This window comes from Hylobates moloch, unplaced genomic scaffold, assembly GCF_009828535.3.
Source record: "Hylobates moloch isolate HMO894 unplaced genomic scaffold, HMol_V3 SCAFFOLD_7, whole genome shotgun sequence".
Taxonomy (NCBI): Eukaryota; Metazoa; Chordata; class Mammalia; order Primates; family Hylobatidae; genus Hylobates; species Hylobates moloch.
Window position 1 is genome coordinate 14626134 of NW_026652282.1, and position 72089 is coordinate 14698222.

The window sequence follows — 72089 nt, forward strand, 5'->3', positions numbered from 1 at the left end:
GCTAGCTGTCTGCATTAGTAACAATGCAGACAGTAACAATGCAAAGATGCATTCTCCCTTTCCATAGACTAGAATTATTGCTGGAAAGTGGCATCCAGTTGAAGACATGTGCTGAGGTGACCAACTCATCCTCCTGTGCCTGGAACGTTCTGGATTTGGGCACTAAAAGTCCTACAACTCAGGAAATCCCTCAGTCTTGGCAAACTGGTAAAGTTGATTGTTCTCCATGTGACTGAGCTCTGGCCAAGTGAATGCTAGTGTAAGTGATTATACCACCTCCAGGCCTGACCCATAGACCACAGAAGCCTCTTGAACCATCCTCCATTCCTTACTTTCTGTCATTTGCTGACTTGATGTTAACATCCAGGACAACTTTCGAAGCTCTGTGTTAAGGATGGGAGAGCCTCCGTTATCCTGTGCCCCTGAATGACCAAATGGAAAAGATTCCACCTTGTAATTCCACAGTTTCTCCCCACAACTCAGTGAGTGGAGCAAGAAATAAACTATTATTATTATTATATTCAGCCACTGAGATTTGAGGCCTTATCTGTTACATCAGTTAGCATTACATTAACTAATACAGTCGTCTTCTCCGTACTTTCCAAACTATCTTATTTTAAATTGTAGCTATTTCCCTCACCCCTCCACTCCCACTCCCTATTTTCCATTCGTGCTTTTTCTCCATAGACTTACCACCATGTGACATGTCATATACTTTACTAACTCATTTGTTCATTGTCTGCCTCGTCCTGTGAAATGTAGGCTGTATGAAGACAGGAAGTTTGTCTGTTGTGTTCACAGCTGCATCTTCAGCATCTAAAACAGCACTATCCAATAGAACTTACTGTGATTATGAAAATATTCTATATCTGTGCTGTGTAATATGGTAGCCACTAGCCACATGTGTCTATTGAGCACTTGAAGTGTGGCTGTGGTGACTGAGAAACTGAATTTTTAATTTTATTTAATTTTAGTTCGTTTAAATTTAAATAGCCACATGTGAGTAATGGCTACCATATTGAACAGTGCAGACCTAGAACAAGAGCTCAGTGTGCCCATCCAATAAATGCTTGTTGAATTAATCGATGAACGCATTCAGTGGGTTTTTGCTGAGTGTTTACTATGTGATTTACACAGATGACACACTATTCTTGTTGCACTGACCAAGGCTAACCTAGGTAACTGACTGAGATCTCCTTATGGTGTTATAAGTTTATTATTCTGTGAGTGGTCCGCTCCATGTCTGAAAAACCCAAATTTTCAACTTGCTCCATTTTTAAAATTTTTAGTTTATTTTACTTTTTCTTCGACTTTTATTTTAAGTTCAGGGGTATATGTGCAGGATGTGCAGGTTTGTTACATAGGTAAATGTGTGCCACAGTGGTTTACTTCGCAGATCAACCCATCACCCAGAAGTTAAGCTCAGCATCCATTATTCTTCCTGATGCTCTCCCTCCCCCTCTGCAGCCTTCTACAACAGGCCCCAGTGTGTGTTTTTATCACCCACGTGCCCACGTGTTCTCATCATTCAGCTCCTACTTTAAGTGAGAACATGTGATGTTTGGTTTTCTGTTCCTATGTTAGTCTGCTAAGGATAATGGGTTCCACTTTCATCCATGTCCCTGCAAAGGACATGATCATGTTCCTTTTTATGGCTGCATAGTATTCCATGGTGTATATGCACCACGTTTTCTTTATCCAGCCTATGACTGATAAGTATTTAGGTTGATTCCGTGTCTTTGTTATTGGGTAGTGCTGCAATGAGCATACATGTGCATGTATCCTTATAATAGAATGATTTGTATTCCTTTGTTTATATATCCAGTAATGGGATTGCTGGGGCAAATGGTATTTCTGCCTCTGGGTCTTTGAGGAATTGCTACACTGTCTTCCACAATGGTTGAACTAATTTACACTCCCATCAACAGTGTAAAAGCGTTCCTTTTTCTCCACAACTTCACCAGCATCTGTTGTTTTTTGACTTTTTAGTAACAGCCATTCTGACTGATGTGAGATGGTATCTCATTGTGGTTTTGATTTGCATTTCTCTAATGATCAGTGATATTGAGCTTTTCTTCATATATTTGTTGGCCTCATGCATGTCTTCCTTTGAGAAGTATCTGGTTCATGTGCTTTGCACATTTTTTAATGGGGTTGTTTATTTGTTTCTTGTAAATTTGTTTAAGTTCCTTATAGACTCTGGATGTTAGACCTTTGTCAGATGCATAGTTTGCAAAAATCTTCTCCCATTCTGTAGGTTTTCTGTTCACTGTGATGATAGTTTCTTTTGCTGTGCAGAAGCTCCTTAGTTTAATTAGATCCCATTTGTCAATTTTTGCTTTTGTTGCAATTGCTTTTGGCATTTTTGTCACGAAATCTTTGCCTGTGCCTGTGTCCTCAATGGTATACTGCCTAGGTTTTTTTTCTAGGGTTTTGATAGTTTTGGGTTTTACATTTAAGTCTGTAATCCATCTTGAGTTAGTTTTTGTACATGGTATAAGGAAAGGGTCCAGTTTCAATTTTCTACATATGGCTAGCCGGTTCTCCAAGTACCATTTATTAAGTAGGGAATCTTTTCTCCATTGCTTGTTTTTGTCAGATTTGTCAAAGATCAGATGGTTGTAGGTGTGCAGTCTTATTTCTGAGTTCTCTGTTCTGTTCCATTGGTCTATGTGTCAGGTAGCGTGATGCCTCCAGCTTTGTTCTTTTTGCTTAGGATTGTCTTGGCTATTTGGGCTCTGTTTTGGTTCCATATGAATTTTAAAATAGTTGTTTCTAATTCTGTGAGGAATGTCAATGGTAGTTTAATGGGAATAGCATTGAATCTATAAATTGCTTTTGGGCAGTATGGCTATTTTCACCATACTGATTCTTCCTATTCATGAGCATGGAATGTTTTGTCATTTGTTTGTGTCCTCTCTGATTTCTTTGAGCAATGGTTTGTAGTTCTCCTTGAAGAGGTCCTTCACTTCCCTTGTTAACTAGGTATTTTATTCTTTTTGTAGCAATTGCAAATGGGAGTTCATTCATTATTTAGCTCTCTGCTTGCCTGTTGTTGGTGTATAGGAATGCTAGTTATATTTGCACATTGATTTTGTATCCCGAGACTTTGCTGAAGTTACTTATCAGTTTAAGAAGCTTTTGGGCTGAGACAATGGGGTTTTCTAGATATAAAATCATGCCATCTGCAAACAAAGATAGTTTGACTTCCTTTATTCCTATTTGAATACCCTTTCTTTCTTTCTCTTGCATAATTGCCCTGGCCAGAACTTACAACACCATGTTGAATAGGAGTGGTGAGAGAAGGCATCCTTGTTTTATGCCAGTTTTCAAGGGGAATGCTTCCAGCTTTTGCCCATTCAGTATGACATTGGCTATGGGTTTGTCATATATGGCTTTTATTATTTTGGGGTATGTTTCTCAATATCTAGTTTATTGAGAGTTTTAAACATGAAGGGATGTTGAATTTTATTGAAGGCCTCTTCTGCATCTATTGAGATAATCATGTGGTTTTTGTCTTTAGTTCTGTTTATGTGATGAATCACATTTATTGATTTGCATATGTTGAACCAACCTTGCATCCCAGAAATGAAGCCAACTTTATCGTGGTGGACAAGCTTTTTGATGTACTGCTCGATTTGGTTTGCCAGTATTTTACCGAACATGTTTGCATCGATGTTCATCAAGGATATTGGCCTGAAGTTTTCTATTCTTGTTGTATCTTTGCCAGGTTTTGGTATCAGGTTGATGCTGGCCTCATAGAATGAGTTAAGGAGAACTCTCTCCTTTTCAATTTTTTGGAATAGTTTCAGTAGAAATGGTACTAGCTCTTCTTTGTACCTATGGTAGAATTCAGCTGTGAATCTGTCTGGTCCTAGGTTTTTTTTGGTTGGTAGGCTATTTATTACTGCCTCAATTTCAGAACTAGTTATTGATCTGTTCAGGGATTCAATTACTTCCTGGTTCAGTCTTGGGAGGGTGTATGTGTCCAGAAATGTATTCATTTCTTCTAGATTTTCTAGTTTATGTGCATAGAGGTGTTAATAGTATTCTCTGATGGTTGTTTGCATTTCTGTGGGGTCAGTGGTGATATCCCCCTTATCATTTCTGATTGTGCTTATTTGATTCTTTTCTCTTTTACATTAGACTTGCTGGCAGTCTATTTTATTAATGTTTTTCAAAACACCCCGATTTATTGGTTTTTGGAAGGGTTTTTCGTGTCTCTATCTCCTTCAGTTCAGCTCTGATCTTGGTTATTTCTTGTCTTCTGCTAGCTTTGAGGTTTGTTTGCTCTTGCTTCTCTAGTTCTTTTAGTTGTGATGTTAGGTTGGTTGTTAACGAGATCTTTCTAGCTTTTTGATGTGGGCATTTAGTTCTATAAATTTCCCTCTTAACATTGCTTTAGCTGTGTCCCAGGGATTCTGGTATGCTGTTTCTTTGTTCTTATTAGTTTCAAAGAACTTCTTGATTTCTGCCTTAATTTCATTATTTACCCAAGAGTCATTCAGAAACAGGTTGTTCAATTTCCACATCTCCATTAATTTAAGTTAGACAAGATCCATTTCCAAACCATGTTATATTTAATCTGGGCGGGAGAATTGCCTTATCACCATTTATAACAGCAAAGCCAAAATAATTTCAGAGAAGGAAGTTTCGGTGCTTTAATTGGTATGGCTTGAGGATTGTTAGAAAGATTTTGTCTCCCAAGAGCATCTTTCTTCCTCTCTTCTTCCATAGCTCTGAGCTCAATACTCAAAAGGTGATAACTACACTATGGTCAAAGATGGTATCTGGTCTTCAAAAGACACATTCTTGTCTTCTCAGACACACAACTGGACCACATTTCCCAGCTTCTTTTGCAGTTAGGTGTGTTCATGTGATTGAATTATAACCTGTATAATTCCTTTGCAGGTTATTTGATTTTTTTTTCTTTCTGGTTTATTTTGAGATTTTCTCCTCTTCTTAGATATTCTGTAGTTTCACATTTACCTCTTCTTAGATATTCTGTAGTTTTACATTTATCTAGGTGTGGACTTGCTTTAATTTATCTTGCTTAGGACATGACATGTTTTGTTTAATCTAGAAACTCATGTCTCTTTTCAGTCCTGGAAAATTTTCAGCCATTATCTTTTGGAATATTGCTTCTCGTCATTTCCCTTTAATTTTTTATTCTGCAACTTTGATTAGACATATGTTGGAACTTCCACCAAATCACTTTCATGGTTCATTTCTCTCTCTCTCTCTCTCTCTCTCTCTCCCCTCCCCCCCCACCCTTTCTCTGTGCCACATTTTGGGTAATATCCTCACGTATACCATCTAGTTCACCAATTTTCTTTTCACCTTTGTTTAGACTACTGTTTAACCTGTTCACCAATTTCCATGACTCTATTTTTCACTACTAGTAACTCTGATTGTCTTTCAAATTTTTCTGATTCTTTTTTCATATTGTTTTGTGCTTTTATTTTGGCTTCTCTTCTCTCATTTATGTCTTTAATCATTTAAAATATACTTATTTTATAGTCTAAGATCAATCTATTATATTCAAATTGGGGTGCTAATTCTCTTGTTTGATGAGTTTTCTAACTCTCCCTCACAATTGGTACATTTTTCTATACATTTATAATTTTTTATTGTGAATTTATCTTTAGGGGATTTCTTTTTCGTGAAGGAATCCTGAGAGTCGCTAAGCTTTACTGAGAGTTGTGAAAATGGACCTACAGAGTGGTTTGGCATTTGTTTCAATTTGGGAATTCTGAAGGTTTCAAAGGTTCCAGATCTGTTTTTATGTTAGTTATTTGGCTTGGATTTCCTGTGCCATCCAGGCAGTGCCAATTCAAATTCTACTTTCAGTAGAGTGCAATCTTAGGTTTTAATTCCTGCAGATGACTTGTTTTCACCCAAGAGCCTAGATACAAGCTTCCTCATAAGTTCCCTGGGTCAGGGTTGCTTCCCTGGCAACCTTTCTAATCCCCTGTTCAAAACCTAGATAGGACAGCTGTCTAAGATGCCAGCTCCCCTGCCCCACCAAAGTCTGAAGCCTCATTTCCCATACCACATTGGTATTAGAACCAGTCTGTGGTGCCTATATCTCGGTGTGAAATCTTCATGGTGTGCGATGGTACCTGTTTGGCCTTACTGCTCTGACTTTGGTTCCTTTCTTCCTGTCTGGCACTTGGGGATTTCCCCTGCATCCTTTTCTGAGCTCATATATGTATTTAAATTCTGGAGTATATGTTTTGTCTGCATTTCTATGTATTAGTGAGAGGAGGGGCCTCACTCTTGAGCTCAGTCTGTCCTATTGTTGAAAGTCTGCTGTTGATTCTTTTAGAATCTCTCAGAAGGACTCTCCAGTCTCTCTTTTCTCTGATTTACTTCCAGCATTCTTGCGATAGGCAGGGAGTGAGGAGGGGTTGTCTATGTGATATTCCTAATGTAGACTGAATGCCCCATCATCCAAACAAACCATAGAGACACATAATTTATGTAAAATTAGTCCCCAAAAGACATGATATGCTTGTGTGTGCTCTTAATGATATACAATGTAAATGTCAGACAGTAGCTTGAAAATTAGGGTCAGAAAACAGTGACCTTTGCATTCTGCCAAATATGTCCTTGGGATAAATTGCATTTTTATTGCATTATATTATATTACATCACTGCAATTATATGAGACTCTCTTTGGAATCTTGAATGCGTCTTTTTATCATTTTAAATATGCATGCAAATTATATATGGCAAGCTGAGTGTTCTATAGACAAAATTCATTGTATAAAAATGAAATGTAAAAATGTGATAACTCAGTAATGCATAGAAATATGTTGCAAAATAATAGAATATAAAAGAAATTGTATGACTTCTATGAATAATTATCTAAAGCGAATCAGACCAGTATATTGGGCCTAGAATAAAGGACCACTTTTATTTACTATATCAGTATTCCAAGAGAAAAATAAAAAGAAGAAATTTGCAAAAGCAAAAATGATTTTTGGTAGCTTTCAAATTTCTACCAAGCAATTTCAGTAGTATATAGAAATTATGGTGTAAAACTACTTACAGTTTTTGCAAACAATAATTAAGATGTAACGGAAGCCTGCATTTTTCATGTTGGATGATTCTGAAAAAGTGGTGAAAAGGATCTTTTTGGTTTTTCTCAACTCCTTTGAAAAAAAAATGCTGATAAGAAAGAAAAACAGGGAGAAAAAATGCTAGAATTCTGTAACACAAACAAGACACACAAGCCATTTTCCTAACTTCACACTGTTCAGGAGAGTGACAAAACACCAATTTCCACAAGATGGTCTGTCTTACAAATATGGAACACTTCCCATTCAAATAGGTATCTGGGGCATTCTGGGTAAGCCAGCCAAAATGGGTAGCAATAGCGTGTAAATTAAAATAGCAACCTCCTCCATCCTGAGTATTCATCCGTGCCACTAACACATTGCAGAAAGGATGCCAGACCTTTTTACTGGCATAAATCTCATGTCTGTAGCCTGCTGCGAGATCTCCAAAAAGCCCCACTTCCAGCATGTAGGGTTCCTTTGTTGGTGACATGCAGTTGAGAGGAGGAAATAACATACCATTTGGTATCCTCTGGGCAGGTCTGTGAACAGACTTGTTCTGGGTCCCTGTACTGCTTTTTCAAGATGTTCAAGATCTGCATGTGCTATGTGCTGCAACATACAAGTGGCATATAAACAAACCTGCGTTGATTTCCAGGAAAATACAATTACCACTTTAGGGGAACCATCACATTTGTCTCAACCCAACTGATTTGGAAAATGAAGAATGGCTGCTTGTCAGTATGGCTTGTAAGACAACACCTGATCCCTAGAAATCCAAACCTAGCCACAACTTCAAAGGAGGCCTGGGCTATGCTATCAGACACTGTCAGTGTTCTGCCTGTATCCCCCAACCCCTACCACTGTGATGCATTCCAGCCTGACTTCCACTTGTCAGAACCTGCATTTCCTTGCCTTTTCTGGTCCCAGAGGTCTGTGTTACCCTCCCATGTGGCAGGCCAGAAGTACTGGGAAATTAATGCCAATTGCAGTTGGCCACAGCAATCATTGGCTTCATACCACGCCATTTATTTGCTGCCTTCCCTTCCTAGTTTCACGTTCCTCCTCCTCTACAGTGTTTCCTTGGACCAGCTCTCAAATCAGCTACGTGCGCTTGAGCCCTTGTGTCCAGGTCGGCTTCTGTAGGAACCCTGTCTAAGACAATTATCTTTTTCTGGAGGTCCTGGCAGCTTAGCATTTTGACAGGCTTCACGATGTCAGGGTTTCAGTTGAGGAAGACACACATTAGAATACTGTGTCAATGCAGCACACATTTGCCAGTTTATTGTCCACTTTAAACGTCATTTTTTCATACTAAGTGCACATCAGTATACCTAGTGTGTCTCCCTTCTCCTCATCCCTATGATTCCAGCTTGCCACAAGTGCTCTAACACCTCAAACATCCATATGATAGTGAAGCCACCAAGATCCAAGAAACTAAACAATCGACCATTTTAGGGGATTGCCCCAAGTGAGGAAGCTGGGCTGTGTTTGAAAGCTATGAGTGGAGGTAAAGCCAGAATAGCTTTGAGCCATGTATCTTAGAGTTTAAAATACCAGTTAAAATTTTATTTTCTTTTGTTTCAAAGTAACAGAGACTCTGGTTGCCTTGGTTCTTGTGGGTTTAAGAACACGTGTGAAAATCATCATCTTCTTCACCCTCAATAAAGCAATTGTTTTTGAGCACTTAATATGTGGAAGGCACTAAGTGCCTTACATGTATTGACTTATTTAATCTCCACAAAACATTAAGTGGGCATTATTATTAACCCTTTTTGATGGATAGGGGAAAGGAGAAGTTAAATAAAACTGTTGAGAATCTTGATCTTGTGCTTATGCCTAAAAGGAAAAGGAGGAATGGCAGTACAGGTGGCCTCATGGGAACTGGACTGGAGTTGCGGAGCCTCTTCGTTGGCAGCATGTGGATTCATGGCTGCTGCCTGTGGGCTCGCCATTGCTATGACTCAGTGCCCTCGTCCTAGAGACTTCTGTGCCTGCTCCTGCCAAGTAGCTGCTTCACCTTCTAGCCTGCTAATCTTTCTGTGGATTCAAAGCTCATTCACGGTCACGGCCACTCTTGCCTCTTCCTCCTCAAAGGCTTTGCTGCCTGCCTGCTCTCAGACATCTTTCCTCTTCTGCCCTCACCCACCTGCCTGACTGTATCTTTACCACATCCCCAGGATGATCGGGTTGTTCCAGTCAACCTTGGTCATCTCTATTTCTGTGAAACTTTCACTGCAGTCCACCTCTTGGCTTCTGATCACCTGTAGATCTGCTTCCCTTGGGTCATGTGTTCATCTCTGACCAATCTAGTTGGCCTGCAGATGAGGTCACATGGTAGCAGCAGCATGAACTCTCAGTAAGGAGCTACCTGAAGGCAAGGACCATTCAGAGGGGCCTACAGGTGTGGCTGGTGGTAAGAGGTGTGAGATGCCCAGCACCAAAAGAGATCTGCTGAGGATTCTGCCAAGAGTTACAGAAAACATCAGTGGCCTTAAAGATTATGGTCATATTTGGCCCTGCTTCCTTCTTGCGTTGGCTTGATTGCTATGGGAATCAGAGATTCTAGAAAAATCTGAGCATATTTGAAGCAGGCAGTTGCCTTCCCCCTATTTCAGGGGCAACAAGTAGAGGGGATGGAAGTCTTGGGGACATGCCTAGCAAAGGATGACTAAATCCCACACATGTTTTGTGGCCTGAATTGCATCTTGAAAACTATATTGGGCTCCATGTTTGAAAAGGGGTGGAAATAGTGACAGGCTTCCTTTTTCCTTCGTATACTTTTGAAATTGAAGAATAACATACATAAAGACAAGTGCACAAATCATGAGCATATGGTTCATTGAATTTTTACAAAGTAAACACATCTGTGTAACTACCAGCCAGGTCAAGATACGTAACAGGAGGCTTTTTTCATGGCTCTGAAAGTGCTCATTACCATTAGATAGTTCATAAGTACTAGGATCACCAAATACACTTTTGAAACAATTGGGTCAACATACGATTTTTGTATAAACTAAGCCCCAGAGTGGTCAAGTGTCCTGCGTAAAGCAATGTGGCCAGACAGCATCTAGTTTGCGGGTTTGTTCTGTTTTTTCCAAAATATCAGACAGTTTTTCTGTTGCTTGATCAAATCAGTGCCTGTGAATAAACCATCCCACCTCCCCACTTCTCCCATTTATCTGCTCTACATGCTATATTAATTTTTCTTTTCTTATTTTGTGCTCACTTCATGGTCAAGTCATCCAGGATCCTGATTTTCCCCAGGATCTCCATGCCTGGTGCACGGAAAGATAACTCTTCTCTCATGTCACTAGCAAGTGACAGTCTGTGGACATGTGATACACATCAGCAGAGAGCATGGGGTCAGTGCCTACCCTTCCACAGAGTGCCCTCCACCCCTTTGCAGTCTCATTAGCCTCTTGAGAAATTGAAATTTGTTCCAGCTCAGGTCCTCATGGCAGAGATGACTAGCTAGCCACCAGGATTGGCCTTCACCTCCATGATGTAGAGCTGTGGCTGAAAAGCAGCTCTCCAGCCAGGGAGTCCATTTCTCACACTTCAGGGGTCCCCATTAGAAGACTGCCTGAATGTGAGTAGAAATACACTTTGCCTTTCCAGGCTAAGGTGTTTAAGCAGCAAGTGCACCTTCTGTAGAATCTCTTTCCCCATCCACTGACTCTGAGGCCATTAAGCAAGCTGAAAGAAGTTTGGGCCTCTGAGGGAGGCAGTGGAAGTCGACCTTCTGAGCAAGAGCCCTGGCATTGGACTTGACATTAGTGAGAAATCAACAACTAGTGGGTTAATCCACTGAGATTCTAGTGTTACCATAACTAATGCACTTGTAACAGGGATGGAGGAGGGGACTGTTATTTTTAAAGGCTATATTTTTTTTAGAGAAAAGATCTCACTTTGTCTCCCAGGCTGGAGGGCAGTGTTACGATCCCAGCTCACTGCAGCCTCAAACTCCTGGGCCCAGGCAATCCTCCTGCCTCAGCCTTCCCAGTAGCTGGGACTACAAGTGTGCACCACCATACCCGGCTAATTTTTAAAAATATTTTGTAGAGATGTGGTCTCGCTGTGTTGCTCAGGCTGGTCTGGAACCCCTCTGCTCAAGCAATTCTCCTGCCTTGGCCTCCCAAAATGCCAGGATTACAGGCATGAGCTGCTGTGCAGGGCCAGCTATTTTTTTTTAACCATCTCTTTTGCTTTTTCCAGCTATTGAAGACAACCAGAGCCCCCTTACTTGTACAGGAAGGACAATTCCTAGACATTATATACAGAAAAATAAGGAATTGACCTTTTTTTATGAAAAAGAAAATACTTCCTGAGGTCATGTGCCCTTTTCAAGATTGTTTTCAGGAATCCCTGGGGTGATGACGGAAGATTGGTCCGCACAGAGCAAGGGAAGCCCTAGTTTCAGTTCTGCTGAGCTCAGCTTGGCACCCTTCACTTCCTTATTTGCTAAAACATTGGACCATCACCTGTATCTGTGATACGGTTTTTATCAACAGAAATGCAAATTTCTCTTTGGGAAAGCTTGTCAATAAAGAAAGTGACCTTTATTCATAGTGTCCTCTGACCTATTTAAACAAGACAAGCTTTTCGATACTGGAAACTTGAAAAAAAAAAAAGGTGAGAATATGACAAAGGAGCAACCTTTAAAATGCTGGTATTGGAAAAGAGTAATAGTAAACAAGAATGAGGGCACTGGTTCGTAAGAGTTTCCATATTACATAGTCACAGTGGAGGTGCCAAGAGAGTAGCTTCCTGCATTAGACTGCCTGAGTTCACATTCTGTCCCTACCACGTACAAGCCAAGTGACCTTAGGCAATTTAGTTAACTTTTCTGTGCCTCAGGATCTCCATCCATAAAATGGAGACCACCAGATATCCCTCTTAGCATTGTGAGAATTAACTTATTTAATACAGATAAAGCTGTTGGAAAAGTGCCTGGCACATAGGAGGCCCTCAGTAAATGTCAACTAGTATGATTACAAGTCTTTGGGGCCCAGATTTGCCTGTGGTATATCTGGATTCATGTCAGAATATAATAAGAAAACCAAACAATTGCTTCACTGGGTCAGATTTGAGTCCTTTCTGTTTCTCCAAAGAATACTAAAAGGGAGCCTCATGGGATTGGGGAATGGGGAGAGCTTGGGGGCTTCTCTTTTGACACCAGGACTACATTGAATTAGCAGCACACCCGTTTAAGAAATGTATTAATGTACATCAAAAATTTTAAACACTCTTTGACTTAATAATTCAACTTTGGAGAGTGATGTTAAATACATTCTGTTTAATTTGTTTTGAATTTACAAAAGTCTGTAAGGCACAAAGCTGCCCTTGAAAAGCAAAATATATAAGGTAGTATTAGATTATAACCCAAAGTATAAAATAAATATCCTTAGTCCATACTGACATAAATAAATGATTCAGTATATCAACAAATGGGGAATGAGAGGCCAGTCTTCTATGCAGAAGCATTTCAAATAAATCATGTAGTTTCTGCCCTAAAAGAGGTGAAGCGTAACTCCCCACTCCTTAAGTGTGGGCTTCACATAGTGACTTCTTTCCAAAGAGCACAGTATGGAAAGGAGGGGACGGAAGAGTCACTTTACAGTGGAGAAACCTGACAAACACTACCTCAGCCAAGTGACCAAGGCCAATATCAACAGTCATAAATCATCTTGATGGTATGCATCCTTGATATAATATGATTAAAAATGGCACGTTACCTCTGTGATCTTTCTCCTGGAAACCCATAACCTCAATCTAGCCATGAAAAAACCAAACAAATTCCAGTGGGGGGACATCCTACAATATACTTGACCAGGACTCCTTAAAGCTATCAAGATCATCAGAAACAAGGAAAGTCTGAGAAACTGTCATGGCAAAGAAGAGGCTAAGAAGACATTACAACTAAATATGATGTGGCATCCTCATAGTCAGATAAAAAGGGCATTAAGTACAAACTAAGGAAATCTGAATAAGCTATGGACTTTAGTTAATAATAACAGTGGATGGATATTTGTTCATTAACTGTAACAACTGTTCCATACTAATGTAAGCTGTTAATAAGAGGGGAAACCACTCAATTTTTCTGTGAATCTAAAACTATTATCTAAAAAAGTATATTCTATTCTCATTATTTGCTTTAGTTATGTTCTATAAAGTCACCAAGAACACTGACTTGGTGAATATTGAATTATTAACCCTAGTTGTGAGCCTCTGGTCACAATATTTTTGGATCAGTAAATAACCTTGTTTTATGTGTGTTTCTGTTTAAAGACACCTTCTTTAACATATATTGTTGACTCATTAGCATTAAACTCATAGCAAACAGCTATCACTCCTGTCTGGAGAAAGCTTATCTAACGCACGTGTTTCCACCATAAGGCATATCACAGCCTTCTTGGCTTAGGGATACTAGACAGCACTTCAGACACTAGATAACACTTTAGCACTAGGTGTGGGGGGCCATTTTAAACAGTGAATCATCAACAAAAGAGCCCATAAAAATGCAAAAAATGTGGCACTAAATAGACTGTGAGAAGGACACTTGTTTACAGTTTGAGAGCTTAAACAAGAAGACAGAGTGTCATCTCGTTTGACCACAGCTGGGAATGTGCACATTGGGCAATTCAACTTTTTAACTGCTCTGTGCATGTCCATGCTCACTAACGGTATTGATTTTGGGGTTCCAGATAAATTTTAGCAAGTAGGCAAATTCACAACTAAAGAATCTGTGAATAGTAAGGATCAACTGTATATTACTTGTTAAAAGCCTATGAATATGTTCCATGACAGCCTAAGTTCTCTCCATAACCCTTTATAGATCTCTCATTCTTAAATTTGCTTAATCTTTAAAGTTTCTTTATCTATTTATCTGCTAGTTTATTTTATTCTCTTTTTTTTTTTTTTTTTTTGAGACAGAGTCTCGATCTGTCGCCCAGGCTGGAGTGCAGTGGTGCAATCTCGGCTCACTGCAAGCTCTGCCTCCAGGGTTCATGCCATTCTCCTGCTTCAGCCTCCCAAGTAGCTGGGACTACAGGCGCCCACCACCACACCTGGCTAATTTTTTTTGTATTTTTAGTGGAGACGGGTTTCACCATGTTAGCCAGGATGGTCTCAATCTCCTGACCTCGTGATCTGCCCTTCTCGGCCTCCCAAAGTGCTGGGATTACAGGCGTCAGCCACTGCGCCCGGCCAAGGACTTTTTAAAGTTACATACCTATTGTGAGAGGGTTTTTATTTTTTTATTTATTTTATTTATTTATTTTTGAGACGGAGTCTTGCTCAGTCACCCAGGCTGGAGTGCAGTGGTGCGATCTCGGTTCACTGCAACCTCTGCCTCCCAGGTTCAAGCAATTCTCTTGCCTCAGCCTCCCGAGTAGCTGGGACTACTGGCACGCACCACCATGCCCAGCTAATTTTTGTATTTTTTGTATTTTTGTATTTTTTTTACTAGAGACGGGGTTTCACCATGTTGATCAGGCTGGTCTCGAACTCCTGATCTCATGATCCGCCCACCTCCGCCTCCAAAAGTGTTGGGATTACAGGTGTGAGCCACCCCGCCTAGCCTGTTTATCTATTTATTTAGCCTATCCCTGTGCTGTCCAATATGGTAGACACTGAGCCATATGTGGCAATTGATACTTTAAATGTGTCTAGTCAAATTGAGATATACTATAAGGATAAACACCAGGCTTTGAAGACTTAGTACAAAAAAGGAATGTAAACGATCTCATTAATAATTTTTATATTGATTGTATGTTGAAATGATACTATTTTAGTATAATTGGTTGAATAAAATGTATTATTAAAATTAATTTCACCTGTTTCTTTTTACTTTTATAAAGTGGCTACTGGAAAATCTAAAATTACAATATGTGGCTTGCATTTTATTCCTATTGGATAGCACCGACTTATATCAACTCAAGGGAAAATGAATTCCATCAAGATATCAGTAGCATGGGAAGGACATAGGACTATAGAGTCCTTCGAGAGACCATTTAATCCCTTCCTTCTAGAAAGATAAGGCTTAGACAGGTGAAGGGCCTTGTCCAGGTTTATGCAGCCAGTTACTGGCAGAGCAGGTCTAGACTTCAGTCTCCTGTCTTCTGGTCCAATCTCTTTCCTTAATCCTCTCCCTCGTGTACTCCCACACACCAATAAATAAAATCCAACAGCTTACAGAATCCTTTAAGAGAAAAACAAGATTGGCTGTTCCTGAATTGAAAGAAACCGTTTTTTAAAGACCTTGCTAGATTTCTGTAAGTAAGGCTGCCAGATTTAGCAAATAAAAATACAGGATTCCCTGTTAAAATTTGCATTTCAGATAAACAGTAAATAATGTTTAAGTATGACCCAAATATTTCATGGGACATACTTATGCCAAAAAAATTATTCCTTGTTTATGTGAAATGCAAATATAACTGAGCATCTGTGTTTTCAGTATGAGTATATCCCATACACTATTTGGGGACATGCTTATCCTTAAAAAAGTGTCATTTATCTGAAATGCAAATTTAACTTGTGTCCTGTATTTAACCTGGCAACCCTACTATAAAGCCTTTGAGGAAAGAACCTTTTGGCTGATTTCTCCCAGGCACTTATCTTTCTGTATTCCTCCAAGGAAGGGCCCAAACTAGTGAGTCATTCATCAGCTCCATAATAAAAAACGGAATCTCCAGATTTGCCTTCCCATCTGCAGGCTATCTCGGCTGTCAATGCTATCTTTCTAAACAGCCAACTTACCCAGGAATCAAGCTGCAGATCTCAACTGTCCTTCCCAACCTTTATAATCAATTTGAGTTGGGCAAGGTGCCAGCTTCAAAAAATTACACAGAACCAACTCTTGTAACTATGGAGATAAGAGGGGAGGACAAACCCAAGGAAACAAACAAGCTTTCCTCTTCTTTACAGAAGCTCTTCTAAATGGAACAGGCGGCGATTGGCACAAACATGCCAGCCATTTCCTGGATGTGTATACATATCAGAGAGCAAGGCAGAAGTTAACTGGGTTTTACACTTTATTATTTTCTTTTCTTCGTAACTATTATTTTGTGGTATTCTAAAGGGGGCGGTAATGGAAGTGGGCCATCCAGTGTGCAGGCAAAAGGGGGGTGCAGGCAATAAGGGGTTTATCGCCTGTAGAGAATTTAAAAACAATAATAAAACTGACTGAAAGTTGCTCTGCTTTTTATTACCCCAATGTTCTGGCAATTCTAAACAATGTCATTGATAAAATACTCCTCCCCCTGCACTCCTCCAACCACCACTGACCCCAGACTGTTCTCATTTTAAGCAATGCCATCAACCATTTTTTTAAAACCTTCCTTATGGAGCTTTTTCTTTACTGTTGTTTTGGGGATGGTCTGGAGGAGGTGGAAGGGAGGGGAGAGGAGCTAGATGAGGCTGGGACACTTAAGTGATCAAAACAGCAAGAGCTAAGCATTTCAATGAATGGAGAGTGCCCTCTCATGCACGACTATCACTGGAGGTTTCCAAGGAAGGATGGGCAATATGATAGTAAAAGGGACACTAGATTCAGAGTCACAAGATCCAGTTGCAAGATGTGGCTCCGTATATGTGTAGGTGTGACTGGGGACAAAACCCACGTCCTCTCTGAGCCTCCATTTCCTCCTGTCAAATAGAATCTCTAACGGCTTCTCTCCCTGTCTACTTCACCTGGTTGTTTTGAGCAGCTAAGAGATAAAACATATAAAAGAACATGTTTTTCAAGTTGGAACGTGCTTTACTGATGTAAATCACTGTTTTAACAGAGACCAAAATAACAGTGGCTTTAACAGGATAGAAGATCTGGTCAAGTGAAAGCCCAAGCTTGCAGGCAGTTGATGAACGTAGAATGACCTTACTCCTCAAGGTCAACTAAGGACCCAGGTTTCTTTTCTCTTATTACCCCATCCTCCCATAGGGTGTCTTCCTTATCTTCAAGAATGAAACTGAATCACCACTTACCACAACCTCATTCTTACCCACAAGATGAGAAAAGAATAAATGGAGGATGAGCAGTTTCCTTTCAGAGCATGATCCAGACATTCTACATGTCACTCTGCTCCTTTCTTATTGGTTAAAACCTAGTCACATGGCCCCACATTGCTGCCATGGAGTCTGGGAAATGTAGTCTCTAGCTAGATAGCCATGTGTCTGGCTAAAACCTGAAGGTTCTATTGCCAAAAGTTGAGAATGGATATGGTGTGATGATATGCAGCTCTGCAACAGTTATTGTCATTATTTTTCAAGCTAGCAGATAAAAGGTCCTTTGTTTGTTTGTTTGTTGTTTCATCGCTCTGGGGAGTGAGAAAAAATAGAAAGTCCTATACTTTCAAAGCAGCTAGTGAATTTTGGACATATATCAATGTAAGTCATTCTGGTTTAAATGGGGAATTGATTTCCAGAGCAGTGGATTTTACAGCACTTTCACCTGGGGCCTGTGTGTCACTGTTGCCAGGAGAAACATAAACTTTAGAGCACCTTGCTGTTGTACCGACTCTCTATCCAGTCACTCAGCAAGCTCAGAACTGAGAAAGTGGTACATCATCTGGTTAGGGCCTTATCATCCTTGAGGCCTTGTGTCACTGCCTCCATAATTAAACACAGACAATTAGCTATAACCCACTGCACCCACATCAATTATGCCAGTTTGGATAACAGCCACAGAAACCCTTCTTTCCTGTCTTCTGCCTCTCTGGAAACAATTCTGGTCACATCACACAGGTGTAGTTAGAATTGCCTTGGCTTTTATAAGATGTCAAATTAGCAAGGCTGTTATGCCACGATGGAACAGAAGCTTTATTCTTCCATATGCTGATTAAAAGGTAATTTAACCTCTTCCAAAGGTGGTCTAGCCAATCCCCAGCAGTATTGACATTGTGTTAATGAGAAATTGCTCTCCAGAGTGATAAATTAGCCCTCCGAGACTAGTATGCAAACCTATTTTCACTAGATGGCCCAGCCTTAAAGAGCAAATTTGGTGGTTTCATCACCCTCTGACCCCGCCCTCATTAAATCTGCACGGACTGATGCACTGTATCTGAAATCCTGGATCTGTCTAGATTAAAATGCATACATGTAGCCTCCCCAGTGATGCTAACTGTCCTGGCTTGCTGTTTTCTGGCATGTGCTAGGCCGGGTTGCCTGTAGCTCAGCTGCAATGGGGCTGCTTAATACACCTCATTTCTTAGAGATAAGAAACTCAATTTACCATGAGAAAGACGAGAACAAAGCCAAAGGGTCTCATGATGTGGGAGGAGCCTTAGCACTCACTTAATCCCACACTTTCCCTTTACATATGAGGAAGCTGAGGCCCAGGGAGATGAAATACCTTGGCCAAAGATGTGAGAAGCTTAAGCAGCAGAGATGAACTAGAATCCATTTTCTCAGAAAATGAGGTCACTGTCTTTTACTCTCCTCTACCCATCTTACCAAACTGACTACTAGCTACATGCGAGTTGTCACATCATCTAGAGATACCCATTCTACCCCATTGGTTTTCCTCCCAGATGAAGAAAGCACTCATTTGCTTGAGAATACAAACTTGACTTCCTCTGTTGCAGCAGACATAAATCTCAATCCACGAGCAAAAAACACTGCATGTCATTATTTTTAATAAAGCAACCAGCCCCATCCTGCTAAGCTGGTGGGAAATTCAACCTCAGACATTCTTGGGCCCTTTCCTTCACTCTTCAGAATGTGCTAAGGTTCTGTGTCTCAAGGCATGCTAAGACATCAGAGTGACCCTCATGATCTCAGGCAAATCCAAAGCTATCACTGAGATGGAACAGAGCCGGGCCACAGGGTCCCTTTAGCTCCTCAGATTCTGCAGGTTCTTGGCCATGCTGGGAGCTGGAGAAGCCTTGGCTAGCCAGGAGCCTAAGCCTTGGTCCAGCCTCCCTCCTTCAGCTCAGTTGTCAGAAATCTTCCTCCTCTCCTGTAACTGTCAGGATGAAGAATGTAGATACCTGTGGTTCTCCAAGCTCTCAAATTTGTCTCTCTTGTCCCCAGCCAAATAAATTTCTCTTTAGTCCTAGGGAACTCCTTCTTGATTTCCTAAAAAGTATTCTCTCTCTTGCCTTACACTCTCTAGGACACTGTAACAGTTTTCTGGAGAGGCTGAGGATTTGGGAAACAAAGCCCAGAAGGGAAATGCTTTGTAGGAAACTTCTGCTCTTTGTCCAACCTCAAACCTTTGCTGTGGCAAGAACACAGAGTGGGGAAAGAACAAAAATGCAGGGAGGGGAAACAGAAATTATTTCTCAAAAAATTATACTGCATAGGGTGATTCAAAGTTCCATGAAAGGGGGAACAACTGAAATTCCAATTTAGTTTCTCTGGGGAAAGAATGCTGGGAGAAAATTGCCCCAGCTCCATCTTGAAAGGAGAATGAAAACCATGGAGTAACTTCTTTGCTAAGCAACCTCAAAATGCAGCAATGGCTGCACCGGCTCTTTGGTCTTCCTCATCATTTGATTGTTCCTTAACTCCTTGCTACCTGGCTACAGATGCCATGATTTTTCAAAATCAACTCTGTCCAAGGTCCCTACTGTCCTATTTGTCCAATCTAGTAGCTAACTCTTGGTCTTCATCCTCTTTGACCTTCTTCTCCTCCTGAAAATTCTTTGGGGGAATGGTTGGTGGCACTGGATCTTACTGGTTCTTCCTCTATATTTCTGACTGTACTCTCCTTTATTCCTTTTCTGGCTTTTCTCTGATTCATTTCCACTAATCAAAGAGAGCTGATCTTGGCCACCTTCTCTTTTGTCTCCTTTCTGTCCTTTCTCCTGGATTTAACCTACTCCTCAACTTCTATTTTCTTTAAATCTCATCTCTAGCCCCACTCAATTTCTTGAATTCTAGACCCAGAATCCGAACTGCCTTTTGGTTGTTTCATGCTGGATGTACTACCAGTACCTCAAACTTGCCATATTCAAAACCAACTCATCTTTCTTCCCTAAACCAGATTCTCTTTCTCACTTCCTTGCTCAATGAATGCATCACCATTTTTCCAAATTTTAAATCCTTCTTTGACTCCTCCTCTCCATTGTCCTTATATCCAATACTGTTTGAATCTAAATAGATTTTGCCTCCTCAGTAGAATAATAAAAGTATGATATGAGAAATACAGAATAAAGTGGAAGCATCCCTTTTCTCCTGGATGCCATCTTTTCATTAATGTCATATAGCATTATATTAACCATGGTTTTCACTCTGGCCTTTTTCCTTCCATAACTTCTTCTACACAAATATGTATTTTTACATAAAAAGGATCATCCTGTCTTGGAACTTGCTCGTCACTTATTATGTCATGACCATTTTCCTATGCCATTAAATGTTCTTTATTACAGTAATTCTCAAATTTTCCACGTGTATCAGAATTATCTGCAAATGCTTGTTAAAAACGTATTTCCCTTGGCCCTCTCCCAGAGACTCTGATTCAGTGTTTCGGAGAGGGCCTAAGAACCTGTATATTTAACTAGCACCCTAGAAGATTCTACTCCATGATGTTTTCAGATCCCAGTTTGAAAAACACTGTAGGAACAGCACAACTTTTAAGGATTGTCTGGTTTTCTTTTGTTTACGTTTACCATAATTTAGTTACCAATGCCCATTGACATATATTTAGGCTGCTTTTCAATTTTTAATATTATTATTAGTTCTGGGATGACTTTACTTCTATGCTCTCTCTTTACCCCTCCTCCCCACTCACCTATACATACAATTTTTCTTTAGGGTAAATTCCTAGAAGGGGAATTTCTGGGTCTAAAGGAAATGCAAAATTATAAGATATAGATAGTAATATATCATATACTCTTATATTATTCATTATAAAATTACATAGAATAGGCTGGGCATGGTGGCTCTTGCCTGTAATCCCAGCACTTTGGGAGGCTGAGGTGGACAGATTGCTTGATGCCAGGAGTTCGAGGCCAGCCTAGGCAACATGGCCAAACCCTGTTTCCACAAAAAAAAAATATATACAAATTAGCCGAATGTGGTGGTCCACACCTGTAGTCCCAGCTAATGGGGAGGCTGAGGCAGGAGAATCACCTGAGCTCAGGAGGTTGAGACTGTAGTGAGCCATGGTTATGCTACTGTGCTCAAGCCTGGGCAACAGAGCAAGACTGTGTCTCAAAAAATTAATTAATTAATTAATTAAATGAAATAAAATAAAATAGAATATATTATTATATATTACATGTTATAATACTATCATATATTACATGTTATAATACTATATTACATGTTATAATATTATATATTAGTTAATGTATTGCTACTTTAATTATATCATTATATAATACATAACAATATATAATATATTAATTTATATATGTTTAAGCGGGGTTTCATTTGGACCATTGCACAAGATTTACATTTATCTGTGTTAATTTCATCTGGTTATATTTCACCCATTGCTTCAAGGGTAGTGATATTTTTATATCTCTCCTTTACATGAAAAGCATTTGCTATTTTTCCAGTCTCCTGCATATCTGACATGTGGTTTCCATACTTTCATCCAAATCATGGGTGAGAAATAGTGAATAGAATAAGACTGAAAAAACACCTTACTTCTCCCCCAGAAACCTATATTACTTAACACCCCTGCTTATTCTCCAAACATTAATACCTTACTTTTAATAGTGACTGGCTTTTGATTTTCATCTTGTTTCATCTTTAAGGTTGTAGGAATGTATCTTACCACATATGTGCTGAAGTTCATATCCGGTGCTATCTATCTCATGACTCTGGTCTACCAATCAAAGAAGAAAAATAGGTGCATGGATTTTCTATATTAACATGAGTGCTGCTTAGCACAGATTCTTAACACCGCAGTGGCACATGACATAAAGCACAGATTCAATTCGTGTTTCTGAGGGTGGACGAGGGGCTCTGCCCCTCTCCTCTGGGCTTGCTTTGCATCTGTGGGTCGGCTCAACTAGGCTGGGCTTAGCTAGGTGGCTCCACTTCAGGGTACAGTGGCTGTGGTGGCTCTGCTCTATGTGCCCCTGGTTTTCCTCTTAGGATCAGCAGACTAGCCAGCACGGGTTCTTCTCATCACAGTGGCAGAGGCACAGAACATGAAGGAGAAGTACCGAAGGCCTCTTAAGGCCTAGGCTCCGAATGGACACATTGGCAATTCTGCCCTCATTCTATTGGACAACACAGATCACATAGCCAAATCCAAAGTCAAAAGTAGAGGAATACATTTCACTCCTTTGGTAAGAGACACACATGCCAAAAGGTACGGAGGGGTGAATTACATGTTTCCCACACTAGCAAAGTCTTGCCCTCCTTATGTTTAGCAAAACTGGGGCTGAATAGCATTCAGCACTCTCTTTTCTAGTTTCTGACAAACAACTGGCTTGTCCCAGAATCTGGCAAGGTTTGATTAATCTCTCAATCCTGAGTTTGCCAAATCTACTTTCTTCACCCTTTCAAAAATCAGAATAATGATTCTCCATTTTAAAACTTCAGAAGACAGTCAATAGGTCTGTGATTTAGTTTGCAAGTTCTCTCGGTTCTCTAAGATTCCATTTGATTAGCCCCAAAGGATCTATCTTTCAAATTTTTATTTATTTAATCAAAGTTTCCTCTACCCTATTCATTACAAGGACGACTGTACTCGACACAAAGGCAGTGGAATATGCAACAGATATTTATTTCTCATAACAGTCTTCATAGTAGGAATTGCTCACCTAGCCTACATTGAACTTGCAGGCATCTCAGAGAAAGGCAGGGGAGCATGTTCTGGTAGGAACAGAACCTTAGTTACCTACCCAGTCAGCAAAGAAACATCATTATTTTCCAGTATCAAATATTTTATATATGATATAAGTAAAAAACAGTGCAAATTTTTCAAATTTGGAATTCAAAGTTAAGATAAAGTCAATTTCATGTTTGATGGTGATCTATAACAGACATTCTATAGCTGTTGGCTATGTACATATCATGCAATATTTTGAAATAGTCTTCTATCATCTTTTATTATTATTTTTTTTTATGTTACTAATTTATTTTTTTATTTTTTTTTTATTATACTTTAGGTTTTAGGGTACATGTGCACAATGTGCAGGTTTGTTACATATGTATCCATGTGCCATGTTGATTTCCTGCACCCATTAGCTCGTCATTTAGCATTAGGTATATCTCCTAATGCTGTCCCCGCCCCCCCCACCCCCCACCCCACAACAGTACCCGGAATGTGATGTTCCCCTTCCTGTGTCCATGAGTTCTCATTGTTCAATTCCCACCTATGAGTGAGAACATGCGGTGTTTGGTTTTTTGTCCTTGCGATAGTTTACTGAGAATGATGTTTTCCAGTTTCATCCATGTCCCTACAAAGGACATGAACTCATCATTTTTTATGGCTGCAGAGTATTCCATGGTGTATATGTGCCACATTTTCTTAATCCAGTCTATTGTTGTTGGACATTTGGGTTGGTTCCAAGTCTTTGCTATTGTGAATAGTGCCACAATAAACATACGTGTGCATGTGTCTTTATAGCAGCATGATTTATACTCCTTGGGGTATATACCCAGTAATGGGATGGCTGGGTCAAATGGTATTTCTAGTTCTAGATCCCTGAGGAATCGCCATACTGACTTCCACAATGGTTGAACTAGTTTACAGTCCCACCAACAGTGTAAAAGTGTTCCTATTTCTCCACATCCTCTCCAGCACCTGTTGTTTCCTGATTTTTTAATGATGGCCTTTCTAACTGGTGTGAGATGGTATCTCACTGTGGTTTTGATTTGCATTTCTCTGATGGCCAGTGATGATGAGCATTTCTTCATGTGTTTTCTGGCTGCATAAATGTCTTCTTTTGAGAAGTGTCTGTTAAATGAAGTCATTATAGTCACTGTTCATATTATTATTATCATGGGTGTTGAAAAAATGTTTAATTCTTAAAAGCTGTGCATGCTGTTCCTAGGTCAGGTAGTTTCAATTTCATACTGAAAATGGCGTTAATAAACAAGAACAAATCTTATTCACTGATCTTCTTGGAATGATGCCTCCATCTTTTATCTGTACAGAGGTCTTCAGGGAAACGAATAATGTTTGAGGTTGGCATGACCTGGGCAGCTAGGAGATCCAAAAGACTCAAGATATGAAATACAGTTACTAACTCTTGTTCTTCTGTAGACCATTCACGAGTTTCCATCACAGCTTGCCCAGTCTTTGTGTGAATGAGGAAAAGGCACCTTTTGGGGGTATCTGCTCTGACTTAGGAAGAAGCGCTTGGATTTCAGTGTCCCCTAACCTCCTCACTGGGTGCCCTTATGAGGGGCTCAGCCTGAACAACCCTGAAAAGAAGGGTGAAACTGTTGGTGGCCCCTCTGGCAGGAGAGGGAGAGAGCAGGGAGAAGAAAGAGTAGGCAGGGCGCAGAAGGCTCATGGCAAAGGAAAGAGGCTGGGAGGGGAGAAAGGGAGAGAAGCAGAGGAGATATGTAGGTCACCGGTAGTGTCAATGATGATAGCAATAATAATCATCTCGAACATCAATCAGATCTTTATTAAGCATCCAACATTCTGATGCTTCACATGTATGAACCCATCAATCCTCTTAAAAACTCAGAAAGATGAGTACTGTTATTATCTCTCATTTTACAGATGGAGAAACTGAAGCACAGAGAGGTGGAGAAAAATGCCCAATGTCACAAAGCTATTAAGTGGCATAACCAGGATGTGAGTCAGGCCATCTGATGCTCCCTCTTAAGTATGTGAAGTGATCACTGCAGAACACATAATGTGCCACCCACGCTGTCACGACATTCCAGCTATTATTATTGGTGTACGTGCAGCACACACACACACACACACACACACACAAATACACAAACACACACACACACACACACACACACACCATGGGCAGGAAGCAAATTACCATTGCCATTGCCATTACTATGTGCACATAAATGAATTGGCCTCAGATGCCTCTCTTTATGCTTATTTGAAAACAGTATTTTGAGGAAATGGACATGTCGCCAATGCCCATACTTAGAGTGACCAACTCGTCCCAGTTTGCCTGGTATTTCAGCAGTTTTGGCAACAAAAGTCACCCGTGTCCAGGGAAACCCCTTGTTCCTGGGCAATAGGAACAGTTGGTCACACTACCCATACTAATATCAAGAACCAACTGTATGTTTTGTTATTTCTTCCCACTGAATACACAAGGGGGCATTGTAACCATTCAGTCATGCATTCCTCAAACATTTATTGAGTGCCTAATCAGAGGTGTGATTGCTGCCCAAGAACCTAGCTCTGAGGATGGTGCAGGGTGACAGGAAAGTGAGAAACCTTCTGTGATTCTCGCATCAGAAAGAATAAGCTATGTATTCAAGGGAACAAACACACTCAGAGCCCTTACTATGTGCCAAGCACTGTCATGAGCACCCTTACACTTTACCTTATTTGTTCCTCGGAAACACCCTAGGCAATAGTTAGTTACAATTAGCATCCTTGTTCGAAAAAAACGGAGGCAAAGAGTGGTTAGGTACCTCACCTGACATGGCCAGGTTTCTCTAGCCCTGCTCAGGGGTTCTTCCCCAGCCCAGTGGTTCTCAATCCTGGCTGCACATTAAAATCCCCTGGAGAGGTTAAAAAATAATACTGATTTCTCAAGGCCCCAACTGCAGACATTTTGATTTAATTCAGCTGCTTTGGCTGGGCATCAGGATTTTTAAAAGCTCCTTGTGAGGATCTAATGTGCAGGTGGGCCTAAGAACCTAGATGGCTAGACCCTACTGTTAGCAAACTGGGCTACCCGGAAACCTCTAATCCATTGCTTCCCAGATGTTAATGTGCAGCTCCATCAGCTGAGGACTGAATTAAAATGCAGATTCTGATTCGGTAGGTTCGGGACAGGGAGGACCTAGAAGGTAGTGCTTCTAACAAGCTCCCGGGGGATGTTGATGCTGCTGGTCCATGGACCACGCTTCAAGTGGCAAGGATTTTAAACCAAAGTGTGGTCCTTAGACCAGAAGCCTCAGTATTTCCTGCTTGTTAGAAATGCAGGCTCTCAGGCACCACCCCAGAATCTGCATTTTAATGCATATTTGACTTGGGGAAGCACTGCTCAAATCCTGAGCTCCCCTGCGGGTGCTGGGGTTGAATTACAAATATGCCAAAGTATTGCCTCCCCTCTTAGGAACTTGCACAGTGACCCCCGGGGCCCAGCTGTAAGCAGCCTCATTGACTCCAGGTGTGTACAAATATAAGTTTCAGTGCTGGTGGCCATGGAGAAAAGGTTGGGAAGTCCTGCTCTAATAGTCTTACTGCCACCTTCCCTCATGGCCCCAGCAAGCCTTTGCTCACTCTGTTTCTCCCACCCGGGCAGCCTTTGACGGGCCTCACCCAATTCCTGAAGGTCCAGCTCATGTCCTAATTCCTCCTCCATGGAACTATTCCCATTTTCACATGGTCATTTCAACTCCATGGACTTTTCCTTCACATAAACACATAATGGCACCTCCTATGCGCTAGGCACTGTTTTAAGCCCATAAAATTATTAATTCATTTAATGCCCACTTTAGAGCTCAGGGAAACTGAGGCACTGAGCAGTGCGGTAAGTTGCTCAAAGTCACACAGCTAATAAGTGGCAGTGTCAAGGTTCAAACAAACCCAGGTAATCTGGCTTCAGAATCACTACACAGACCCCTTCTCACTTAGAGAAGAATTTGCAAATAATGCAGAGTGTGGACAGTGAAAGAAGACATATCAGTTTCCCATGGCTGCCATAAGAAAGAACTACAGACTGGGTGGCTTAAAACAACAGAAATTTATTGTCTTACAGTTCCAGAGGCCAGAAGTCTGAAATCATAGTGACAGCAGGGCCATGTGCCTTCTGAAGGCTCTAGGGAAGAATCCTTCTTTGTCTCTTCCTGGTGTCTGATGCTTGCCAGCAATTGTTGGAGTTCCTTAGCTTGTAGATGCATCACCCCAATCTCTGCCTCCATCATCACATGACCTTCTTCTCTGTGTATCTCTGCATCCTCTCCTCTCCTTATAGGGGCACCAATCATTGGATTATGGCCTGTTCTAATCCAGTATGGCCTTATCTTAACTAATTATATCTGCAAAGACTCAATTTCCAAATAAGGTCACATTTCGAGGCTCGGGGTGGATATGAATTTCTTTTGAAGGGGACACTGTTTAACTCAGTACGGAAGAGCCCGAAGATTGTTTCAGGGCAGAAATGTCTCTTTTAAATGCTCAGCTCCTCCCTGTCTCAAAATAATGCTAAGGCCTTAGGACCTGTGACTGATACCCTCCAGTTTCAGCTGAAGAGCAACCCATAGAGCAACCGTAAGCTTTGAACAACAGACTCAAATGTCTTCAGTGCCCAAATGACAATTTTCTACTTCTTCCCAGTGTTCAACATGTGATAGTGCTTGCGGGTTCTCCCCAGAATAAGTCAATCACATTGACTTTACGTGTACAGCATATACGATCAAAACAGCCACTTTTTTTTTTTTTTTTTTTTTTTAAGACACAGGGTGTCTCCCTGCTTTTCAGGCTGGAGTGCAATGGTACGATCATAGCTCACTGTAGCCTCAAACTCCTGGGCTCAAAGTGATTGTCCCACCTCAGCCTCCCAAATCACTGGGATTACAGGCATATGCAACCACACCTGGCCAAAATGGCCACTTTTGAAGGTTTTGCAGGTGGCAGGTGCAAGATGAAATGATGGTTGTTGGAGTGGTCACGCAGTATCCAGGCCACTGTCTAGTGGGGAAGCAACTTATGATCCATGGGAGCAGCCTGTGGCAATACTGTGGTGTGATGGAGGTCTTTTGGGAGGACTACTTGGATGTCAGCAATTCTCAATGAAAGATCCAAGTCCTGCCTTTGATAAGCTAAGAAAGAATCTTGTCACCAGCAGTCTAGGGTCGTGGCATGGATATTCCCAGCCAAGACCAGTGGAAGCAATGTGCAGAGGAAAGTTCCAACTCCAGGAAAATAATGAAAGAAGGCAGCTTTCCCACGCTGTCTACCTCACCACAGAAATGCAGAAATCAGAGAGAGGCAAATAGGTCCTGCCATTGTTTTAGTCACTCCCAGGTGACTTGTGGGTTTGGAATGAGTCAATACTGGAGCAGATAGGCGATGGAATAAAAGTAGGAGCTACTGCTACTGATAAAACAAGCAAAAAAGTAGGGAACGTGAGGTGATTGATGTGGGAAAAAATGACCTTGAGGACTCTCCACCCTTAAAAGATTACACTGATATTGAAGTTACTTCTGAGGATGTGTGGTAGTGTTACTGAGTATAAGAAATTTAACCTTCCAAACAGGAGGTGTTTCTGTTGCAGGGCCTTGAGGAAAGATTGGTATTCAGACTCTTCTAAGTTAACCCATTCTCTCTTCATGCCTGTTATCACTGCTCTACCTCACGAAACAAGGAAAATGAAGGAAAAAGAAAATAATGTCTCAGATCACCAAAGAACCATTACAGTTCCAGTTGTTAGAGCCAAAGATCTATATGTTAAGGAAGAAAAACCCCAACTTCTTCCCTGCAGCAGATTTCTTGGATTTGGCTCACAGTTCTGAAAGCCTAGAATCCATCTCAAGCTCAGGACAACAATCAGATAGCCTTTCAGAACAGAGAGCAGATACAGAACGCATGGAGGACTGGCAAAACCTCTGGAAGTCATTTGGCATATGTGAGAAAAGACCAGAAGACAGAAATATTATTCATGGAAGGACAGGTCATCTTGTCATTTATTTTCACTGTACCAGAAGATTAAAGAAGTCTGGTTTTCATGCCTCCTTTGTAAGAAGATTCAGCTGGTTATTAAGGTTTTTATGGCATAGCTGAATCAGCAAGTTGCAGAGAAATGATAACCAGGACCAGGTCAGGGATCAAACCGCCAGTATTGAGCATCTCTACTCAGTTAGTCCACTGTGTCTGCTCCTTTGTTCATGGAAACATTTGTGTGCCAGGATATTTTCCCCATCTAAATTCATATAAATTTGAGAGCAATTCTTCAGAATTAGATTAATTTTGAAACTCCATTTACATAAAAATTACTTTAATCACTATATTCTTCCTCCAAAAAAGAGTTTCTAGGAGGAAGCAATTAACAAGCAGAAAAATACATTCATTCACCACATTATCTGAAGAATAACCTTTTCTCTAGTTAATTTTATTATTCACCCTTCTTTTTATTTTTTTTTTAGAGAACGTTCTGAAGCACAAAATCCAAAATGGAGACTTTTGTTTCGGCTATGAGAAAAACACTCAACGTAACAACAATAAAACATAAATAATTTGATGTGTTGCAGATCACTTTACCTTGCAGTCAAGTTGCATGATACAAAGCAATCAAAAGAAAAAGTAAGAATCTTCAAAAACAGGAAATTTGTTCCAGCCAGGCACAGTGGCTCATGCCTGTAATTCTAACACTTTGGGAGGCTAAGGTGGAGGATTGCTTGAGTCCAGGAATTTGAGACCAGCCTGGACAACACAGTGAGATCCTGTCTCTACAAAACCTAAAAAAAAAAAAAATAGCCTGGCATGATGGCACACACCTGTAGTCCCAGCTACTTAGGAGGCTAAGGTGGGAGGGCTGCTTGAGTCTGAGAGGGTGAGGCTACAGTGAGCCATAATCACGCCACTGCACTCCAGTCTGGGTGACAGAGCGAGATCCTGTCTCCAAAAAAATAAAATAAAATAAACAAGAAATTTGTTCCGTGTATGCTTAGAACAATGGTTATCAAACATTTTTGCTAACGTTCCCTTAAAAGAATTTTGAAGAACTGTAAACTCCTTTGCACACTTTAGAAATGGAGGTGTAATTAACATAAAATAAATAATTTTTAAACTTTTATTTCAGATGCAATGGTATGTGTGCAGGTTTGTTATATAGGTAAACTCATGTCATGGGGATTTGATGTACAGATTATTTCATCACCCAGGTACTAAGGCACTGTACCTGATAGATATTCTTTCCTGATCTTCTCCTTTCTCCCACCCTCCACCCTCAAGAAGGCCCCAATATCTGTTGTTTCCCTCTTCGTGTCCATGTGTTCTTATTGTTTAGCTCCCACTTATAAGTGAGAACATGTGGTATTTAGTTTTCTGTTTCTGCATTACTTTGCTTAGGATAATGGCCTCCAGCTCCATCCTTGTTGCAGCAAATGACATAATCTCATTATTTTTTATGGCTGCATAGTATTCCATGGTGTATATGCACCACATTTTCTTTATCCAGTCTACTGTTGAGGGGCATTTAAGCTGACTCCATGTCTTTGCTATTGTTAATTGTGCTGCAATGAACTTATGCATGTCTGTGTCCTTACGGTAGAACAATTTCTTTTCCTTCAGGTATATACCCAACAATGGGATTGCTGGATTGAATGGTAATTCTGTTTTTAGTTCTTTGAGGAATTGCCACATTGCTTTCCACAATGGCTGAACTAGTTTACTCTCACCAGCAGTGTATAAGTGATCCCTTTTCTCTACAGCCTCGCCAGCATCTGTTATTTTTTTTTATTTTTTAATAACAGCCATTCTGACTGGGGTGAGATGGTATCTCATCGTAGTTTTAATTTGCATTTCTCTAATGATTAGTGATATTGAACTTTTTTTCGTATACTTTTTGGCTGCATGTATGTCTTCTTTTGAAAACTATCTGTTCATGTCCTTTGCCCACTTTTAATAGGGTCGTTTTTTGCTTGTAAATTTGTTTAAGTTCATTATAGAGTCTGGATATTAGACCTTTGTTGGATGCATAGCTTGAAAATATTTTCTTACATTCTGTAGGTTGTCTATTTACTCTGTTGATAGTTTCCTTTGCTGTGAAGAAGCTCTTTAGTTTAATTGATCCCATCTGTTGATTTTTGCTTTTGTTGCAATTGCTTTTGATGTCTTGATCATGAAATATTTGCCAGGTCTTATGTCCAGAATGATATTTCCTAGGTTGTCTTCCAGAGTTTTTATAGTTTTAGGTTTTACATTTAAGTCTTTAATCCATCTTGAGTTCATTTTTGTATATGGTGTAAGGAAGGGGCCCAGTTTCATTCTTCTGCATATGGCTAGCCAGTTCTCCCAGCACCATTTATTGAATAGGGAGTCCTTTCCCCATTGCCATTGCTTGTTTTTGTCAGGTTTGTCAAATATCAGATGGTTATAGGTGCGCAGTCTTATTTGTGTGCTCTCTGTTCTGTTCCATTGATCTATGTGTCTGTTTTTGTACCAGTGCCATGCTGTTTTGGTTACTGTGATCCTGTAGTATAGTTTGAAGTCATAACGCGATTCCTCCAGCTTTGTTCTTTTTGCTTAGGATTGTCTTGGCTCCTTAGGCTCTTTCTTAGTTCCACATGAATTTTGAAATAGTTTTTTTTTTTCTGGTTCTGTGAAGCATATCATTGGTAGTTTGATAGGAATAGCATTGAATCTGTAAATTGCTTTGGGCATTATGACCATGTTAGTGATATTAATTCTTCCCATCCATGAGCATGGAATATTTTTCCATTTGTTTCTGTCATCTCTGATAGCTCTGAGTAGCGTTTTTAATTCTTGTTGTAGAGATCTTTCACCTCCCTGTTAGATGTATTTCTAGGTATTTTATTCTTTCTATGGCAATTAAATACACAAATCTTAAGAGCTCCTTTCCTATATGTTGTAGACATCTGAATAATCACCACCCAAAACAAGGTGTGGAACATTTCCATCACCCCAAAATATTCCCTCATACCTCTTTCCAGGAAGTCCCCCAAACGTTTCCTGATTGCCACTCTAGATTTGTTTTTCTTTTGCACATCTTTGACATCTAAGTTTTAAAAATACATTTAATTACTTGCAAATGAAATAAATGATTAGCTAAAAGTTTCCCACAGTTCCTCAGTTAGGAATGAAAGTGAATATTGGAGCCACATTGTGTATTATTTGTAATTTTCTATGTACTGAATTTTGCTTAAAGGTGTCTAGTTCTCACAGTTTGGTCCCAAGTATTAGCTCAGTTGTTTTTGTGCTCTTTATTTATCATGTCCTGAATAAAATAACCTCATCAGAGTGGTAGGAACATTTGCAACCACAAGTTTGGTGTTCAGAGTGAGCCAACCATGTCACCAGTGCCCTTTCTAGAATGCTGTTGAGGGGAGAGAGGGGTGTGTAGGGTTAGGGAAGTGGGTTCCCTGCTACATTTGACCCTACAGTTGGCATTTGAACTTGAACCTGCCTTGAACTATTGGAGAACTGTCTATGGATGAGCTATTTTATTCCCCAGGTAGACTGAAGTATAATGATAAGGGAACAGGAACTGGAACCAGAAGACCTGGGTAGGGGACTCAATTCTGTCATTACTGTGTGATCAGGGACAGATTTCCCAAACTTTCTGAGCCTCTGTCAAATGAGACTAAAACCTACATTCCTGGAATGTTCCAAGGAAAGTATTAGGTAAGAATAGTGAAAGTGCTTTGTAGAATGTCAAGTTCTCATCAGTGGGACTTTACTATTATTTTAAACAGGTGCTATTTTTTCTACTTCTTTTAATTCTCACTGAACATTGCATGTAGAAGATCTTAACAAATATGTGTCAACTGAAGGATATATTTATTTATAATAAATAACAATAAGGAGTTAAATATTACTGTTTAGGGAGTCAAGAATTTACCAATTAAATTCTCAACACATACATGAGTATAGATTTCTTACATATGCTTAATACACATATATAAGGTACAAGAAACAAGCCACATTCCATTTACAAGGGAGCGAAACACTAATTTCTATACTTTGAAGATCTGTATGGAAAATTGTCACCACTCATTCCTTTCCAACCAGTAAAATTAAGTAATGCCACATAACACAGCCTCTCTTTGGAGCATCTACTTTCTATCCTTAATCATACCTTCAGTTCTCTTGAGAACTGTTCCAAATATTTTTACGCTTATATAAATTGTAAAGCCAAGAACGAGAAATGCTGTTCTAGTAAGACGATACCACAGTTGATCTTACGAATCTGGAAAATTAATTACTTCACCTGGAAAACCATTATTAAGGTTCCACTGTGAGCCAGGTATTCAGGCGGGAAATTGGATACAAAAACAAGATGGTGGAGGAGGTGCTGGCCAAGATGGGGTAAGCCATTCGCATTCTACCTGTCTCACTCACTGCAACTACAAATTCTGGGCAGGAAACAAAACCATAACAACAAACAATTGTCTGAGGACCAAAAAATAAGTAATAGCAGGCAGATTGGGTAGGAAAAGTAAAACTTGATGAAGTCAGTATGATGGTGAAGTTCCTGTTTTTGTTTTTCCCTCTTCTATCTCCCAGTTTTGACCACAGGGTGGCCCTAGTTGCAGAATTGTACATGTGACTTTATCTACCTTGGGACTCCTCTCTTCCCTAGGTCCTCAATCCTCTAGTAAGCTGAGGGGAAAGAGAACAGGAACCGTATATGAGAGGTTGTTATGGGCCAGGCCTAAAAGTGGCACACATCACTTCTGCCCACATTCCATTGGCCAGGACTCAGGCATATAGCTAGCCATCCTTAGCTGCCAGGGAGCATGGGAAATGTGTCTAGCTGTATGCCCAAGAGGAAAGTAAAATATAGCTACTAGTCAGGACTAAAAAAGTCTGTGACACAAAAGTGCTTGGGTAGGAAAACTGTGTACAGACAGCTTTGTGAACATAGAGGAGGAAATTCTAAATCAGAATGGGGAGACAGAAGCCAGAGAAGGCTTTCTGGACAGGACATGAGTTTTGCAGGAGAATTAGAAGAGTGAAAGAAAGGGGGAGCATGGGAGGAGACCATAGCATGTGAAAGACGCAGAGGCAGGAAATACACTGATGAATTTGGGAGACCCCACATGGTTCTCTCTTCCTTGGGCAATGGTTGTGCTGTGGTTTGGTTATGGTTTGTTTGTCCTCAACAAGTCTCATGCCGAAATGTGATCCCTGATGTTGGAGGTGAGCCTGGTGGGAGGTGTTTGGATCGTGGGGGCGGATCCCTCATGAATGGCTTGGTGCCATTCTCAAGGGAGTGAGTAAGTACTCACTGTTAATTCCTGCAAGAACTGGTTGTTGGAAAGAGCCTGACACCTCCTCCTCTCCCTCCTGCTTCTGCTCTCACTGCGAGATCTCTGTACACGTCAGCTCTCCTTTATCTTCTGCTGTGAGTGGAAGCTTCCTGAGGTGCTCCCCAGAAGCAGATGCTGGCACCATGCTTCTTATACAGTCTGCAAAACCATGAGCCAAATAAACCTCTTCTCTGTAGAAATTACCCAGCCTCCGGTACTCCTTTATAGCAACACTAATGTACTAAGACAGGCCACATGGAGAGAGCGCCAGGAGATGAGCCTGGAGAGGGAGGCAGGGGCCAAGATTTAATCCAGAAAACTCAGTAGTGTCATTGATAGATGTGGAGCAGGGGCACAATAGAATCTGGTTTCCCTTTTAGAAAGACCCTGGTACTTGTATGGAGGGTGGCTGTAGGCAGAAATAAGAGTTAGGAGAATTTTGCAATGGTCCAAGCAAGATGCGAGTTGGGCTTGAGGTAAGCAGTGGAGTGCAGTGATGGGATCAGGTAGGAGATCTGAAATATTCATGAGTCAAAATCAATAGTACTAATTGCTTATGGTAAATGAGATTATAAAAAGAGTCAAGGAAAATTCCTTTTTTTCATTCATTTCTTGGTTTATTCCTTCAACAAATATTTTTTGAATATCTATGTGTGTTCCTCCAGGTGCTAGAGATACAGCAATGAATAAACAAGGAATGTTCCTGTCCTTAAAGAGTTTGCATTCTGGTGGAAAATTTTAAAACATTACAAGTAAATATAAACTTATGGTGTGATTAAGGTTGCCATTCTTTAGCAGATAATATGTTGTGTTTGAGATCCTTGTGGGACACCTGTGTGGAGATTGTTTAATTGGATGTTATGGCTATGAGCCTGTTGCTCAGGAGAGAAGCCTTGCCTACAGATGTAGATTTGGGAGTCATCAGCGTATGGGTAGTTGCAAGTGGCAAAAAGAAAAACAATACAGACTGGTGCATGCAGAAAAGGGAACTCATTGGCCTAGGACACCAAAAAGCCCAGGAGTTGTTTCTTTGGCTTCAGGCATAGCTGGATCCAAAAGTTTATATGATAATTTAGGGGATTTTGTCTCTCTTTTAATGTCTTGGACTAGCTTGAGCGTAATGGTCTCTGGCAACCTCGAAGTCCCCAATTCACATCTATTGGTTCAACAACCTCATCAGAGGCTAGGTGCAGTGGCTCACACTTGTAATCCCAACCCTTTGGGAGGCTGAGGCAGGAGGATCACTTAAGGCCAGGAGTTCAAGACCAGCCTGGGCAACACAGCAAGACCCCATCTCTACAAAAAATTAAAAACTAGCCTGGCATGGTGGTGCACATCTGTAGTCCCAGCTACTTGGGAGGCTGAGGTGAGAGGATCACATGAGACAGGTAATTCAATGCTGCAGTGAGGTATGATCATGCCACTCTACTCCAGCCTGGGCAACAGAGTGAGACCCTGTCTCAGGAAAAAAAAATCAAAGTTGCATTTGTGTTTGTTTTTTTGTTTCCTGTAGTTCCAGCAGAAACGTCTCAGTGAATATTTACTGGTCCATTGTGGGTTATATGCCTATTCCTGAACCAAGCACTGTAATCTGGAGTTGGAATATTCTGATTGGCCATGCCTGGGTCGCAAACCCAAACTTGTGGCCGTGGGTGGGGCAGGGTCAGCTTCCACAAGTGTGTTCTTCCAGAAAAGAGAAATTCTGGTACTAGCTGGGGAGAAGAGACAAAGACTAGAATGTTCTTTACAGGTGGAAACTGAGGTTTTGGATATTTGTGAGGTCACCCTTGGAGGAAATATAATGAGAAGAACCCTGAGATGATGTCAAAGTCCTGAGAAGCATGGCATTTAGAAGTTGAATAGAAAAAGATGATCCTGCAAGAGAGACAGAGGAGTGGCCAGAGGGGTAGAAGGAGATCCTGAAGCTACTGTTGTCCCAGAAACCAACTCACTCAGTTTTGAAAAGGGCTGAGTGGTCAATTATGTCAACAGTTGCAGAGGAGTCAATGAAAACGAAGAGAGGAGAGGATGTATTATAATACCCTGGACATAAAAGACTGTGAGGGAAAGCTACACAATGCCCCTCACAGGATGGAAGGCAGTATTAAGGAGGAGCTGGTAGAAATTACACCAGATCATTTGGTAGGAGGATCCAGGGAGTTCAAAATCAAATGGTTCTAAATATCTCAGTTTCTCAAACGGAGAGGCAGGCACATCCAGAGGATCAGGAAAGCCAAGGGATGAATGCAGGGCATCTCTCTTGACTTTCAATTTTATGCAAAAAATTATTAGGGCTCACATTACTTCTGTAAGAAAACATACTATAGGCCGTGTGCAGTGGCTCACGCCTGTAATCCCAGCACTTTGGGAGGCCGAGGCGGGTGGATCACTTGAGCTCAGGAGTTCGAGACAAGCTTGGCCAACACGGCATAACCTCATCTCTACAAAAAATACCAAAACAAACAAAAAAATTAGCCAGGCATGGTGGTGCACACCTGTATTCCCAGCTACTTGGAAGGCTGAGGTGGAAGAATCCCTTGAGCCCAGGAGACAGAGGTTGCAGTGAGCCCAGATAGCGCCACTGCACTCCACACTCCAGCCTGGATGACAGAGACAGACCCAGTCTCAAAGAAGAAGGAGAAGGAGAAGGAGGAGGAGGTGGAGGAGAAGGAGAAGAGGAAGAGGAAGAAGAGGAGGAGGAGGAGGAGGAGGGAAAAACATACTATATTATGATGCAGGATTCAAAATGTGTGGGGTTTTTAACTAAAACATTGAACTTAAAAGAGATTTGTACTTGTAAGTGGCTTCCTTCAGACTCTACTCCCAGAGTTCCTTGCAGTGAGCACGCAGGGCTAACCTCTGGTTAGGAGGTCCTTGGGTGGAAAAGAATGGGAAACATGGCTGTTTGTTATTTGAGCTTTTGCCTGTTGCTCTGTGAGTGAAGAGATCTTATTTCAAGCACGTTTTAAGACAGACCCACTTGTATATAACGATAACAATGGCTAGCATTTGTAAAGCACTTACCATGTAACAGGCACTGTTTTAAGTGCTTGACCTCACTTCTCCTCACAATAATCTCCTGAGATGGGTACCACTATCATTACTCCTATTTTAAAGATGAGGAAGTTGATGCACAAAGAGGTTAAATAGCTTACCCAAGGTCACACAGCTTCACCTGCAACCAGGGAGCCTGGCTTTGAAGCCAGTGTTCTTAACCACTGCGCTACTGCCCCCTTCGTTCAGTTCCGTGGTTTCCATGTGGCCCAGTGCACTTGTTAGTAGGTTCTGATATTGGTTCAGAAAAGAAGGTCAGTCCTCATTCAATGTTCTGTGAATTTCTAAAAGAGGCAGGGAGTAAGTTGGGGAGGCGAAATCTGGTAGCTGGATCCCACCTCTGCCCTATCCAACTCACCCCATGGTGAGACAATGGGCATGCTACAGACACGCAGAAGCAATTTTGCACCTTGGAGCCATGGAATTCATTAGTCCACTGGGTGATTGTAGGTTTATCAGAATTCTACAATTACCTTTGTTGTTTGGACTTGTATTTTTCATTTGTATTATTTGTAATGTGTTCCCCAAATGAGAATAATTTCAGAAATGTTTTTTACAATAGCTGCTTTCATAAAAACATTTCACCTTAACCTTTTCATAACCTAAGGACGAAGAGAAAAATCTGCAATTTCACAGTGTGAATCTGTTTTCTTAGAATGTATATGTATAAATTACTTTTTATTTTATTTCAAAACTCATGCAAGGGTAAGTAGAGCGGCATATGAACCCACCTGGCTCATCATACAGCAACAACCATTGACCTATGGACAATCTCGCCCATTCACTCCCCCATCCCTATATTATCTTCAAGCAAAAAGCAGACATCCTATCATTTCATCCATAAATATTTCAGGACATATCTCTAAAAGATAAGGATTATTTTTAAAAATATAACCACAATACTATGATACATGACTTCTTAACATCAGCAAATAGCCCATGTTCATATTTCCATAAGTTATTTTTAAAATTCTGCTTATTCTACTGTTCTATACCCCTTAATTATTAGTAACTTCATTATATTTGTTATTGTTGAAATAATTTTCAATTTTTTATTTTGAAAAATTTCAAATGCACCAATGTAGAGAGAATACATTGAACCCCCTGAACTCATTATCCAGCTTCAACAATTACCTATATTTGACCAATCTTCCTTCACCTACTTCCCCTTTACATAACCGCTATTTGCTGCATGTTTATAAAGCAAGCCCCAGACAGCATTTTGTGTTATTGGACATGCATTCTTAGCTTGGTTAGAGGCAAGAAAATGTGGAGATGTTCTCTGGTAGGCATTTATATATTTATTTCACTTCTAAATCCCTAGAAAAGGATTAGATTAAATGCAACACTTTTAGCAGATCAGATAAAGTGCCACTTGGCTGTTTGCTATTTCTTTTTTTTTCTAAAAATGTTTAAAATAAAACCAAACTCTAAACAAATTGCACTAATAGTCTATGACATGAGTACCAAACAGAATATTTGTGCCACATGAGCTCTGTCAGCTGTGCCCAGATCTTTAAAAGTACACATTTTTCTAAGACTAATTGAATAAAAGCTGAAACAACAAATTTTAAGCCTAATTATAATTCTGTTTAAAAAGGAAGAAAAGATATAAAGATTTACCATCAGCTGGTTTAGATTCAAAATGGGGCCTGAATGATGACACTCCATTGGCAAAGCCCCTGGGTTCCTTTCACACTCCTTCTGGATTTTAAAATCCACTATTTTTCAAACAGCTCTTGAGGAATCTTTAAGAATTGTGTGTCTTGTTACCTGGGAGGCAAAAGAAAAAGTTCAAGCTTTAGGGGCTGATGAAATAATGACACAGGTCATAATTTGTTGAGATTTACCAAGATGCCTTGTTTTGTCTCAGGGAGACTTACCATGAAATTCACAACAACACTCACACTAACTGTAAAATCACAGTGTGTCACCATATCACTCGTTCTGTCATTGCCACCACGAGCTAATGACAAATGACAGCCGTATTGGCTTATACACCATTACAAACCCAGGGGGGTAATGAAAACTTGTCGTGGGTTAGGTCAAGCAAATAGCAAGAGAAGAGCTATTGAGCATTTTCAGTAACAATAGCAGAAAATCTGGGCAAACAAAAAGTCATCGGTTAGGATTGCAAATTGGTTTGACACTTTTGCAAAAGGTTTGGCAGTACCAATGAAAGCTAAACGTGCATGTACCCTATAATCCAGCAATTCCACTTTCTGGCACTAGAGGTCAGAGTAGTGCTTACCCTGGGGTACTGGCTGAGGGGGCACGAGTAAGCCGTTTGGGGGTCCGGAAATGTTTTATATGTTGATGTGGTGGTGGTCACAGGTATACCCTGTGTGTAGAAACAGGTATACCGTATTGGTATACACACTAGTGTAGACACAGATATACCCCGTCTTTGTACACTCCTATAAGCTATATCTCAAATAAAAAAAAAGTAATTAGTAAACATTCCTAATAAAGAGGCTTTTACAATGTGCTAGCAATTTAAGAGAACTTCTGTCTCTAGGTGAAGACAATGCTGTGTTCACTCTCCCAGGTTGAAGACTCCCAACCGAAATGTGGGGGTGGGCTGCAGCCCTTTCCCCTAAGACACTAGATCTCACCTCTCCCTTTCTTTTTCTTTCTTTTCTTTTCTTTTTTTGAGACGAAGTCTCTCTCTGTCGCCCAGGCTGGAGTGCAGTGGCGCATCTCGGCTCACTGCAAGCTCCACCTCCCGGGTTTATGCCATTCTCCTGCCTCAGCCTCCCGATTAGCTGGGACTACAGGCGCCCGCCACCACGCCTGGCTAATTTTTTGTATTTTTTTAGTAGAGACAGGGTTTCACCATGTTAGCCAGGATGGTCTCGATCTCCTGACCTCGTGATCCACCCGCCTCGGCCTCCCAAAGTGTCACCTATCCCTTTCAACAAGAACCTGGATCCCACCGAGATAAAAGCTCTCTTTCCCAGATGGGCATTGCTATATTTGTGGGCACTGATAAAACTTTACCCACAGATATTGATTTCTGGCTCTTTTTGACTGTTCAAATGGCCTTTCTTTGATGAATTCATACCAATGGTTGACAGTCAGGTTGCTTTGGAATTGCCCTTTCTTGGCAAAGCCAAAATTGGGCAATGTCAAGTCATATATGCCAAATTACTTTTTAAAATTAAGTTAAATGGCAGGCTCTGCTGATATTGCTTTGTATTTGTTCATGCTGATATTGTAGCCTCTGCCACTTGACATTATGTTTGAGCATCCTTTAATCATTCATTGGTGTCCAGTTGTTCAGGTGTACCCATTTGGTTACAAATCGTTGAAGACCCACCCTAGCTGCATTTCTATGTCGATATGCTGTCAGCAGAACAGCAGAACTCTCCCAGTGCTCATGCCTGGCAAACTCTGCTTGCACCAAGTTACTCTCTATTCACAGAGTTGAAATCAATTTTATTCTGTAAAGGGAGGCAGACCTGTACTTTACTTGGGAAACTGCAATAGGCTCCCGGGAACACAGCACTGTCTTTATCAAGAGACTGGGGTCCTCTGAAATTGCCAGCACCTTGCAAGGGGAGGAAGACCTGTTGTAAGAGGCACCAAGTTGTCAGAGGATTTGGCTTTCAGTTTATGATGAGTCAATGTGAGGAGGGGAAACTCCTGAAGCTTAAAGAGCACAAAAAGCTTGGAATCAAAATATGGATAAATCCACAGATTTTCTAGGTTAAAGTGGTTTTATGTTTGTTTACACACAGGCTTAGGAAATGTGATGGTATTAATGCCAGAATATGGCTATGATTTAGAAGGGATTGATGCTAAATTGGGAAACAAAATGATGTTACATGTACCAAGACTAAACACTATTTTATTATTCATGACTTGGTATCACAACTTTATGGCATCTTTTAAATATGAAAAAAACCTGTGAGAATGTAATGAATTAAAGCTGTGGAAATTTTCTAAAGACAAAAATGCTCTATATTTTGAGGCGTTACATCCCCTGGATATTTTTATTTGATTTTAATTTAAGGGTCAAATTTTTATGGTTGGGTAAACAGCAGAGAAAGATTCCATCAGCTGCTTTTCAATTATAATAATACGGGGGAACCTAGTATACCTTTGCTATTTAAAAGATTTTTTAAAAGATCAGAACATGTGTTCCACTTCATGGTATCAAACATAGAGCAAAATGGTTCTAATTGAGAACATACTTGGCATACGATTGCATTAAAATGACTGAGAGTTATAAATGTCTGAAATGTCTATTTCAGGCATGAGTAGGAGAAATGGCACTAATTTCTAGAGTATGCACATAATGATTAAATTAGCCTACAGAGATAAATCAGCCTTCACCCTGGAGAAGAAATACCATACGAATAAGAAAAGAGCCAATCAATTCTTTAGTGGGCAGCAATCACCATGAGAAAGTCCTTTCCCACTATCAAATGTTCCCATATCTAGCCTATTTTTCTACAATTCCATTAGCCTCCCCTGTCGTATCTACCAAACTAAATAAAATGCTGTCTACAAGCCTGTTCCTTAGTCAATTGCTCTGTTTGGTCATATTTAGACCCTTTTAAAAGAGTCCCAGTAGATGCACTGGGCTTATATTGGTATAGTGGAAAATGCCAACTTTTGACTTTGACTTTGGACTTAACCTCTGACTCCATGGATATCAACATTTATATCTTCCCCTCAGCCTCAATTGTTTCTGGAATAAGTTGGTGAACCATAAAAATCTGGATGTATAAAAAGACTCAGATGCACACACACAATCTACATGCACACACATGTACATGTCTTTTTGCTGTTCTTTCTCCCTTTGATCCTGACTCCTGGGCTTTTGTGTCTGCCTACTTCAATGTATATGTGGTTGGAGAATATTCTAAGATGAGAGGAAACATTCTGAATGGCAGCAGGATTGGGGTGTGGGTGTTAGAATAAAGGGACAGTCACTGTTAGTGGGGACTCTGCCCCTATCTGCTGTGCATTAACCTTTCCAATATACACTAACAGTGCCCTACTGCAAGCAGTGTCTGCAACTCTCTGCCTGAGCGTTTCCTGTTCGCCCAAGAACTGAGTTATCTAGAGGGGCCATGGAACACACACCCATGAGAGCAGCCCTCATTCAGTATGGGATGGGCATGAGTGGTAAATACTCGAGCTTCTTCACCTCCTGATTAAGTAGGACAGGACTCCAAGGCATACTCTATTGCATCTCCCAGAGTCCCCCCGTGGGACTGAGCCCCAGTTGCTCACAGAGACAATCTGCTCCATAATGTACTCTTCCCCACCATGCTTCCCTGCTCCCCTGATAGAGTTTCAGATCGCCTCTCAAATAAGCTTCTTGCACTTAAATCCTTGTTTCAGGGTCTCTGTTTGTGGGAACCAACCTAGGCCAGGTGGGTTTAAATGTAAGTAATCATGGCATCTGGAACTCGAACATGTGCATTTGAATCTCGCTTTGCAATTTACTCTCTGTGATCATAGGTGAGTTACTTTATCTCTCTGAATCTCAGTTTTCTCATCTATAAAATGGGAATAATAGAGTACCTTTGCTACTTAACAATGTTGTTGGGAGGAACAAATGGGATAACATATTTGGAAGTGTTTTAGAAACTGTACAGAGCCACATAAATATTTGTTATTGTTCATAAGCGCTATTTTTTTCTTGGGGTAAAGGGCTCTTTTTTGCCTGGGGGCAGGACTTTGAAAAAACATTTTATTTTGAAATAATTATAGACTCACAGGAAGTTGCCAGGATAGTAGCACACAGTGCCATGTACCCTTCCCCCAGCTTCTCCCATTTTATATGACTGTAGTAGGATATCAAAAGCAGGCAACTGATATTGGTACAGTACTGCTAACTAGACTATTGACTTTACTCAGTTTTATGCTTTTTAAGTTCTTACCAATTTGACATTCTATTTCTCCTCAGTCATTTGGTCTCCACTCTCCCCATCTCTGGTCATCTTTGAGGAGTCTAAACTAGGTACTTGAATCACCAATTCTTAGTGTTCACCACCTTCAAGCAGGTTCTGATTTAACACCTTCGGCCATTGTCCTAACCACACTTCAAAACTGAGGAACAAAATTCTGTTCCTTCTAATCTAAATCCTGTCACTACCTCCTGACCAATAGGTAGGCTTTGCAGGAGAAATCCCAAAAGCTTGGATCCTGCTAAGCAACTTACTGCAACAAAATGGCGAATGCAGCCAGTACTGAAAGAACTGTTTCCAATGATGAACTAGATAACTATATTTTCATTAGGAGGTTAGTGCATTTTGTTTGGTGGCTTTAGAAGTCTGGGATAAACGTCTTCTTGTTTAATTGATTCCTATGCTTCTTAATTTTTCAAGTTGCCCTGTCACCTTCTCCTTAGTACTCCTGGGACTTCAACTTCAGTGTCTGGAGAAAAAGTGAGGGGAAGCTTTCTGTATCAATTCTCTAGTAAACAGAGGGGTTGTGGGGTCACTCGGAGTAGTGCCTCAGTAATCTCCTGTTTTTTATTTGAATGCAACCATTATTCCTCCTTGGGCAGATAATTTATCTCTTCTCCAACTGCCTTCTTGGTTAAAGGTTAACAAAAATGACATCCTCCTTCAAGTTCAAACCCTTGGAATGCTATTTTAATAACCCCGCTGCCAACAAAGTCATTCAAAACAAGAGAACAGAAAATGTGCCAGGGCCAAGTCTCAGAAAACTGCTGCCATTTATTTATCTTTCTTCTCAATGCCTATGGGTTATGCTCACAATCCGTATCTACTTAAAAGGCTTTAGGACATACATTTGGAAGGACCCATGCCTGTTTCTTTTGTAGTAATTCGGGATGCATTTTCGAAATGCTGGCGATATGCCTCTCACAGCCTTGTAAGCCTCCATTCTTTTCTCCTAAGTTCTCTCTTCGGCGTCTCACCCCCCGTCCTGGTTTCCAGACATTAGACGTTAGCTCTACAGGTATGATTCCAAAACTACATCTCATTCCCAGCATCTCTTAAGGGATCTGATCCCATATTTCACTTGCCTGCAAGGCCAACCTCTACTAGTGCTACCACCATTCTCACAGTTCTCTGGACTCACTCTCAGGCTCCTTTAATTCCTTACTAAGAAGTGTTCCTGGAACTGTGTGGTCCTGTTCTGTCACTCCTGCCTAACATAGCCACTGGCCACTGCAACATCTCATATGTCCAAGTAATGGATCTAAGAGATCTCCTAACTTGGAGCAAACCAGATAATTCTTTAGAAAAACATCAAAAGTCAGCGATGCAAAGGAACAACAGCCTGCTTTGCTGATTCCCAACTCATAAGACAGTCTTCTTCAAACACTCCATGCTCATCCCCAGGCTACTATTTTTTGCTCCAATTATTCTTCTTGACCCAAACTGACTATTTTCCACCTATGAATTTCCGCCTAGGCTGAAAGAGTCTGGACACTCTCAGCTTTAATGCTATGCCACCTGGTACTGTTTACTAATTTTTTGTCCCTTGTCTTCTTCAACTACATTGCAAACCCCTTGGGGTCAAAGATAATGTCTATTTTTTGTAACCTCTGTAACATCTAGGAGTCTGCCTCATCCAGAAGTGGTACCATGTATTTCTTATGATGGGTTGATATCCATATGTCCACTGTTCTCAAGAAAAGAAAAGAAAAGAAAAGAAAAGAAAAGAAAAGAAAAGAAAAGTAAGGCAATAAAACCAATTCTTATTGAGCAGCTGGATGTGCTACAACTTTCTTTAACCACCCAATCTAAGGTGGTGTATTAGTCCATTCTCGTGCTTCAAATAAAGACATACCCACAACTGGGTAATTTACAAAGTAAAGAGGTTTAATGGACTCACAGTTCCACATGGCTAGGGAGGCCTCAAAATCATGGTGAAAGAGGAAGGAAGAGCAAAGGGATGTCTTATATGGTGGCAGGTAAGAGAGCCTGTGCAGGGGAACTCCCCTTTTATAAAACCATCAGATCTCATGAGTCTTATTAACTATCACGAGAACAGCATGGGAAAAACCCACCCCTATGATTCAATTACTTCCCACAAGGTCCCTCCCATGACACGTGGGTATTATGGGAGCTACAATTCAGGATGAGATTTGGGTGGGGACACAGCCAAACCATATCAGGTGGGTGCCCCACTCCCCTGTCTATCATGTCCTCAAGTTTCATTGTTTTCATAGCATCTATTTCTGTCTGAACTTACCAGGTTCAGTGATGTGTTTGTGGAACAGATGCTCTGTTGTGCTCTCAGATCCTCCTTTTAGGACTGTGGTTCTCATTCCTACAGGTGTTGGGAGCTATGGCTGTTGAGTGTTCTCAGCTGAGTGGCCCTCCAAGCATTGTCCTTGGAAGGGACTACCTGGCCTTTGATCACACCTCTTTCCTGAAGGGAGCCTGGATTCAATGGCTGGTCAAGATGGAGGTACAAAGGCCTACTTATTTGCCTTCCCTTGGGGCAACTCTGAAGGGCTATCTGTGGGATTGGCTGAAGCCTCTGTTACACTTGCATTGCAGTTCAACTTCTCTCTCTGCTTAATTCCTCTTCCCTCATTCTTCTATAAGTGTTGTTCCTAAGAGCATCCATGATAAACTTCCTGCAGGCAGTCATTGAAGTCCATCTTCAGTGAACCTGACTTAAGGCAGTTACTTTTTCATCATAAGTTCTCCTCATTAGAATCTTCCATGACAGCAGGAACCTTACCTGCCTCATTTACTGCTGGACCTAGAATAGTGTCTGGCATGTGACTGATGCTCAGAAATGATTGGTGAGCCATGAATGAATGAACAAATGACTTTTATTTATCTAAATCTCACAAGTATTATGCATTTTCCATATGAAAAAACAAGCACAGAGAGACCAATGAAATCACTCAAGGACACACAGCCAGTCAGTTGTGGAACCAGGACCGTGCTTGTATGAATGCAATATCCACACTCTTCAAAACCAAGTATGGCCTCTTGATGTCTTCGTCATTGTGGGTAGTACCTCCTGCTTGGCTGGAGGCCGTGTGTCTTTGGCTCTTGTGGTCTGGTTGACTTCTTGGTGTATTTGGCATAGAAACCCCCATTTAGCCTTTAATTCTTCACTCTCTCTTTCTCTCTGTTCTCTATCTTATCCATACCACTGGCATCTTCCATGCCTCTCTATGTAAGTTTATTCCAAAGTGTCTTTTTCCTTTGGTTACATTGACAACTTGGTTTGGACCCTGATTAATCCCCAATTCAGTTGCTGCAGTCCTTGCATTGGCTCCATCACCTCATGCTCTCACCTCCTTCAGTTCAACCTATATGTCACTCCCAACATTCTTTTCCTCACCGTCTTCACCATCTCAATCTGGGTCCAGGTAGAACATAGAATTCATACCAGATGCTTTCAGTGAAGAAAGTTCAATGGAGGAACAACTCACTGAGGTATAGGCAGGGCTGGGAGAATAAGCCAAGATAGTGAGCCACTCAGGAACCAGCAAAAGCTGGGAGCAATTACCACCCTTAAAGCTCAAGAAAATAGTGTTACTTTAGCCTGGTGAGAGTGCCATGGAGGGGGGTGCTTCTTGGGGGTTGGGGGAGAACCCTGGAGGGGTACAAATACTATCAGAGACAGAATGCCAAAGCAGGGAAAGAACAGAAGTCCACTGGCTTCTGTCCCCTGCCACACCCAGATCTCCCACTGGTGTCTCCCATTGGTCAAACCCAACTGGTTGTCAGGTGACAAGGGAGACTGGGTGATGCAGGGTGCTGGGGTAAGTTCCTGAGACACAGAGCAGGACAGAGACTGGATCTGGGGTTTGGGAGGGGAAAAAGAGGAACCAGCACACCTCAATTCTACAAGGGCAACAGAAAAACTAGTTTTCATGTCCCACCAACATCATCTCACAACACCTTTCTATTTGTAGATTATGGTACAGACTATAAAGCCCTTTGAAACACGTATATCATTTGATCTTCACCACGTCCCCATGAGATAAGTGTTTTAACATACCCTATTTTGCAGGTTAGGACACAAGCATAGAGAAGCAAATTTATGGCTCACCCAAGATGATCACACAGCTAAGAAATGGCACAGTCGAAGCAAGAGCCCAGATTTGTAAGTTCAAATTTTTTTGCCCAAATCCAGCATACAGTTAAGGTGTATAATCTCTTGACACCTCTTTATCCCCAACCTCTCCCCTTTCTATACACACACACTGTGTTGTGCTAAAGCTTCTTATTAACTTAACTTTTGGCCTTGGCCTTCTCTTGCTCTTCAGCAATTCTGCTTGAGATCTCTTCATCCCTCTTCATAGCTCCTTCTTTCAGTTAACTCAGGCTCATCCCCTCTTTCTTTGGGACCTCAACTCCTCACCCACTGCCTCTTGCCTCTAATCTTGAAATGTGATATTATGCAGGGTTGCCCTATGCAATATGGTAGCCCCTAGCCACTTCAAATATGGCTAGTGTGACTGAAGAACTAGTTTTTTATTTAATTTTAATAAATTTAAATGTAAAAGTAATACTCAGATCCCAAACCCCTGCTCACCATCCTTAAACATAGGCTCTGCTTAGTGACTTGCTTCCAAAGAATAGAGTATGGAAAGGGAGAAAAACGTAACTTAGAGTGCAGAAACCTGGCAAATACTACCTTGGCAGGTGACCAAGATTAATATCCCCAGTGATAAGTCATGTTGATAGCATATACCCTTGATATGTTGTGATGAAAATGGCACTTTATCTCTGTGGTCAAATTCCCCAAAACCCATAACCTCAGTCTAATCAGGAGGAAAATACCAACAAACCCCACTGACAGGCATTCTTCAAAATACCTGACCAGCACTGTCAAAGTCATGAAAAACAAGAGAAGTCTGAGAAGCTGACTAACGACACATTATTAAATGCAATGTGGCATCTTGGATATCTTGGATTGGATCCTGAAACAGAAAAAGGACATTAGTGGAAAAATTGGTAAAATATAAATAAAGACTGGAGTTTAATTGATAGTAATGTATCAGTGTTGTTTTCTGAGTTGTAATAAGTGGCCATGGTAATGTAAGATGTTAATAATAGGGAAACATGTGAGTTGAGTGCAGAAACTGCTGTACCATCTTTGCAAAGACAAAAAATAGCAGATACTGGTAGGGATGCAGAGAAAAGGGAACTCTTATGCACTCTTGGTGGGAATGTAAAGTAGTACAGCTATTACAGAAAATAATATGGAGAGTTCTCAAAAAAGCAAAAATAGAACTACCATATGATCCAGCAATGCCACTACTGGGTATTTATCCAAAGGAAAAGAAATCAGTATATCAAAAGGATACCTGTACCCCCACCACACCATGTTTATTGTAGCACAATTTACAGTAGCAAAGACATGGAATCAACATAAATGTCCATCAACCAATGAATGCATAAAGGAAATGTGGTATATACACACAATAGAATACTATTCAGCCATAAAAGGAATGAAATCTTGTCATTTGCAGCAACATGGATGGAACTGGACATAATTTTATTAAGTGAAATAAGAAATAAGAAATAAGAAAGACAAATATCACATGTTCTCACTCCTATGTGGGAGCCAACAGAATTGGTCTCATGGAGGTAGAAAGTAGAATGATAGTTACCAGAGACTTGGAAGGGTATGGGAGTTGGGGATGAAGAGAGATTGCTTAATGTGTGCAAACATACAGTTAGATCTAAGGAATAAGTTCTAATATTCAACAGCAGAGTAGAGTGACCATAGTTAATAACAATGTATTGTATATTTCAAAATAGCTAGAAGAGGGGATTAGAAATGTTCCCAACACATAGAAATGATATAAATGCTCACAGTGACGGATATTCTCAAAGCCCTGAAGTGATCATTACATTCTATGCATATAACAACATATCACCTGTACTCCATAGATACATACAAATATTATGCATCAATAAAAATAAAAGCAAGCAAAATAAATACAGATCAAGTATTTCCAAAAATTTAGAGTCCCAAACAAGATGTGTTGTAAGTACCATTCACAGGGCTCAGCCTCCAGGGGCAAAGAGCAAGACTAAGAAAGGAAGGGAATAATCTGAGGGAAGCGGGGCCGGACAGGGGGACAAAGGAAGATAATCGGCACACCTCACAACTCCTGTAGCAACTGAAAGCCTAAACTTTAGGCTAAAGCAACCTGCTTTCCATGCCCACTCAGCCCAACCTCTCTGTTCCATCCTTGAACACTGGAACTGCCCCGTTTGGTGAGTTAACCTTAGCCACTGCCACCACTTAGTTCATAGCGAACTCAGCCCTTGCCATACTTAGAGCCTCTGAGCCATTGCCAGTCCTAGACTTCACTTCTTTAGAGAGAATTCACCGTACATGAAAAGATCAGCATTTCTCTCTCTTTTCACTGAATGCTTGCCTCTATTCTATAAGAGGAATGGCTGATCTTTGAAGGCAAAAAGCAGGTATTCCCAACATTATGTACACCCCACTGCAGCCGGAACTGACTGATTGATAAAGAGAATGACAATGATGATTAATGGCCTCAGAATTGTGATTTTAGCATTTTCCCCCCGACAGAATCCTTCCTAGTGTTTCTAATGTCTACCTTAGCTGGCCAAGCTACCATTCTCTGAAATAAATGAAGCTAGAGCAGATCTCTTTTGTGCAGGGCAAGTGTCACCTTTTTGAACCGACTGTACTTGCTTTCCTGTCATGCTGGCCATATGGTCTCATCTCTGCTCAGTTTTTCCAGGGCACACGTGCAAGAAATCTAATAATGGATTCCAGCCAGCCTCTGGGCTATTTTGTAAATAGGAATCCTCTAGCGCCCCCCACACTCCCTTAGGAATCTCTCTAATTCATTAAGTTAAAGCACACACACACACACACACACACACACACACACACACACACACCTCCTTTTTATGGTGTTAGGTGATCTAACACTATTCTATTCGGAGATATGGCTCTACCTTTAAAAATAGCGAGCACTCGATTTTACGACACTGGTTTCTTAAGTGCTCAATCTCATTGAGCTCCTAGTCATCACTTGCTCAAGGGTCATCCAATGGGCTATTTCCCCTGCCAATATTTATGCGCTTTTGGCTGTTTTATTAGGTATATACAAGCTTGGAATTATTTTATCTTTTTGAAGAATTGAAGCCTTTATCATGATCTGGTGATCCCTCTAACCCTGATAATGCTTTTTATCTATATTCTCCATTAGAGCTTTCTTTTGGTTAGTAATTGCCTGTTATGTCTTTTTATTTTTTAATCCTGTTACATTCTACCTTTCTACATTCTTTATGCCTTAAGTGTGGCTCTTGTAATCGACGTACAGCTACATTTTTAAAAAATCCTGTCTGACAATTTCTGTTTTTAATTGGCTAGTTTAATTCACTTGCCTATATGGTGATTAATAATAATTACATCTTCCCACTTTTTGTATACATATTTTGATCATATTCACAGGTCTTTATTTCATTTTTCAAAGACTTTATTTTTTAGGGAAGTTTTAGGTTCACAGCAAAATTGAGAGGAAGATACAGTGGTTTCCCATATACTGCTTACCCCCACACATTGCACAACCACCCTTATTATCAATATCCAATACTAGAGTGGTACATTTTGTTACAATTGATGAACCTACATTATTGCCTAAAAGTCCATTGTTTACATTAGGGTTCACTCTTGGTGTTGCATATTCTATGGGTTTGGACAAATGTATAATGACAGCTATCGACAGTTATAGTATTGTACAGAGTAATTTCACTGCCCTAAAAATCCTCTGTGCTCTGCCTATTCATCCCTCCCACCCCCAACCCGTGGCAATCACTGATCTTTTACTGTCTCCATGGTTTTGCCTTTTCCAGCATGCCATATAGTTGAAATCATACAGTATGTAGGCTTTTCAGATTGACTTATTTCATTTAGTAATATTTAAGTTTCCTCCATGTGTTTTCATAGCTTGGTAGTTCATTTCTTTTTAGTTGAGGTTATCCAACCATCTTATTTTTCTATTTTTTATTTATCCTGCTTTTCTGTGATTTTTTTCTTTCTAATTTCTTCCCATTTTTTGGACTGTTTGTGGCTTATCTATGTGTGTGTGTGACCTTATTTCATTGTTTATTACTTGCTTGGAAGTTATAGATTCTACTTCTATTATTTTGGTGCTGATTTTTGAAATTTCATCGTGTGTATTTAACTTACAAAGTCAAAAATTAAACACTATTTCAACTTCCCTATAGAACAGGAGTTGACAAACAATGACCACCCAATGACTAATCTGCCCGATACCTGTCTTTGTAAATAAAGTTTTATTGGAACACAGCCACGTTCTTCTGTTTGTGTGCTATCAATGGCTGCTTTTACGGTACAATGACAGAGCTGAGCAGTTGTGATAGAGACTGTGTGGCCAGCAAAACTTAGAATATTTGCTATCTAACCTTTTACAGAAAAACTGTGCCAACCTACGCTGTGTAATAATACTCTTAAGGATCTTAGGAGATTTAGACTCTGATCTCTCCGCTCCTCACTCACATGTGACTGCTCTCTAGTATTTTATTTTTGTCATTTTTTCTGAGCTCCATAAATTTGACATCAGTATTCCTTTTCCCCCAAATAATGTTTGCTCATATGTACATGTGTTTTTACCATTTTATTGTTCACCATTCCTTTCAGCATCTCAGATCATCTTTCTGACATCCTTTTCGTCCTTCCTGTAGCATAGCTTTTAGAAGAGGTTCCTTTAGTGAAATTCTTTTGGTGGTAAATCCCTCTGGGTTTTTTTTTAAATTGTATCTATAAATATCTTCATTTTACCCTCCTTATTGAAATGTGATTTTCTGAATACATAATTCTAAGCCCATGGTTATTTTCTCTCAATAGTTGGAAAATATTATGCCACTGTCTTCTGAGTTCCATTGTTGTTGAAGGCAACTGTTAGTCTAATCTTTCGAGAATAATCTATCTTTTCTCTCTGGGCCCTTTTAAGATCTCTTGGCAGTTGGTGTTCTGCAGTTGAATTATGATGTGTTTAGGCATGAATTTCCTCTTTTTTATATGCTGCTTGGTATGTGTTATTATGTTTTTCATCAGTCTTGGAAGATTCAGGCCATTATCTCTTCAAATACTGCATTCTTTCTCTCTCTCCTCTTATTCTGGAACTCCAATTAGATTTATGTTTGACCCTCTGTGCTGCATTCTGGGTAATTTCTAATCCTCTCGTCAACTGGATTTAAGCTACTATTTAACCAGTCCATTTAGCGTTTTTGCTTCAATAGTTGTATTTGAATTTATAGAAGTTCCATGAAAAAATCTTCCTGGTTATTTCTGCTAGCCTATTGTTGCCTGCTCATTTATGTGATTGCATCTTTTATTTATTTAAGCATTTCACATACAGCTGTTCTATATTCTCTATCTTGACAATTCCTGTATCCAGTTAGAGTGGGAATCTGAATCTATTATGTATTTGTAATGCTGCCTCTGGTGTATGGCGGCTTGCCTTAGCATACTGTGAACTTCTCCCTTGATTTTAATCTTTGGGTCTAATCCTTTAGGTCTGAATTAGAAATTAGAGAAGCTTTCTTCAAAGAGAATTTGCTTCAGCAGGGAATCAGGGACACATCTGACCAAAGACTACATCAGCCGCTGTGAAGATCCACTGTACATAGATCTCAGAGTCAGCATCCCACCACAATGCTGGCCCAAGTATCAGTATTCCCATAACAGCATTGTTATTGATATTTGCTCTCAAGGCACCCCCCAACACACCCCCACACATACACCTATTACTTGCAGTTTAAAGCTTCCTCCTCTGGTACAGGCTTGGATTGGTTTTTATTTTGTGGATTGCAGTTGTGGAAGCCTTTGAAAATCTCTCCAACCACTTGCAAGTCCAGAAATGCCTTGAAGAGTGTCTTGTATCCAGGATATAGCTATATATCTGCTATGCAGTGGAAGAGTCCCTCAGAGCACTCCCCTGACCCCCAACACACACACACACACCCCCCACTATATTGCTAGAAGGAGAAGGCTTATTGTTAAATTTTGAAACACACTGTTTTAGAGGAAATCAGGTTTTCTTTTAAATGCCATTATTCATTGTTGCACTGAATATGGCAAATATACAAGTTGCTTTCTTCTTTAGTCACTATTTATCATCCTTATTGTTGAGAATGGCTATGGGCCTCAAGATGCTTGCTTCTGGCATACAAACCTGATATTTTGGCACATGGTACCGAAAGATAGGTCCTGTCCCATAAGTGAGTTCATCTCTGGAAGTGGCACTGGCAATCCTGGCCAGGAAGATGGCATTCCACTTAATCTTACAAACACCATCTTAGAAACTGTTGATGCTTCAACACCACATGAAGATGTTATTTAGCATTCATAGCTTACTGTATATTTGCCAAATGCTTTACAGCCCTTTTTTGGTAAGTAATTTTTTGCTAACACTCAGAGAGAAAATCAGGGTGTCCCTTCTAGATCCAATTCCGTATCTGCCACAATCCATCTTTGTGGGATGATTCAAACCCTACAAACTTCCATCCCTTTCTGATCTACATTTATTGAATAAATGAATTGGCTGAAATGAAAAACTGGCTGCCACATTCCCCTGTTTCCTGATACTATTTCTTTCTGATTAGGCGTCAGGAAAAGGAAGTTGATTTGACAAGTATGAAAACAAACACTGGTACACAGGTTTTTCTTTGGACCCCTGCTATGAAATGATGCAAAGGGGAAACCTTAGCACCCAGCATCGGTGCTGTGGACAGGTGCCTCTCTGCATGGCTCTTTTCATTACTAGGCAAACTACTTGTCTTCAAAATTCTCCAAAGATGTATACAGTGTGCTGTCAGAGAAAGGGCAGGAAGCTTTTACGTAGGTGGCCGTGGGAAAAGTGCAGAAGGTTGGGTGGAAAATATATGGAAAGCATTTCAATAGTTATGAGAAGACTATAAGGCCCCCAGGACTATGAAGGCAAGAAGGGAGATTCACATTTGTTGAACTCCTATGATGGACCTAGTACTGTTGTTTCTTGAATAAACTATGAAAAAAGATAAAAAAAAAACAGAGCTTATGGAGAATAACATTTATTTATCTATTATCTAGATTTAACAATCATTAACATTTTGCCATATTTGCTTCATCTATTTTTTGCTGAAGCATTTAGAATCATAGACATAATAATATTTTACCCTTAAAGCTTTATCACATTCTATATAATCACAATGCCATTATCACATCTAACAAAATTAACAGTAATTTCTTGATATTATCTAATACTCATTTCATATTAAAATTTTCCCCAATATCTTTTGTAGCTGCTTGTTCAAAGCAGGATCTAATCAAAGACTATGCATTGCATTTCATGATTATATATAAGACTCTATTAACGCAGATGGTCCTGGTAATTTTCATGTCTTATCTTTTTATCTTCATAAAAACCATAAGAGGCAGTTATCATTATTTCCATTGTACAAATGCAAAAAAAAATGAGGCTAGAAAAGTACTTAGCCTAAGAGCACACTGTCAGTAAGTATGTAGAGGAAATTTCCTTCTTTTTTAGCTGCCCAGCATCCAAATCCCCTTCCTATATTGAGCAAAGTTCTAGTGCATCTTGGTAGGGGCACCCTTGGCAGCCAGGAAGGAAGTGCATAAACTAGCTTGGCAAATTGGATACCTCGGTCCAGGACTTTGAGTCTACACCAGTAAAATTTTCTGCAGTGATGGAAATAGTCTATATCCGCACTGTCCAATACGGTACTATCAGCCACATGTAGAAGCTACTGTATTGGACAGCATGGGTCTAGACAGAGTGATGGCAAGCTGCAGCATATGAGAAATCATATACACTATCAGTGACAGCATTTAGAGCCCAGTGGTGTTGGCAGCTCTGAGGGTTGGGTTGATGGTTGTGTTCTAAATAAATTGCTTGCTCACTTTCAGAGCCTGACCCTCTGATCAGCCTATCAATTATCTGAACCACACAACAGCCAACCAGTTCCCCTTTTGCTTAAAATCTTCAGTCAGTTTCTGTTGTTTGAAATCAAACGTCCCTCGGCAGATACTGTTAGTTGTCAGTAGTTTGTCGGTAGTTTGTGAACTAGTTGTTGGTTTTTCTCCTTAGGAAGAGAATCTACATGCTTAGCTGGCACAAGTTCTAACTAGTTGTGGCTACATAACTAAGTCCTGATCCATGAGATGAAGGTGGAAGTGTGGTGTGCAAATTCTGGAGAGTATTTTTAACAGGATGCATGCTTTTTTTTCCCCTCTTTCTACTTCCAACTGGTGGAATGTGGAGGTGTGGGTGAAGCTCAAGAAGCCATCTTGGATCATGAAGTAGAAACCCAGTCTTGAGGATGGCAGGGTTTCAAAGTAGAAAGAGCTTATGACCCTGGGGATTATGGAGTCACTACAGTAGCCTTGATTGCTAATATTCATGTGAAAAGAAAAAACTTCTATCTTGTTTATACCACTGTGTTTTGTTTTGGTTTTGTTTCATTTTAGCTGACTACTGCTACTTTTCAGTTGAACCTAACATTAACTAATTATAAACCCTGAGACAGGTGTCGCTGGCATATCTAAATTTGAATCCACATCTGGGACTAAAAGAGTGGGAAATAAACATATTTTTCTCTGGGACTATTCTCCAGACACTGATTTCCATGTTTCTATGGGCTAAGCTTATAGTTTGTGGAATGCATCCATCATCTTGCTTATACACTGGGCTATTCTTTGACCCCATCAAGAAGGGTCTATTCTGGTATAAAGGTAGGAAGATTGGCATGTTTTGATTACAAATTTGTAGCTTGTATATAATTTGTAAGTATTTCGATCCGTATGTGGGCTTCCCTTTGTACTCTGGTGCCAGTGTTACAAATATTCGTGGTGAACCTACTTGTGCATAAGCTTAAATACTACTTCCTACCTCTGAAACAGCAAATGTTGCATACAGTCCCCATGGCCTTACTTCTGAGTTGTTTTCCTCTCACTTTATTATTTTCTTATTCTCTTCCTAATGTTCTTCTCTGGTTGCAATAAATCACTTGTAGGCAAGAACTTGGCTTTCTGCTTCTTTCTAGCATTCTGGATCCTTAACACAAAGTGTTCTAGGTGCGCTGGTTGTGCGTCCAGAATGTCTTAACTCTGGCTGCACAGCAGAATGATGAAAATGCTTTAAAAACACAGAAACCCTAGCTCCAACCCAGCAATTCTGATTCTGAAGTCTGGGCTGAGGTTAGGGAATCTGTATTTTTTTTTTAAGTTCTACAGATTATCCTGAAGGACAGCTGTGGCTGAGACACTGAACACAATGACCAGCTCACTCACTCACTCACTCCTGACTTGAGACCAATGCTGTCAAAGATACAAGAACAAGGGTAACGACATGAGAATGGGGTGATTTAAAACGTTGTCACCCCTGGATGTTCTAACTCCTCCTTCCAAGCTCTAGGGCACTACATCTGTGTCTCATTTCTACTGGCCTCTTGGCATTGGAAGGATGTCATTAGCACTTCCATGGCTCGAAGCTTGATCATGGATTTCAAAATCACAGTGGTAGCTAGTGGTTCTTAAATTTGTATCCATACCTCTTTACATTTTTTGAAGATACACTCAATCTTCTAGCACAGTGTCTTACTCAGTTTTGTGCCACTATAACAGAACACCAGAGACTGGGTAATTCATAAAGAAGAGAAATTTATTTGGTTCATGGCTCTGGAGGCCGGGAAGTCTGGATCAAGGAGCTGCATGTGGTGAGGGCCTCCTTACTGTGTCATAATATGGCAGAAGGCATCACATGGTGAAAAAGTACATGAGAGAGAGTGAGGGGGACTGAACTTCCCTTTTATAACTCACTCCCATGTTAATGGCATTAATTCATCCATGACAGTGGTGCCCCATAACCCAAACACCTCCCATTAAGCTCCATCTCCCACCACTGCCACATTGCAGATTAAGTTTCCAACACATGAACTTTGGGGGACACGTTCAAACCATAGCACACAGTAATTGGCACATAGTGGATACTCACTGAATATTTATCTAAGAAAAAATATGTTTTTTTCTTTTCAACTTTTATTTTAGGTTCAGGGGTACATGTGCAGGTTTGTTACATGGGTATGTAATTGCATGTTGTTGGGGTTTGGTGTACAGATTATTTCATGGCCTTGGTAATGAGCATAGTAGCCAACAGGTGGTTTTTTTGATCCTGACCTTTATCCCGCCCTCAGCCGTCAAGTAGGCCCCAGTGACTATCGTTTTCTTCTTTGTCTCCATGTATACTCATTGTTTAACTCCCACTTATAAGTGAGAACATGCAGTATTTAGTTTTCTGTTCCTGAGTTAATTCACTTAGGATAATGGCTTCCATCTGCATCCATGTTGCTGCAAAGGACATAATTTAATTATTTGTTTATGGCTGTGTATATGCCATGGTGTATATGTACCACATTTTCTTTATCCAGTCCACCATTATGGGCAGTTAGGCTGATTCCACATCTTTGCTATTGTGAATAGTGCTGCAATGAACATATACATGCATATGTCTTTATGGTAGAGCAATTTATATTCCTTTGGGTATATTCCCAGTAATGGGATTTCTGAGTCAAACGGTAGTTCTGTATTAAGTTCTTTGAGAAATCTCCAAACTGCTTTCCACAGTGGCTGAACTAATTTACACTCCCACCAGCAGTGTATAAGCATTCCCTTTTCTCCACAACCTCGCCAGCATCTGTTATTTTTTGACTTTTTAGTAATAGCCATTCTGACCGGGGTGAGATGGTATCTCATTGTGGTTTTGATTCGTATTTCTCTAATGATTAGTGGTATTGAGCATTTTTTCATATGCTTGTTGGCTGTGTGTATTTCTTAAGAAACACATCTTGATCTATGTTCAAGGATCATTGCATTTGATTCTGGGAAAGCATTAGAATCATTGCGATTTTATATTCAGCTTCCTTCAAAGAAATGGACTGTGTTCTTTTTAGTTTTACATAACTGCAGACAGACTTGTTTAGTAGCCAATTACTACCTACAGTTAGAATATAATGGAGACTTTAAAACTCCCAATCACCTCACAGAAATACCTGTCCAATCTCTTCCACCTTATCTCTCATGGGCATTATAACCAAGGCTTCTGATATTTACATTTTTAATATTCTCATTATTTAAAACACTGTCAGATACAATATGACCACAATCTGCTTGAAACCTTTAGTGGATCATTCATTTTATGTTATCTTTTAAGATAAATGTAAGTTCTTTTAGAAAACCAAGAACACATAGCAAAGCAGAAACCCAACAAACATTTAGACACAAAACAAGAAAACTTCAGAGCTGGGGGCCACATGTCCTGAAGAATTTTTCTAAGAAACAAATATTTGAGATAAACTATCTCTGTTGGTTTGCTGCCCAGCATTTTTCCCATTGGAGTTGTTATTGCACAAGATTGCAACGGTAGTTTGATCTTTGTCTTGATCTCAGTTATTTTTGGCCCCAGTGGGTTGGGATTATTTTCAATAACTGTGCTGGAAACAGCTCTGTCAAGTCCCGCCTTTGTTTCATGCCACAGATCTTGACTGAATGGCTTCATTAGGGTCTATAAAAGGCTCATACCAGGAATCCTTGGGAACCCACAACAGAACGATATTAAGGCTGTTTAGGAGGATGAAATGGGAACAACTATCCACCAAAGGGTCAATTAAACATGATTTTCCTCCTTTGCTAGAGCAAGTGAGTAACTGAGTCTCACCATTTGGGTCTGCTTCTTGCAAGAGCTTTCATTGACTCACCCCACAGGGCACTATGCTGTAGCGTCATCGGACTTGATGCTTCATATGAGTACCACTGCTAAGTTCCCTTGAAGGAAAATGTTAAATTAAAACCAACCCCATTGCCAATGTTTCTCAAAATAAAAAGAACCTGCTAAGTGAGACAACCATAACGTATCATCTCCTCCACTCTGCTTTTTGCCAGAATATTCTATTAAGTAAGCAATATTCACAACCTTGTCAGGAGTCCGTATTACAGTCCATAGACTTAATTGGGATCATACAGAGAGAATGGCAAATGTGGGTTTCATTTCTCAGGGGCTTGGGATTATTGCAAAGAGGGTCATACAGCGTGGACTAGGATTGAGGGAGCTGTGCATGGGGAGGCAGGCAGCTCCAAAGCAAGATCCACTGCAGTGTAGAGTATCTTGATCTGTTTGGCTTTTGCTCGTATGTTAGAATTTTAGAAATTTTTAAATCATAAGCCAGAAAATAATCTTTAAAATAATGCCCTTGATATTTGAATAAAATGCCTGAGACTCAAAGAGGTACAGCAACTAGATGTGAGACTCAAGGTCATACAGCTGAGTTGTGATTGACCCGTGCCTATTTGTTCATGCTCAGGAAATATTTCTGGTAGCTAATGGTAGCTGCTGAAAAGATTTGTGTGAATGAGGGTTAGCCGCTGGCAGCAGCTTCAGAATGAGATTTTGAGGAAAGTAATTCTCAAACTATATTCTATCACCTTGTGTGAAAAGTTCACTCGAAAGTAGACACAACAACATAGAGATAAAATTATGTTATCATTATAGTCAGCATCAGACAATGAGAAATCCTCCTAAACCAATTGTGGGGCAAGGACCCATGTAGGGTTCAATTCTTGGGTGCCATTCCTAATGGTAAAAGCTATGGATGTCACTAGGTTTTTACCCCTGCTTGATGCAAGAGTAGGAAGTATTGCTAAAATATTTGAGCTGATCCACATATCTTGAACTCATGCAATTTAATCAATGAGAGCTCATTTCAACATTCATCATGTCAATTAACAAGTCATTAATTTCACCAATAGAGCCCCTTTCTGATATTTGCTATCCTCATTAGCAAAACCTAGGTGATCTAGACGCAGAAATGTGTATAAGAAGAGCCTCTAAAAGGTGGCTTTCCTGCTGAGAATACCCACAGACCAACCCTGGGATGTGCACGCTTGACTGGCATCTGGGCTAGTGCTTAACCTAAATTTGACACATGAGATGTCCCTCTGTAATTGGTGAAGTTTTCAAGTAAATTTCAGACAGTATAACAAACTTCTTGGTGGTGAAATATGAACTCGAAACCAGGTTTTCTGCCTTCCATTCCAAAATCTTTTCCAAAAACCACCTGCCTCTCTTATAACAATAAAAAAAAAAAAAAAAACAGAAAGCTGCTAAACACATGCCAGAAAGGATGCCAAAATACTAAATCATGCATGCCCATGAAATTGGGATTCTCTGAAACTGATTCTTAGGAATCCAGACTGGGGTGTCCTACAACTTCTAAAAAGGAGTGTGTTTCAGAGCTGAGAACCCACCTCCACAGAGTCCCATAGAGCCATCAGCAGACACACACAGAGTGACCTTTCAGCATCACAGCGCAGGAGGCTCTACAGAAAACTTGATCTTGCCCACAAGGTGATTTTACCTTCTGGCTTGAGTGGACCTGTGGGGTGTGGTGAGATGGACCCATAATAGGCACTGAATACTTATCAAGTTGAATTGTGCTGAAATTCCTGCTCTTCCCCCGGGAGACTCGGGGGTGGGGGAGGTTGAGATTCTGGAAATATCCATGGGGTACTGACTTAAGTTTAGAATTGTTTGGGGTTCTATCCTCTAAGATTTTGTGTAATCCAGTGATTCTTGCCTTGGCTTCCTGTTAGATCCCTTGAGGAGCTTATTGAACTAAGCTAGAATGATTAAATCAATCCCTGGAGGTGGGGTTCAGGCATCAGTATTTTCTTTCAAGGGTCTCAAATGGTTTGAATCTGCAGCCAGGGTTGAGACCCAATTGTCTAATCCAATGTCTCTCAAACCATAATGTGCAGGCCACCTGAGGATCTTCTTAGAATACAGATTCTGATTCAGCAGCTCTGGAGTGGAGCCTGAGAGTCTGCATTTCTAACAAACTTACAGGTGATGCTTATGCTGCTGGTCCACAGACCACATTGTGAGCAGCAAGGGTTTAATTTCTACTCAAAGGGTTTTGAGAGCCAAACCATTAAAGCAAAATCTGGGAGGGGCCAAGATGATCTAACTCATAATGCATCCTTCTGGAGAATGTGAGGAATACAGCTTCAGTGTGACTGTGTAGCAAATAAAATGGTTAAACACCTAAACGTTTTGTAAAAACTAGACTTCGACTTCCCATAGACTTGCCTTAAATGTTTAGAAGATTTTTCAAATCACAAAAATAGCATGGCTCTCATTCCAAAGAGCTCACCGTCTAATGTACTCAAAAATTTTAAAAAGAGTTGTCTCTCCATTCCCTATTTCTTGTCCCCTTTATATTTATTGATTGCCTTAATTCTCACTGCCTCTGTAGTTAGCCTGCCAGAGTACAATACCTGTGTTTGCTGTTGTTTTCGCAGCTCTAGTTTAAGCCAATTAATTGCACAATCCAGGGAGGGTGCAGAAGAAGCTGCATCACCAACAACCAGCGGGTCTACAAATAGCAAAGGCAGCTGGAAAGGAAGGGGCAATCTTTAAATGTAAACAAAGGAATAGGCTGGGGCTCATTGAGCGGCCTTTTCACTACACCTGCATAAGCGGATAGTGACTGACATCAGTTACAGCAGCTTGATTCTGAAGGATGAGTGAGAGAATTTTGCAAACTCAGAAAGAAAAGAAAGCCCAAGCCACTACCCACAGAGCCCAAGGTGCAAGCGCCTGTGAATTATGTTATCAGCTGCACAGCAGGACTGCAGAAAGCACAAACTATGAACAATATATAAATTACAGGGGTCATTCTATGAGCAGATCAAGTGCAATTAAAATGCAAAAGACTTTTCTTTTTACCTGACTCAAAAAATGTTGCAACCTCTCTGGATCATACAAGAGGGCCTTCAGTTGCCCAGAAGAGCATAAAGTAGAGCAGGGGGAGAAAAACCTGATTACTGGACTCAAAAAGGCTAACGTGCAATTTGTGCTCTTTTTATGTAGATCAAATGCATTGACTGCCGCTTGTACCACTTAGATACGCAGCAGGGAGTCAAAAGCTTGGGTATCAGTCAACCACAGCCAGCAGCTGAACCACGGAGCCAAATCTGTTATTGTGCCTTGGATGAGACACTTAATCTAATCTAATGGGAGCAAACCCCCCTGGGCAAATAAAAGGTCATTACCAGCAGCAATGGTAGCTGTAATGTTAAGAAAAAACACCAAATATTTTTTGTGATAACATAATTAATGACTTCTCCAGTCTCCTGCTTGGTCCTTAAAAATCCTGCCTTTCCTTTCCTTGTTTAGTTCTTCCTTCAGGAGCTCTTTTAGGGCAGGCCTGGTGGTGACAAAATCTCTCAGCATTTGCTTGTCTGTAAAGTATTTTATTTTTCCTTCACTTATGAAGCTTAGTTTGGCTGGATATGAAATTCTGGGTTGAAAATTCTTTAAGAATGTTGAATATTGGCCCCCACTCTCTTCTGGCTTATAGAGTTTCCGCCGAGAGATCCGCTGTTAGTCTGATGGGCTTCCCTTTGTGGGTAACCCGACCTTTCTCTCTGGCTGCCCTTAACATTTTTTCCTTCATTTCAACTTTGGTGAATCTGACAATTATGTGTCTTGGAGTTGCTCTTCTCGAGGAGTATCTTTGTGGCGTTCTCTGTATTTCCTGAATCTGAATGTTGGCCTGCCTTGCTAGGTTGGGGAAGTTCTCCTGGGTAATATCCTGAAGAGTGTTTTCCAACTTGGTTCCGTTCTCCCCGTCACTTTCAGGTACACCAATCAGACGTAGATTTGGTCTTTTCACATAGTCCCATATTTCTTGGAGGCTTTGTTCATTTCTTTTTATTCTTTTTTCTCTAAATTTCCCTTCTCACTTCATTTCATTCATTTCATCTTCCATCACTGATACCCTTTCTACCAGTTGATTGCATCGGCTCCTGAGGCTTCTGCATTCTTCACGAAGTTCTCAACCCTTGGCTTTCAGCTCCATCAGCTCCTTTAAGGACTTCTCTGCATTGGTTATTCTAGTTATCCATTTGTCTAATTTTTTCCAGCCACTGCAAAAACATGCCAAAATGTAAAGACCATCAAGGCTAGGAAGAAACTGCATCAACTAATGAGCAAAATAACCAGCTAACATCATAATGACAGGATCAAATTCACACATAACAATATTAACTTTAAATGTAAATGGGCTAAATGCTCCAATTAAAAGACACAGACTAGCAAATTGGATAAACAGTCAAGACCCATCAGTGTGCTGTATTCAGGAAACCCATCTCATGTGCAGAGACACATATAGGCTCAAAATAAAGGGATGGAGGAAGATCTACCAAGCAAATGGAAAACAAAAAAAGGCAGGGGTTGCAATCCTAGTCTCTGATAAAACAGACTTTAAACCAACAAAGATCAAAAGAGACAAAGAAGGCCATTACATAACGGTAAAGGGATCAATTCAACAAGAAGAGCTAACTATCCTAAATATATATGCACCCAATACAGGAGCACCCAGATTCATAAAGCAAGTCCTTAGTCACCTACAAAGAGACTTAGACTCCCACACAATAATAATGGGAGATTTTAACACCCCACTGTCAACATTAGACAGATCAACGAGACAGAAAGTTAACAAGGATACCCAGGAATTGAACTCAGCTCTGCACCAAGCAGACCTAATAGACATCTACAGAACTTTCCACCCCAAATCAACAGAATATACATTTTTTTCAGCACCACACCACACCTATTCCAAAATTGACCACATAGTCAGAAGTAAAGCACTCCTCAGCAAACATAAAAGAACAGAAATTATAACAAACTGTCTCTCAGACCGCAGTGCAATCAAACTAGAACTCAGGATTAAGAAACTCACTCAAAACCACTCAACTACATGGAAACTGAACAACCTGCTCCTGAATGACTATTGGGTACATAACGAAATGAAGGCAGAAATAAAGATGTTCTTTGAAACCAACGAGAACAAAGACACAACATACCAGAATCTCTGGGACACATTTAAAGCAGTGTGTAGAGGGAAATTTATAGCACTAAATGCCCACAAGAGAAAGAAGGAAAGATCCAAAATTGACACCCTAATATCACAATTAAAAGAACTAGAAAAGCAAGAGCAAGCACATTCAAAACCTAGCAGAGGGCAAGAGATAACTAAAATCAGAGCAGAACTGAAGCAAATAGAGACACAAAAAAACCCTTCAAAAAATTAATGAATCCAGGAGCTGGTTTTTTGAAAAGATCAACAAAATTAATAGACCACTAGCAAGACTAATAAAGAAGAAAAGAGAGAAGAATCAAATAGACGCAATAAAAAATGGTAAAGGGGATATCACCACCGATCCCACAGAAATACAAACTACCATCAGAGAATACTACAAACACCTCTACACAAATAAACTAGAAAACCTAGAAGAAATGGATAAATTCCTGGACACATACACCCTCCCAAGACTAAACCAGGAAGAAGTTGAATCTCTGAATAGACCAATACTTGGCTCTGAAATTGTGGCAATAATCAATAGCTTACCAACCAAAAAGAGTCCAGGACCTGATGGATTCACAGCCAAATTCTACCAGAGGTACAAGGAGGAGCTGGTACCATTCCTTCTGAATGGTTCTTAACCTGAGGCATCCGTACAATTAATTACATGCAAAAGGTTGTCTATAGGTGCATTTTTCTGGGAAGAAGGTCCACTGCTTTTGTGAGCTTCTCATAGAAGCCTGGGAGCCCCCCAAAGTGTTATGAAGTGTTCCTCTAAGAGATTCTCCTTTGGCCGGGTGCGGTGGCTCACGCCTGTAATCCCAGCACTTTGGGAGGCCAAGGTGGGCAGATCACAAGGTCAGGAGATCAAGACCATTCTGGCTAACACAGTGAAACCCCGTCTCTACTAAAAATATAAAAAAAAATTATCGGGACATGGTGGCACACGCCTGTAGTCCCAGCTACTTGGGAGGCTGAGGGAGAATCGCTTGAACCAGGGAGGTGGAGGTTGCAGTGAGCTGAGATCGCACCACTGCACTCCAGCCTGGGTGAGAGAGTGAGACTCCATCTCAAAAAAAAAAAAAAAAGAAAAAAGAAAAAAAAAAGGAAAAGAAAAAGAAAAGAGATTCTCCTTCAATGTCTTGTTCCTAATTTAATCTACAACCTTAATTCACCCTATGATTTAGAGATCTGAATATCTGTGGGTAATCAATAGATGCAGATGAAAGTGAAAGCCAAAGTAAAGGGCTTTAGTTGGGTTGTGCATGCAAATGTAGAGGTACATTGTGGTTGGGATAGAATGGTGGCCTGAGGAAGATGAATGAAAGCCCCCTCTGGGATTTTTAAAGTAGCTGCCCTTCTCCTGTTGGGTAAGTATAGCCCCAAAGTGTCTCCTAGTGACCTCAGAGAGCTACCATCTTCATTTCCATTAGCCTAATTTACAGCCTTAACTAAGGAGATCCTGTTTTTGTATATTGTGAGAAGTCATAGCTCAAGTCACATGTCCCAAGGAGTTTATGTCCAGCAAAACTGCCTTACTTCTAGGGCAGTAAAAAAATAAATAAAATGGCCTGCAGGATTCGGAAAGAAACTGGAAATATGAGACCATGTATCATGCCTGTTCCAAGTGTTGAAAATTACTGAGTGGAAATTAAGGGTCTCCAGGGAGTCCATTATTCATAGGAAGGTGTCTAGTCTTTCCCAAGGCTGGGAATGACCTAAATTCTAAGCCAAGGGTTGACATAGAGCTTCCCATTTTACTTGGTGTCTTTTAATACAGCAGATATAAATACATCACTTTCATCTTAAAGAAGTGCGGAGAATTATGGCGCCACCACATCAAGGTCCTTTCCCCAAGAAGCAAGCATGCAGGTAGGAGGTAGAAATGTTTCTCCAAGCAGGATACGGGAGTATTCATCTTTCAGGATTCCCCTTGCTCATGCTTTTGACTAGGGTCTGTGGATATTTTCTCTTGTTGCCCCATTTTTAGACAAGTTTTCCTATACTTTGTTCCTTGGACATTCTAGACCTTGGTCTAAACCTTGGACTTTGGTCCAACCCAGTGGTTCTCAATGTATAATCCCCAGACCAGCAGCACCAACAAATTCTTGGGCCCCATCTGCTGAATCAGACCCTCTGAGGATGGGGCCAAACAATACATTTTAACAAGCCCTCCTGGTCATTCTGACACATGCTCAAGTGTGAGAACCATTGGACAAACCTCTACCAAGAGTTTGCCCTTCGCTGCCTGAACTTGACCCATGCAGTCTCTTAGTAGATCCATATCAAGTTCCCTTCAAGACTGAAATGGTGTAAGCAGCTTCAGAGGCATTTTGGATTTTTGAGTGTTTGGGTTTTGTTTTTGTTTTGGCTATTACTGAGATAATGATGCTGTGTTTCGCTCACGTAAGAACAACACAGCAGAAAAAAAATAGCTTCTGGAAAATTTATGTTTTTGGATAGTATGAGATGCAGGCATTCTTGGGTCTCCTTTTTCCCCAGGTATTCCTGAGGTGTTGGTTCCCTCTAAGTTGTAATGTGTGGGAAGACCTGCCGGGTACACACAACCTGTCTCATCTTGATCTGGCACTGCAGAAAAGAGATTTATCTCCAGCTGGAAGACAGCCTGATAACCTCTCTTACTTTAATCTACTCCTTTACATTATGTAGCTTCAAATACTCATGTTTGCCTTCAGAGTTTATTAGCAGGAAGGCTGCTTCTTAATGCTCAGAGCTCTAAAGCAATTATTTGATACAGAAGTCATTGCCTGGCAACCTATGCCACTCACAGCCGCCTGCCCTATTTGAGGTGTTCTCCTCGCTCTTCCTCCTCTTTTCCTCATCTCATGACCATTTCACTTTCTTCCTCTTTTTTTCCTCTATTTTCTTCCTTTTCCTCTATGCTCAAAACATTCTAAGACTGTACTTTTCAACCTTTATTTTGAATCATCCGGAGTTCTTGTTTAAAATGCAAATTGCTACGTCCCACTCTCTCTAGACACTGAATCAGCATCACGGAGTGCAGCCCAGGAATCTGCCTTTTCAACACGTGCCCCCCACCCCCACCACCATGATTCTAAGACTTACTGGATCACTGTTCCAAGGTCTCTGAAGATTGCCAGCTCTGGAATGTCTTAGGACTTGGGATAGCATTCTGTTCTACAGAGTCTGAAGTGGGCTGAGCGACTTGTCTGGCTGCATTGGCTTGCAGTCACCTGGCTTCATTGTGGTCTCTATGTTTATTCAAAGTGGCTTTGGAGGAAGGCTGATGGAAATTACGGAGGTACTAAAGTCTTCCTCCACACCCCCCAATCCCGCAGCCATGCCATATGATAGTATTACTCTCCTGCCCACCACTCTCAAAAAGATGCTGAAACCCAAAGTGATCATCTTATTTGAACTCTGAATGAGACAGGCACAAAGATATTTTTTTTAAATCCAGCCTCTTGGCTGGGCACGGTGGCTCACGCCTGTAATCCCAGCACTTTGGGAGGCTGAGGCAGGTGGATCACTTGAGGTCAGCAGTTCAAGAGCCTGGTCAACATAGCGAAACCCTGTCTCTAGTAAAAATATAAAAATTAGCTGGGCATGGTGGCAGCCGCCTGTAATCCCAGCTATTTGGGAGGCTGAGGCAGGAGAATCACTTGAACCCAGGAGGCAGAGGTTGCAGTGAGCTGAGATCACACCACTGCACTCCAGCCTGGGCCACACAGAGAAACTCTGTCTCAAAAATAAATAAATAAATAAATAAATAAATAAATAAATAAATAAATAAATAAATCCAGGCCCGTGGCACTTGCACCTCAATACCCTGCATGATAGCAGCAATGCATTTTGATTGAACCTCAGTGTTTTTCACGCCCACTCTCCCCACACTGAACTTAGGGACTGAAGAATCTTCCTAGGGTGGAGCAGATGCCCTCCCTGTGCTTCTAAGCTCCTGTAGCAAATCCTATTCGCACCCTTGCATATCCTCCTCCCTCTACACTCAGGCTGCCAACTGAAAAACATCCATAACTCTCTTCGAGGATGCACTTGGCTGGTGCTCAGGGCAAGATGGAAATGCTGTAGAGTTAATGTCCCTGGAAGCAGCCCTCAAACAATGACAGATGTGAGATTTGATGGAGAAATAGCCCAGCTTCCTCATCCCTCTAGGAGGATAACTCTGGAGTGAATTCAGCCATCCTTCAGAGTCCCCAAAGGGATTGCTCCCCAGGAGTCCATAGTGGGAACTTACTTATTACACATGAAGTAGCAGCTTCCTTCTCTTTCCTTCTCCACTTTCCAACCAGTGTCTCCCAAGATCACCTTCCAAATAAACAATAGTAGCTCCCCCTTATCCACAGTTTTGCTTTCCAAGCTTGGTTTCAGTTACCTGAGGTCAACCACAGTCCAAAAACTTTAAATGAAAAGTTCCAGAGATAAACAATTCATGAGTTTTACATTGCGTGCTGTTCTGAGTGTGATAAAATCTTGTGCTGTCTTCTCTGTCCTGTTGAGGACATGAATCTTCTCTTTGTCCAGAGTCTCCACGCTGTAGATGCTCCCCACCTGTGAGTCTCTTAGTAGCTGGCTCAGGGATCAGATCCAAAAATAACATAATTTATATAGGGTTTGGTACTATCTGCAGTTTCAGGCATCCAGTGGGGGAATCTTGGAATGTATCCCCCTCAGATAAGGAGGTACTACTATACTTGCATTTGAATCTTTGTCTCTGGATCTGCTTCTGAAGGCAAACCCTGGCACCCCTCCCATCTCTAGGACTTAAAAAGCACAAAGATGAGCTAACAGTTCCAAATGGACACAGGAACTATAAGAGACGGGAGTGCTCCCTTGTCTCTGGACTCCAGACAAAATTAGTGGATGCCAGGGAAACTTGATGGCCTGTTTCATAGCTCCTCCTAAATAATGAGCCTTATACTACCTAGAATGACTGGGGCGAGCAACAGCAGTCCTCTTTTGCCCTGTTGCAAACTGAAGGCTCCGCATTCTATGTCAGAAGGTCAAGATCTAAGCACAATCTGGCGTCTTGCAAAGTCACCAATTCACATTCATCAGAAGTCCCATCAGAAGTCCTTAGAAGACAAGGCATTCCACATTTGTTCATCCCTTTAACAAATATTTATGCAGCAATTGCTGCTAGTCGGGGTCTGGGAGATACAGAAGGAGTGTGTGTGAGTTCAGCCTGGTCAGGCTGTTGCTAGATGGAACCCTACCAACTTCTCCTCCTGCCTGGATGAAGCCAAATCCTGCTAAACTGGCTCCGCACCTCCAGTTCAGCCTCATCTGCTTCACCCTCCATCCCGGGAGCAGTGTTATCCTTCTGAAATATAAAACTATGTGGCCCTCCCCTGCTCAGTAACCTTCTGTAGCTCCACTTTGCCTACGGAGTAGAGTACACATTTCAGATTTTATATGCTCCCAAGGGCTCTCAAGTTTGGCTCTTTTCCCATCCCTCTCTTCCCCTTCCCATTAGGTGGTTTGTACTCCTTCAAACACTCCATGCTCTTTCAGTCCCCCTGCCCTTTTTTTTTTTTTGCACCTGCTGTTCCCTAGGCCTAAATCTCACTTATTACTTTAGCCAAACTCTATTCATTGTTGAGCACACTTAGGCAGAATGTCACCTCTTCCATGAAGTTTTCCTCACCCCACTTCTCTACCTCCAACAGTACCAACAACCATGTCCTCCAAATCCCTTACTAATGTCACACATATGACAAATTCAATATTGATCACACTATGTTGTCATTGCTTCTCTCAAAAGACTATGAGCCTATAGAAAGCAGGGATATTGCCATTTTGTTCATCTTCGTACCCTGCTGTGGGCCTAAGATAATGCCTGGGACACGGTACATTTGTAAGAAATGTTTGAGAATGACTGCATGGGCCCATGAAAGCCAGAAGAAATTCAGCCCTTTCTCTCTGGTAATTGGCACCACTGCTGACATAAGATTGGCTCCACACTCCTGCATGGAAATGTCAGCTTGGGCTGTCCTCTGCAGCTTCCTTCCATTTCAGGGCCCCCAGCAGTTGTCTCCCCAACTTTAGAGCCGAGATCTGGAGGTTGCCCTGGGATAGGAGGTCAGCAGGGTGCTGCGATCTGTCAGGAGCCAGAGCTGAGCAGATGAATGTTCATTTCCCTGGGGTGCATTCATGCTGCTCCCATGGGACTCCACTGGCACAAGGTGGCAGGAAGCTGATCACATTGCAAGCCCTCATAGGTATTCACAGGGAGTCTTCAATGCTGACGGTCATCAAGGAGATTCGAGACAGGGAAAAAATCAGATCAAGGTGCCTTATACCCAGAGAAGCTGAGATGGCATTCACAGGGAGAGATATCTCAGAAGGGACAAATCAAGGAGTTCTCTACCAGCAGGCATCCAGGGAAGAGAGGGGAGGATGAGTCAATATTACAGCTGCTCAGCTAAAGCCAGCAGCCACTTAATTCTACCAGAGAGCTGGTGGCAGTGCTGGCCTGAATCATCTTTATGCAACACTTTGGGAGGCCAAGGCAGGAGGATTGCTTGAGGCCAGGAGTTGGAGACCTGCCTGGGCAACATAGCAAGACCCATCTCTATAAAAATAAATAAGTAAATAAATAAAACAAAAAACCCTCACTCAACTCCAAATCCATCCCACATCTTTCTGTACTTCTGCAAGATATAGGCCAGAATGTTTCATTCTAGAGAGACCTGGGCTTTATAAATATTTACTATGGACCAGGCACAATGCTATGTGTTTTCTGTGCATCATCTCAATTAATCTTCATAACAAACCCTGGTTGATAAGTATTATAATTATCCCCCATTTTACAGATGAGAAATTGGAGGCTCAGTGAGGTGAGCTTGGCCTTCTTCGTACAGTTGGCAAGGAGCAGAACTGGGATTCTTACCAGGTTTATGGGAATCCATGATCTATGTTTGGAACTTCCACATGATGCCACTGAGAGTACAATGGCTTCCCTGATGTTCACATGAAGAGGCAGTAGAGTATAGAAATGAGGCAGGGACCCTGATTCCTGGTACTTGGCCACCAACTAGCTGTGTGGCTGTGGATAAAACATCCAATCTTTCTGGACCTCAGTAATTTCCTTGATAGGCAAGTGTGAGGGTTGGACTGAATGATCTCTAAACCTCCTTTGGATCTAGCATTCTAGTACTCCATAGCGGAATCACATTTTCTTATATGCGTGGCCATCAGGGGTGGGTATCCATGCTCTTAGAAAAGACTGACTGGTGGGAAATGAAACTGAGCTTAAGCAGGTGGCATATCCCTGAGTCATGATATGAAGGGGGGCTTTAGTTGTCATTTGGAGGCTGTTGAATAAAGCTGCCTAGAGAGCCAGATTTTTAGTCCCCTTGACACATTCTGGTTGTCAAGTAGTAAGCCCCTCGGGTTGGGTCTGCCCATTTCAGGCTGTGAACTTCTGAGGATGGTAATTTTCTTTAAATTGCTGTGTATAAATCCCAGAAAGTTTCACAAATGGACAGTGTTTCAATTACGACTACTGTATTTTAAAATGTCCCCAAACTTGGTGACATAAAGCAGCACTTTTATTATGCCTGTGGATGGATTCTGTGAGTCAGTAGTTCAAACAGGACACAGTAGGGATGGTTTGCATCTGCTCCTTGTTGTTTGGGATCTAAGTTAGGAAGACTCAATGATTAGAGGTAACTGAATGGCTGGGGGCTGGAATCTCCCGTAGGAGTCTTCACTCACAGGTCCAGCAGTTGATCTGGCTGTTGGCTGGGATATCCACTGGGTCTGTTTATCAGAACACATTACTTCTTCCTGTAGCTGCTTGGGCTTCCTCACACCATGGAGGCCTGAGGGTAGTCGGAATGCTTCTTTTTTTTAATAGTGTGTAAAGACTAATGGCATTTAATTCATATGTATCATGCTTTGGGATAATTTTTTCTTTTTTATTATACTTTAAGTTCTGGAATACATGTGCAGAATGTGCAGGTTTGTTACATAGGTGCCATATGCCATGGTGGTTTGCTGCACCCATCAACCC

At 40.9% G+C, this 72089-nt stretch overlaps 1 pseudogene; it reads left to right on the forward strand.

The window, feature by feature from the left end:
* Positions 1–7452: 7452 nt before the first annotated feature.
* Positions 7453–28904, forward strand: LOC116812277 (protein Mdm4-like; annotated as a pseudogene).
* The last annotated feature ends 43185 nt before the right edge of the window (positions 28905–72089 follow it).